This window comes from Tenrec ecaudatus, chromosome 12, assembly GCF_050624435.1.
Source record: "Tenrec ecaudatus isolate mTenEca1 chromosome 12, mTenEca1.hap1, whole genome shotgun sequence".
NCBI lineage: Eukaryota > Metazoa > Chordata > Mammalia > Afrosoricida > Tenrecidae > Tenrec > Tenrec ecaudatus.
In genome coordinates this window covers 35509055-35572707 of record NC_134541.1, presented here as the reverse complement: position 1 = coordinate 35572707, position 63653 = coordinate 35509055, and the positions used below count along the sequence as shown (strand labels likewise).

Sequence of the window (63653 nt, the reverse complement as noted above, 5' to 3'; positions counted from 1 at the left end):
GGGTTTCTGAGACTGTAAATCTTTACAGTGGACAGGGCCATTATTGATCTCACTTGGGACAGTTGTTTTCCTACAATTAATGCTCCACAATCACATGTCCACATCGCCACCATTCAATAAACCACAGCTACAAGGAGGTGGTTTCTGGCATGGCCAGGCAGGGAGTTGGCTTGTTGCCTTGGGATCATGATCTCTAGGGCATTGGTTTAAGATCTGCCCAACAAGATGATTCCATAGCCCACGCTTTGTCGAGGTAGAAAGGAGAACGGAGTGGGCAGGCTTTGCCTCTGACTAAACTATCAAAAGTTCACCAGAACCGCCCAGCGCAGGCCTGCCCAGGAACTACTGGCTGTAAGCTCAAAATACTCACTGCCAACGAGTCGATTCTGACTCACAGTGACCCTATAGGACATGGCAGATCTGCCCCGATGAGTTTCGGTGACTGTTAACTCTTTACAGAAGTAGAAAGCTCAGTCTCTCTCTCCCAGAGCACCTGGGGGTTTTGAACTGCCAGCCTTACAGTTAGCAACCCAAGACGTAACCACTATGCCACCAGGGGCTTCTGACTGGGCTCCAAAGGAGACTGAGAAAGTAGGCTGGTGTCAGTGCTTTGGAGCCCACCCACTGCCCAAGCCACCGCCACCGTCCAGTTAAATCCGACTCATCACCACCCTGTAGGCCAGCCGACAACTGCTCATAGGGTTTCCAAGACAGGAAGTCTTCACGGCAGCCGCCTCTTCCTCCCCAGGAGTTGCTGGTGGGCGTGAACCCCTGACCTTCCAGTTAGCAGAGTGAACTGCTTCACCATTGCCCCACCAAGGACCCCTCTATTTCTGTGTAATTAGGGAAAGATATTACAGGTGTTTTTATTTCTCTTTGGTGCACTGCTGTATCCCCCACGTACTGAACACATGAACTATCACCCAAAGCATTGTTTAGCGACCACCACCTGAGCACTTGTTGGCCTTGTCCATCATATTTGACGACACATAACAACTCTATGAAATGTACTATGCAATTGCGTCGATTTGGGCTCTTGGCCCTTCTGGGAGAAACTCTTCATTTAGAACAATGGAGGCCCATTGAGTGGGGCCCATGGTTCTTCTGAATCAAATGAGGAGCCAGCAGAAAGAAGCGGCCGGGAACTGATGGCAGGCAGGCCACTCTCAAGGTCTGTTACGAATGCTAGGCAACCCCTCTGAAGCCTGCATCACTTACCTCACTGCAAGCTGCACACACTGAGCGTTCCCTTCTAGTCAGTGATCTCACCCAGAAGTTATTCTGGAAGCCCCCTCCCTTTAGGGCAGTTTCCCAGGGTGACCAAGTGGGGTGCAGGGTTTTGAAAGAGACGTGAGGAAAGGAAAGGGAGACCCCAAGAAATATTTGATTGGCTGACTGTAACCCAAGAGGTTTCCAAACCCACCCATTGTCGCCAAGTCGAACTGCCCCAGAGGTGGGGCTCCCAGGTTGTAAACCTTTAAAGAAGGAGGTTGTCACCAGGGGGCCTCCAAGTGGCTTGGATGGTAGTCTGGTGGAAGAAGAGTGCCAAGCAGCTCTGAACAAAGCTCAGAAGGAAGCTCCCTCTCATTGACTGAGACCTGGGCAGCGGGGAGAAGAAGACCCTCCCTCCATTGAGCAGAACAGCAGGGAAAGCATGCCTGATGACCCTCCTCCGGCTCATTAGGCTTGGGTCAAGACATGAAATGCATCTCCGGGGACCCAAGCCCCTTGGCCCACTCCTACAAGGTCCTCTTGCTGGGACTGAGCCACCTTTGTGCCCTGGGTGACTGCCCCATCTCTAGACCCACTGCTCGCTCTGTCTTCAGTGTTAGAAACATCCAGGTGGCTCCTCTTGGATGGGGCAACTCCCCCAGAAAAAGGTATTCTGCCCGGCCTTGTCATGATAAAGCTCCCTAACAAATCCCCGCTAACTTCATGCAGTTCTTTCTCTTGTTTGTCTGTTTGTCTCAAGGAGTCCCAGGGACGTCGTGGTACATGTCAGACTGCTAACTGAAAGGTCAGCAGCCCGAAACCACCGGCAGCTCCTCGGGAGCAGGACAGGGCTCTCCACTCCTGGAAAGAGTTACCGTCTTGGGAACTCACAGGGGCAGTTCTACCCTGTCTTGTAGGGTCACCGTCTGTACTGGCATCGACTCGATGGCATTGAGTGTTTGTCTGGGCTCTGCTCTATTCTGCTCTCCTATACATGGTCCTGGAACTACCAGTTATCTGGGACATGTTCATCTCGTCGCTCATGGCAAGCACATCGAAGCCCAACCCCAATTCTGCCAGCATGTTTCAGCCCTCTGCTCACATCAGCCCATGTCTGTTCACATTCACAAACCAAAAGAAAGTCACCTAGTCAGCCCATTGTCCTAGTCGATTCCAGACCACAAGGCAGAACTGCCTCATGGGATTCCAAGGCTGGAATCTTTACGGAGACAGATTGCCTCATCTTTCTTCCCCAGAGAGGCCGCGGGTTGGAACCACCACCGTTTGGGTTGCCAAGCACTTACCCAAGATGCCACTGGGCCTCCTTTCCCTAAGCGTCAGTATAATCATCAGAGGAAGACTCATAGATATTAAAAAAGACTTAGGAGACATAGGCAGGGAGGCTATGGAAATCGTCCTTTGGTGATTCAGCACACAGCCCTCTGATGTGCAGGCGTTGCTAAGATAGTTCACTAAACTGTGGTCATGTGGAAATTTGATTGTACGGCATTTATTGCAATAAAACAATGGTCCAAGGGCGGAAGTTGACCTGAAAGGTTCCTCCTGGACGACAGCAGGACCTGTGGAATGCACTTATTTGAGGTGAGCTTGGTGCCCCAAAACTCCTGGAGGCTGAGCACACTTGAAAAAGGACCTTGACACCCTACCAGCACCCCTGGGTCAGTTGGACACGCTGCAGTGGCTGCCGTGTTGCTGCAGTGCTCAAGGCGATACCATCGGTATTTCACATATCAGCAGGGTCACCCATGGGAGGCACGGTGCATCAGAGCTTCTAGACTGGTGTGTTAGGCTGGGCTCTCTAGAGAATTCAAAGCCAGTGATGCGTGTCTGTGTTGTCTACAGAGATTTGTATCAAGAAATGGCCACCACGGTTGTAGAAATAGGTAATACACGTTCAAGTCAGGCTCTCCTGACTCATGGAAGCTGGTGAACAGGAAGCCGAATGACGAAGCAGAGATAACAGGGGCCACAGACTAGTGGCTGCAGAGATCTGAAGTTGGCTGAATGTATCCACCCTTGGTAGTCCGCTGACGGCTCCTGGGAGCTGAACCAAGATCCAGCTCTGGCAGAAGGAAAGGGTCAAAAAGGATTCGACTCTATGCCTGCCCAGTCCCGCTCTCTTCTACAGAAAGACTTAAGACACCAAGGAGGTATCATGGAGTGTTCCCTTCTAGTCAGTGATCTCACACAGAAGTTATTCTGGAAGACCCCTCCCTTTAGGACAGTTTCCCAGGGTGACCAAGCAGGTGTGCAGGGTTTCTTTTTTGTTTGTTTGTTTAATAAATCATTTTATTGGGGCTCATACAACTCTTATCACAATCCGTACATACATCAATTGAGTAAAGCACCCTTACACATTTGTTGCCCTCGTCATTCTCAAAATTCACCTTCCACTTGGGTTCCTGGAATCAACTCATTTTCCTTTTTCCTCTCCCCATCCCTCCCTGCTCCCCCTCCCTCACGAACCCTTAATAACTTATAAATTATTATCAAAATTCACCTTCCACTTGGGTTCCTGGAATCAACTCATTTTCCTTTTTCCTCTCCCCATCCCTCCCTGCTCCCCCTCCCTCACGAACCCTTAATAACTTATAAATTATTACTCTATCCTATCTTATACTGCCCAGCGTCTCCCCTCACCCACTTTCCTATTGCCCATCCCCCAGAGAGGAGGTTACATGTAGAGCCCTGGAATCTGTTCCCCCTTTCTACACCCCCTTCCCTCCCGGTGTCACCACTCTCACTGCTGGTCCTGAGGGGTTCATCTGTCCTAGATTCCCTGTGTTTCCAGATCCCATCTGTACCGCTGTGCATCCTCTGGTCTAACCAGGTCCGCAAGGTAGAATTGGGATCATGATAATTGGCGGGGAGGAAGCGTTCAAGAACTAGAGGAAGGTTTTGAGTTTCATTGTTGCTACACTGAACCCTGAGTGACTCATCTCCTCCTCACTACCCCTCCGCAAGGGATGTCCAGCTGTCCACAGATGGGCATTGGGCCCCCATCACACACTCCCCTCATTATGGTGATATGATTTTTTCCCCGCCTTTGTTGTTTGAGGCCTGGTCCCCTCAGCCCTTCATGATCACACATGTTGATGTGCTGCTTTCATGTGGGCTTTGTTGCTTCTGGGCTAGATGGCCGCTTGTTTACTTTCAAGCCTTTAAGTCCCCAGGCGCTATATCTCTCAATAGCCGGGCACCATCAGCCTTCTTCACCACACTTACTTATGCACACATTCGTCTTCCGTGTTTATGTGGGGAAGGTGATCACACAATGATGGCTTTTGTTCCTTGGTGTCTGCTACCTGGTCCCTTCAACACCTCATGCTCACTTAGGCTGTGTGCTTGTTCTCTGTGGGCTTTGTTGCTTCCGAGCTAGATGGCCGCTTGCTTGCCTTCAAGCCTTTAAGACCCCAGATGCTATATCTTTTTGATAGCCGGGCACCATCAGCTTTGGTGTGCAGGGTTTTGAAAGAGATGTGTGGAAAGGAAAGGGAGACCCCAGGAAATATCTGTTTGGCTGACTGTAACCCAAGAGGTTTCTAAAGGCACCTATTGTCACTGTGTTGAACCTGACTCAGCAATGTATAGGATCAAGTTGAACTGCCCCAGAGGTGGAGTTCCCAGGTTGTAAACCTTTAAAGAAGGAAGTGCCACACCACTTATAGGTGACCCCTCCTCTACCCTTACCCAGGAGTGTCTGGTTGACACAATCCCTAACCAGCACACCTGGGAAGGAAGATGACCCTGAAAATCGGACAATGAAAACCCGATGGACTACAGCATTGCCATCTGATTCTCAGATTCAAGAGCCCCCTGGCTTAGAAGACACTCAAAGCACACAGAGCCCACCACAAGGGACTGGAACATCCAAGGATCATTGCATTCTATTGGGTGGGAGACTGAGCTGAGCCTGAGCCACCTCTAGGACAACTAACAATAAGGCCACACACTTTGTTCTGTAAACATCCCCTGACAGGAGTACCTGGGGCGACTTACCTATGTGGTTGCTCACCGGAGAGAAAGAAAAAAAACAAAAACTACCCAGAGATGAATGCGTACTGGTCAAAGAGTGGGCTACACAGGTAGAACATGAATGGCACTGGATACAAGTCTGTCTGGTGGTAGCCCAACATAACTGGGCCCCACGAGGTAGCAGCAGAATCAGGTAACAGGCACCAGAAGACCCAAAACAAAACAAAAACATATTGTTGAGAACAAGGGGGGGTTGGAGTAGAGACCCAAAACCCATCTGTAGACAATAGAAGGGTCCCCTTCCAGAAAGGTCACAAGGAAGAGATGAGTCAACCAGGGTGCAGTATAGCACCGATGAAACACACACTCTTTCTCTGGTTTCTTGAAGCTTCCTCACCCCCCACTATCATGACCCCAGTCCTGCCTTTCAGTTCTGGTTAGACCAAAGCATGTACACTGGTACAGATAAGAGCTCACGACACATGGAATCCAGGTCAGGTAAACCCTCAAGAACAGACATGGGAGGAGTGACACGGGGTGGGGAGGGGCGGAGGGGGAGGTTAGGGGAGAAGGGGAGGAAGGGGGAACCAACTGCAATGATTAACACATAATCCCCCATCCCAGCGGGATGAACAACAGAAACATAGGTGAAGGGAGACAGCCGTCAGTGTAAGACATGAAAATAATAATAATTTATAATTTACCAAGGGGTCATAAGGGTGGGGATGGGTTGGAGGGGAAAAAAGAGGAGCTGATATTAAGGGCTTAAATAGAAAGTAGATGTTTAGAAAATGATGATGGCAACCTATGTACAAATATGCTTGATACAATTGATGCATGGGATGTTATAAGACCTGTAAGAGGCTCCAATAAAATGATTTTTTTAAAGATAACTGGACCCTTGTGGGCTGTTTTCCCAGGACCCCAGGGAAGAATCAGAGTAAGTGTCCTTGGAAATCCTCAAGTTTGCCCCCTGGCTCCTGGGCTCCTGGGGTGAGCGTCTTTATGGTAGGAGAAGCCAAGAGGGCGCTCCTGGCTGAAACTAGGAGCAAAATCTGCTGCCACCTTTGGGGAGCACCAGGAGGAGATCAATTAAGACAGAAACCCTGGGGGTGAGGCCCCCCTAGAGGGCTTGATTTCAACCCCATCCTTTCACTCCCTCACCTCTTTGACCAGCACCTTCCAAGGCTTGTAAAGTTCTCACAAGGAATCCCAATGTGTGGCCAGGGCTGAGAACCTTGGGGGTAGGAGAAAAGTCTGATCCTCTAGATCTCTTTTTTGTAATCATTTTATTAGGGGCTCCTGCAGCTCTGATCACAATCCATGCATCCATCCATTGTGTCGAGCACATTTGAACAAGTTTTGTCATCATCATTTTCAAAACATTTTCTTTCTATTTAAGCCCTTAGTATCAGCTCCTCGTTTTTCCCTCCCTCTTCCCCCCCTTCCCTCATGAAGCCTTGATAATTTATAAATTATTATTATTTTTCATGTCTTGCACTGACTGATGTCTCCCTTCACCCACTTTTCTGTTGTCCGTCCCCCTGGGAGGGGGTTACAGGTAGATCATTGTGATTTCTAATGAGTTCCTGGGAGAGACTGATGCTGTCAATCTGGGGACCATGCCTGGACTAATAAGGGTGGAGACCAAGCAAAGGCATTGCTCTGCGTGTGTCACAGGTGTGACACCAATGGATGAGAAGAGGCCAACAAGAAAGAGAGGCCTTGGCTTTGATCCCATCACTGAATCACATCACTTTGACTGAGAACGCATGGACTTGGGAAGTCAGCTTAACAGATGTGTTAGTCTGGGTTGACTAGAGAAACCAGTCCAGGACACTCATATATATGTAAGAGAGAGCTTTATATCAAAGAGTAATTGCATATTGAGAAAACATCCCAGCCCAGTTCAGATCAAGTCTATAAGTCCGATATTAGCCCTCCTGCCTGATACCAGTCTATATTCTTCAGACTGACACAGCCATGCAATAATGCCGAATGTGGGAAGATCACACGCCAGTGGGTGGAAAGGCTTATGGATCCAATGGTGGTAGAAGCATCTCAGGGCTGGTGTGGGTTTCCACATGGCTCCTCCAGCTCCAGAGCGCTGTCTCCATCAGCATAGCTCCATGTGTCTTGTCAGCAGTATGATGATGGACAGTGTGTGTGTGTGTGTGTGTGTGTGTGTCCCACCTCCAGGAAAGAAGACAGGGGTAGGCCTCATTGGCTACGACCTGATTGACAGGCTAGACTCCACCCCTTTGCAAGTCAACAGATTATGTAAGTGCCACCACAGGGTAAGGAATGGACAGGCCCTGGTGGCCAGCCTCAGATGCCCAGCAGTCTCTGCTCCTTGGGCCTTAGTTACAAGGAGCTAGTGCCTGGTATCCATGGGAGCCCCCAAGAATGCTTTCTTAAAAATAAGGGCCACGGTCTACAGCCAGGCCACCCTGAAAGTGATGGATCTTGTCTGATCTGGAAGTTGGGCCTGGGTAGGACAAGGAGGGTCACAGGGCCTCCCAGTCAACAGCCATGTGAGGTTAACTGGAACTGGGAATACAAGAGAAAAAGGAAGCTGGGTAATGACATTCCTAAAGGGGGAGAAATACTGCATTCTCCACTCTGTGGCGTGTGGGAACTGGGAGTCACTGTACCTGGAACTTTCAAAGAATGTAATAACAACACAGATGTGCACGTCTTCATCCTCAGAACCGACCGGTGAGTATGACGGCTTTTGTGGCAAGAGGAGTTTTACAAAAGTGTGCTACAGACCTTACACTGGTCAAGGTGAACCCCGTGTCATCACAAGGCTCCTTGTAAGGGAAAGAGAGGCAGAAAAGTCAGGGTCAGAGAGAGCCTGGAAGATGTCTGAAGACAGAGGAAGACAGAGGCAAGAGTCAGGAAACGCAGGCAGCTTCTAGGAGCTGGGAGAGGGCGTGGAAATATATTCCGTCCCAGAGCCTCCTCAAGATATGCAGCCTTGCCAACACCTTGATTTTATAAAGTCCAGTGAAAGCCATTAAAAACAAACCAAAAAAAAAACCTTTCCTGCCATCGAGTCGATTCCAACTCATAGTGCCCCTATAGGACAGAGTAGAACTCCTATGGGCTTCCAGGCGGTTAACTCTTTAGGGGAGTAGAAAGCCATGTCTCCCTCCTGCAGAGCAGCTGGTGCGCTCAAACTGTGGACCGTGAGTTTAGCAGCCCAACTCGTCACCGTTACACCGCCAGGGCTCCTCCCTGACCTCTATGCGTCTAGGATAATAAGTGTGTGTTGCCTTGAGCCACCACATTGTTGGTAAAAATTTTTTTTGAGCATCAAAAGAAGCTAATGACAAGCAGGATGGCTAAAATGAAAGGGAAAAGGATACTGACAATCCTAAGGGTTGACAAGACTGTGGAGCAACGGGAACTCATCAGCCTTGTAGATAAGCACGTGAAATGGCACAACCACGCTGGGGAACGACCAAAGCTAAAGCTACCCACACCCTGCTGGCGCGTGAGCTCCCTTATGTCTATCCGCAATTGGGACGCACAGCCACCGGAGGAGACGCACTGGGAGACTTACAGTAACACTGGCTTTAGTGGCCAAAGGTGGAAACAACTCCATCGTCTATCACAACGGGAACAGATATATAAGCCGTGACAGAGCATGCAATGGAATGTTATCCTACTATGAGAATGAACATACAAAGACATGCTTCACAAAGCAACATGTCTGAACCTAACAGACATAATTGTGCATTAAAGAAACCTAAGATAACATTGTATGCTTATGTGAAGGATGAGAATGGGCTCCAATTAATCCAAGACCTCAAAATCTTGGGGGTGGCGGGGAGTAGTAGAAGGGACAAGGGTCTGTTTCTGATCACGAGTGCCAGTTGTGTGCTGTTATGAATTGAATTGTGTCCCTAAAAGTGTGTGTTCAAATCCTAGCCCCTATGCGTGTGGGTGCAATCCCACTTGGGACGAGAGCTCTCTTTGTTCTGGACAGAAGGTCCTATCAGCGTAGGTTGTGTCTTTAACCTAATTGTGTGGAAGGCACATGGGAACAGACCAACAAAGCCACAGTCAAACCTACTGCCCTGAGTCGATTCGGGCTCACACCAACCCTACGGGACAGGGTGGAACTGCTCGTCCAGTGCCTGAGGCCGAACACCTTTACAGGAGCAAAGAGCCTCAGCTTTCTTCTGGAGAGCAACTGGTAGGTTTGAACTGACCACCTTGGGGGCAGCAGCATGCCGCTCAACCTTCAGCACCACATGGAGACCACCCAAGGAACCTAAGGATGCTAAAGCTGTTGAAGCTCAGAAAAGTGTGTGCCCTCAAAGCAGCCTTTCCCAGGAGCTAGGACCCTGAAATCAGATGTCTAGCCTCTGCAACTGTGGAAAAATAAATGTGTTCTTTGAAACCACACACTTGTGACACTTCAGGAGCCCTGGTGGTGAGGTGGGGCACTGCTTCCTTTTCTTAAAGAGTCAGTCTTAGAAACCCCCGGGTTTGTAGAGATCCACTCTGTCCTAAAGGGTCGCGATGAGTTGAAATCGACTCCATGGATTTGAGTTGTGTGAGATTTCCGTTAGAGCAACACTTAGAATTGCAGACACACGGATATGTTCAGAATGCATACAGCACTGCGCTCCAAATGTGTCTCCCTCTGTGTGGAGCTGCACTTCCAATCTGTCATAACAACCCTCCCCGACCCTGTCTACAGGACGGAGCAGAGGGGCTCCGCAAGGTGCATCTCTACAGAAGCAGGCTGCCGCGTCTTTCTCCCATGGGGCAGCTGGTGGGTTTGAGGGGCATCTCTACAGAAGCAGGCTGCCGCATCTTTCTCCCATGGGGCAGCTGGTGGGTTTGAATCACTGACTCTGCAGTTAGCAGCCCAACACTTCAGCCGTGGGGCCACCAAGGATGATATCCAATACATGTCTTAAAATTGAATAAGTGAATGTAGTACTTTTCCCCAGGACAAAGTCACATTGAGTAGGACATAGTAGAAACATTCGCACCTAAAACGGAGTTGCTCCCATCCACCTTTTCACAGCCCCCTGTATAAGCATTGTGTACGCAGCCCCCTGTATAAGCATTGTGTACGCTGCCCCCTGTATAAGCATTGTGTACGCAGCCCCCTGTATAAGCTCAGCTCCACTGGGAACCAGTGAGGTCACATTTTCTACCTTTAGCTATCTCCTTTCTTCACCTCCCATGTAAACTCATCTACTGAAGGGTAAGTAAACCTCCTCAGCAAACAGCTTGGCACACAAGAGGAAATCGATCAAAATCTAATGGATGAACAAAAGAATGAACGGATATTCAAAAACGTCTTTTATCAGCAGGGTTAAAAGACCTCTGTTGTGTTAGGAAGAAAAAACCCAATGGTGTTGTATAATTTTATTACATTGGTTTACTCATGTATTCAATATGAGTCACATACACACACACAAAACAACCATTTTCTTAGCATCTAGGGTCTTAAAGGCCTGTCTTAAAACACGCAGCTATCTAAGCGAGGTGTTGGCTAAACCCACACAGAAGGAGTACACCAACCCTTGTAACCCAAGGATTGTAAATAATAAAATCCAAGACCAAAGGAGGAAATTGTAGGAGAGTTGAAATTCTGAGCACCCGGTTTGCAGAAGGGCATGGATGGCAGGGAAAGGCAGACAGGTGGGTCGAGCCTCCATTGAACCCTGTGGGACCATGAACCAGGGAGATGAGTAGTCTTGCCTGGAAGCAGAGTGCGATGGAGAATGGATGACTGCAGAAGGTGGATTCGTTTAAAATTTAACCTTACCATTTGTTTTCCCTTTGGATCTATTTAATTTGAACTCGCTCTAGTTTTTATTGTTTTCTTTCTTTTGGATTGAGGTTTTTCTATGCTTTTATTTTGTTGGCAATGGTGGCTTTTGGAGTTTATATATGATTTTCTTTATACAAAACCCAGTAGAGGTAAATTCCTAGAGAGTAACAGTCTGAATAGCTCCTTGCTGTTATGACGGGGGCAACGGGGGCAAATGGGGCACTAATAATAATAGATATGAGAATGAATTGATTCTGGCAATGAATGCACATCTGTATTTAATTGTGTGGTACACGAATTATATGTCACTAAAATGGTTACATTTATTTCTAAGAAAAGCGTTTCTTGCGATTTCAAAAACTCAGAATCCAAGAGTTATTCGGCGGAGCAAAGGTGCTGTGGTCCCACATAGCCAGCAGGTGGCAACAGAGGATGTGGCGCCACATCCATGATGTTGCTCCTGTTTCCAGAGCAGTGCTTCCTAAAGTGGCCTAAAACTGTACCGCCTTCTGGGATGACTCTGAAGAGGCCCTGATGGTGACACGTTGGACTGTGATCTCAACATCAACAGTTCGAAACCACCAGCCAGGGCTTTCTGCTCCCATGAACAGTTTCAGTTTCTGAAACTCACAAGGGCAGTAGTTCTAGCCTGTCCTATATAGACCCTGACATATATGTCACATACGTCACTGTAAGTCGGCATCAATCACCCTCCGCGTTTGACTGTGGAGCTGGAATGCTCAGTAGAGACGGGAAAGCTGCTACCTATATTTGACCCGGATTATGGGCTTGAGTGCAGATTATCTGAATTATCAAGGGAGCATTGAGTAATCCCCACCCCATCCCCCTGAAATGGGGGTGATCAGCCAAATAAGTATGGGAACCTATGTTCTAGGGAGACGGGTCATTGTGGGCTGTAGCTCACCTTTTCCAGCTTCCCTAAAAGGAAAGCCAGACAGGCCTTTCAGTGTCTGCTCTACAGCCTGAGACTCACGACGACTGTCAGGATGGGGATGCCCCAGATGTAGAAAGCCCTGTGACGTTCGTTGGTGATGAGGAGGCAAGGGTTCAGGGAGGGTGATAACAGGAGGAGGGCGGAATCATGGAAAGACAGTAAAGATTCAAGATGGATGGGTTAGGTGGAATGAGTAAGACCAAGTCCCTGAATTTGGGCATGGGTCAGTGTGGGAGAGGCAGGGGCCTCTGAACCCCAAAACGTACTGCCCTGAGTATATTCCTACTCATAGCTATCTGTGTTAGTCTGGGTAGACTAGAGAAACAAATCCACAGAAATATATGTGTGTGTTTTATATAAAGGGTACATTAAGAAAGCATCCCAACCCAGTGCTGTCCAAGCCCATAAATCCAATGTTAGCCCATATGTCTGACACCAATCTACAAAGTCCTCCTCAGTCTCACAAAGCACACGCAATGACGCCAACTGCAGGAGGAAAGCCAAGTCAGTGAAGGCGTAAGCATCTCAGCGCTGGCAGGGGTCTCCACAAGGCTGCTCCAGCACCCAGGGCTGCATCAGGGTAGGTCCATGTGGCTTCTCCTCAGGGATGTCTTGCAGGAAGTGAACCTTGTCAGCTGAAGCAGGGAACTGGCTAAAGCAGCTGCACCCTGGTCTGACCATCAGAAAGCAAGAGACCTGAGAACTAGAAAGGCGAGGCTCTCTGAGCCATTTATCCCTCCACCCTTCAATTAATCCCACATGTGCTTATCGGCCAGGTTGGCACAATAAACCTTAACTATCTCACTATCCTACATAGCATTTCCAAGACTGTAAATCTTTAAGGGAGCAGACAGCCTCATCATGCTCCCCAGGAGAGGCTGGTAGGTTGGAACCACCCACCTTGCAGTTAGCTGCCCCACACCTAGCCCACAATGCACTGGGGGCCCAAAGAGGAGAGGTGTTGTGCCCTGCTGTTGTGCCAGCCCTGTCTGGGCACTGGACATACAGTGGGAGCCCAGAACTTATACTCTTGGGAGGGGAAGGGGTTGTGGAGTGGGGACGGTAAACAAACAAATAAGCAAAATAACACCCAGTACATTTAGGGTTCTAGATAGCAAGGAATGCTAATGTGTGCTCTAGGAACTAGTGTGGTGAATGTGCACATGGATGCATTTTCTGAGTACTAGCCGTATCCAGTGGGCTACATGTTGGACTGCCAACAGCAAGGTTGGTGGTTCAAACCCATCAGCTACTTCCGTGGGAGAAAGATGAGACTGTCCATTCCGGCAAAGATCTACAGCCTCGGTAACTCTAGGGAGCAGTTCTACTCTGTCCTGTGGGGTCACTATGAGTGGAAATCAACTTGATCTCCCAAGAATATGGAGGTGTCTGTCCTCAAGGACATGGGAGTGAGAACTGAGTGCTCCCCCTGGGCCTGGGTTTTTTGTAAGAACTTCATCAAAGATCATTTCATTTTGTTTTCAGTCCTCGTGTTTTCATATAGATGGATGAGCTGATTTCAGCTGCTTTGGGGGAGGCGGGATGTCATCCGGGAGAGAAAGGGCAAGAGAAGAGGGAGTGTCGTGGACAGTAGTGCTCAGGGCTGTCTTCCAGAGCAGCGACATTTGAGCAGAGATCTAAGGGCAGAGGGAAAGAGAGTTGTAAATGTGGAGGACAAAAGGGACAGCCCAGGTTAGAGAAAGAAAGGGTGGCAGATGGTGGCAGCCCAGGACCCGATCCTGTAGGACTCTGGGAACCACCTTTCACCCCTAATCGGATTGGGCCCTTGGAGTCAGGGGAGGAGCATAGCGAGCATGGAACCTTGGTGACAAGACCCCGCGTCCTGCTGGTTGGTTGGACATACAGATTTGAAATGTGCTCGATAATCGACTGCATGGCAGTGAGTTTGGGGGTGGGTTTTGTAGGTTAAAACCCGTCTGTTGGCGGTGGCTGGCGCTCTGTCCTTTGCTACCTGCAGTTCAAATAACACCAGGAAGGCCCGTGCTGGACAGCTTCCAGCGGAGCCTCCAGGCGGAGACAGGCTGGGAAGAGCGAGCTTCCTCTTCTGAAAATCAGCCAGGGGGTTTCAACCCCTTTGGGCACATGTGATCAGAAGGGAGCATTGGGAGCCTTCGTGTTTGATACAATAGAGGCTCGGTGACACTGAGGGACCCTCCCTGAAATGGACTGACATGGCTTCCACAATGAGCTTAAAGCAGGACGCGAATAATGAAGATGCCCCTGACCAGGCGGCGACGTTGTTCAGTTTCACACGGGGTCACCATGACTTGGAGCCAACTGAACAGCCACCAAGACAACATGGGTTGATGACATCGGGAGGGGTCAGGTCAAGAGTTCTGCCTGGAAGTGTTCGGTCCATGGGCGGACCCCGGAAGACATTTGCTCTGCCTTGTTAGGGACAGCAGGCCGCTGCTCCGTGTTGTCTCCAGCAGGGTTGTTGATGACCTCGCTATAGGGGAGGAGACATGAAACAACTGGATGGAGATCACGACTCAGTTCAACAGAGCAAGAAACAAGAGAGTTGAAAGTGTTGGCAAGAGACTGAATAAACGGGCTGATGGCACCACCCCTCTCCTGGTACTGATTTGAGTGAATCAGGATGGATCACAAAGAACAGAAATCCCAACCCATTTTAGTATAAGGAGAACCACTGTCTCAGGTGCTGGAAAGGGGACTGAAGTGGCTTGCACCTGAGGAAGAAGAGCTCTGAGGCGTCAGGTGGCGCCGTGGCCTTGAACAGTGGCTGTGTGATGCCACGGGTCCCCCGTGCTGGATGAGAGAAGGTGGCAAACCAGGGATGGTGACATCCCACAGGCCCAAACCTTGCAAACACTGGTGACACGCTGCTCATCTTAAGCCCTCTTTGTGAACTCCATGGGAAACCAGCACGGCCAGACTCTCCAGAAGTGAGAATAGCTTTGTAGCCATCCATTTCCAGTTCACTAGGATGGAACAGGACTGTGGCCAGCGCCTCCCTTTGGTACTGACAGCCCGAGACTCCGTGTGCCAGTGGCTGCTGAGTCGGAGGACAACTCTTGCCGCTTGATTGCCCTACACCAATGAGGAGCGGTCTTGAAAGCCAGCCCAGCCCTCGTATAACCCTAGCACTGTGTGCTGCCAACTATCAGTGAGACAGGAAGTTCTAAAGCACTGAACCAGTGGCCCACTTCTGCCCCTTGGGGTTTCCGTGAGCAACTCCCAGCAGACCAGGATGACTCAGACTAGAGTTGCCTCACCCGTGCATTGGTTGTTGAGAGATACAGGTTCTCTGGGCAGCTTCCACGAAGCGGGAGATAGTGCCCAGTTCCCCTGTCACATGGTGGCGAGGGATTCTGCCAGCTGTCCCTGCCTCTTGGGGAATCGTGCCTGCGGTTGCCACAAAGCCACAACAGAACCCCGTGACCACGGGGACCCTGGTGCTTGGGTGGCCCATTCTACAGAGAAGCAACTTCCCCTACAGACGCTGGCATGAGTATTAGCCCAAGCAGGCCACATCGCCCGCCCTAAGTGGAGTCTTTTGGATTTTGATTGACACCACGGCTGCTTCCCAAACAGTCTCAGCCAGGCGACCACCTTGTATTCCTGCCCTTGTCTCTCACTCCATGCTCTGCCGCAAGTCCACTCTCAAAGCTGACCGTCACAAAAGCTACCCTTACTGCCCCACCGATGCTTGTGGAGGCCGCAGACTCAAGGGTTGACCACCTGGGCAAACCCTCCGGGGCCACTCCTCCCACACCTTTCCTGGAATGTGAGTGTGCCCCCTGTGAATCCCCTTGCCACCGGCCCCCACAAGATCAGGTTCTCTCCAAGCTGGGTGGCATCGTGCATCTGAACAGAAGCCCATCTGGGAACCTTAGGCTGCAGACCATCCCTAACTCCCTCTCGCAGCTGCAGATGCCAAGGGGGCGAAGGGACGCAGCCAGTGGGCCTGGCAAATGGTGACGTCCTTGTGTAATGAAGTGATGTTCCTTAGGGTGGGTCTTCTATCCTTCATCTTTGTAGTTCCCCACCACACAACTGGGTGGGAGCATTGACTAACATGTCAGGGGAGTGGTGAGTTGTGCTATTTCACTGAGGAGAGGGGGAGCCATTGCAGAAAGAGGAACAGAGAATCTCGCGACCACCCAGACATCAAGCCGGAATGGGAGCTCGGGCGATGGGATCTCTCCAGGCAGAAGTGGTGGCGGTGGCAGCAGAGGCCAAGCAGCAGAGCCCAGCAAACAGAGCAGCAGGCTTCCCCACCCATGCGAGGAGTAAAACTGAGGGCCTTTGGGCAGGAGGCCGGTTTACAGAGTAACTTGCCCTTTGGGTGTTCATCCACACTAAAGGAGCTTTGTAACACTGGCCTAAGCAGGGAAGAAGCCAAGGGGCCACATGGGTGGGTGGCCAAGGACCAGAGAGAGAGATGTGTGTGAGGGAATGAGTAAGAGGAGGCCCTTCAGACAAAAGAACTGTATCCTTAACATGTTGCATCCTGATTTATAATCTGATTAGCTTCCCTAACATATTCCCCATAATCATGAGTATTGTCTGTGAGTTCTGTAAGGCTTTGGCAACAGAGGATCTAAGCCCGCAGAGAAGTAGAGTATCATGGGAAGGGATGGTTGGTGTCTGTTAAAGAAGGATGAAGGAGGGAGGTGTGACTGATCTCTGCCTCACATACAACTTTCCTCTAGTTCCTAAATGCCCCCCCACCCACCCACTATCATGATCCAATTCTCCCTTACAAATCTGGCTAGACCAGAGGATGTGCACTGGTACAGATAGCAACTGGAAACACAGGGAATCCCGGGCGGATGATTCCTTCAGGACCAGTGGTGAGAGTGGCGATACCAGGAGGGTGGGGTGGAAAAGGGAAACCAATTACAAGAAGCTACATATAACCTCCCTGGGGGACAGACAACAGAAAAGTGGGTGAAGGGAGGTGTCGGACAGTGTAAGATATGACAAAATAATAATTAGTAAATTATCAAGGGTTCATGAGGAAGGGAAGGAAGGGGTAAAATGAGGAGCTGATGCCAGGGGTTTAAGGGGAAAGCAAATGTTTGGAGAATGATGAGGGCAATGAATGTACGAATGTGCTTTACACAATTGATGTATTATGGATTGTGATAACAGTTCTTTGAGGCGCTAATAAAATGATTTTTAAAAGAGAATGGCCCTTGGGCAGATGTGGAGCCAGATTCTCCTTCCCCTTGCAGAGCCAGAGGAAGGCAGTCATGGCTGGCATGCCATTACTGAACCATGTCAGCAGGAGGCCAACCCTTATCACCAGGCAGCTAGAGCACTGGCAGAACCTTGCTCCGCTCTCTGCTCATGGGACGGTGGCGGTGTCTCCGCTGCCGGGAGGAAATCAGCTGCACAAACACAGCCAGAGGAGGCCCTGGGTGGTGTCAACAGCTGCTCGGCTGACAACTGACTGCGTGGGGGTTTGAGTCCACCCTGCAGAGCCTCAGAAGAAAAGTGTGGAGATCTATTTTCAAGAAGTCAGCTGATGAAGCCCTTCAGGGGCAGTTATACTCTGAGATGTATGGGGCTCAACTCAACTGCGACTGGTTTGGTTTGGTTTCTCGTTTGCACACAAGATCTACTGCCTGTTTGGGGTTGGAGGGAAGAGGACGAGAACTTCACACTCCTTGAAACTTTTTTTAAATTGGATTACAGCCTTACAGACAGGAACACACTCACGTTTTCCATGGATGCCTTTTTTTATCAACGTACACACCCACTCAAACACCACCCAGACCAAGATCTGGGTCACTTCTGTGACCTCATGCCCCCTCCCAGGCCTTGCTCGCCTCCCTTCATTTCTAAGGCCACACACAACATTAACTTTGTGGGTTCCTGAACCGTGTACAAAGAGTGTGAGGAAGCGGGCGCTCAGGCCTGCCTTCTTTCCCTGTCCACAAGGTGGCTGAGATTCACGCGCCGTGTTCAAGCACAGTTCACTTCCTCTCACCGCTACGCAGGACAGCAGGGCAGAGAACCTCTTCTACCAAGGTCCATGGGGGTGTTCATTCCATCATTCATGGGCTGTACTAGCTAAACATTCAGTCACCTCACCCCGAAAGCGAAGGCTAGACCTGCTTCGCTTGGGGGAGGCGTGTGATGTTAGTAGGGATTGATGCTTTCCTGGGACCTCTATGGCCCACAGGCTGGAAGCTCCCCACCCAGGTCACAGAGGCCATCCCCAGGGTTGTTACCCAGCATCCACTTTCATAATAATAGCCCACTTTAATATGTGGGTTAACCAGGAAGGTCATATTATTGAACCCCACTAAAGAAAGGAGCCCTGGTGATACACACACACACACACACACACACACACAGAGTCTCAGTGTCAGGTTTCCCTTCCCAGGGACACACTCCACCCAGCATCAGCCTGTGTGGACATGCAAGTCAAACTGTGAGTATCTAGGACCAATGACCAGCAGGCTGCCCAAGGGTCATGGGCACTTAGCGACCAGTCTCTGCTTCCTCCCTTACCTAACTAAAGCCAGGTCCCAACTTCTGTATCCTTGTCAATGTTGCTAGGTGGAGATCTCTAAGGACAAAGGAAATTTCAGAAAGCGGGTGGAAATTTTCCATTACTTTTTCACTACGTGTTTCCACGAACTTTCTGAAGGCCTCTCCTGCTATTACCTGACGCACACACACGAAAGCAGGGAAGGGTGCCTACTTTGTCCCCTTTTGCATAGAGAAGTGATGGGGCATCTGTTTATACTGGCTGGGTGTTCAGAGGTGGGGGGAGTGGCTACTAAGGGTGGGGTGGGAACATGTGTCACAGTGTGCCCTTTTGTAGCTTTAGGGCTTGGACCATGGAGACAGATCCTGGCTTCAAACTTTCCTTCTATGTTTACACTGATCATTTTTATCCTTTATTGAGAATTTTGTAATTCAGAATCCTTCCAACAGATGGGCACCAGCAAGTGGATCTGAGTCAGGGTAACCATGGAGACTTCTGCTCTCTCCCCACCCCCACCTCCTGCTTTACGCCACCCCCCCCCCCTGGCAAGGCACGCCGGTCAGGAGTGTGTACAGAGCGGGGAGGGGGCGTGTGTGGATGCATGTGGGTGGTGAGCGCGCTCCATAAGCATCGGGGGTGGGGTGGCATTGGGTCACACCAAAGGCAGTGCCCCAAATGTTTGGGAAGGCCTAGACCAGGGGCCTTCCCCACCTCTCCACGCCCCACCCCCAGCCGTCCTGTCTACCACCAGGAAGCTACAGTGAGGAATAGGCGGCCTGTGCTTTGAGTCTCTCTGTGCATGTGTACAGGTGTGCCTTCGCATCCACACATGTACGTCTGCCCGGGAGGGAGTGCAGGTGGGTGCGAGGACGTGTGTGTAGAGACAGGGGTGTGGATATAGGTCTGAGTGTGTCTATCTGTGGGGGAGGGTGTCCAGGTAGGGGTGTGTATATGTGTACAAAGGTGCCTATGCAAATATGTGGCTTTACTCAGCATGAATGAGAACAGATTTCCCCTTCAAGGAAGGCAGGCCCATGGGATTCGGCAAGTGGGTGCCATTCAGATCTATCTCTCTGCCCAAAAGAGCAGCCAGGTTTCCCCACCTTCCCAAAGGACAGTAGCACGGGCCAGACCCAGTGCCCCACGACCAGGGCACATGGGTGATGAATGAACACACTGAACGTGGCAGGGTGCCCCCTCCCCTGGCACTCACTGCCCTCTGCATGGCCTCACTCTCTAGTCAGGCTTGGAGAAGCCAAGGAAAGGCTGGTGGGTAGACCAGGACGACGGGAAAGAGCTGGGGTCTGTCAGAGAAGGTCCCTTATCCCCGAAGAACTCTCAGCAGGGAGTCAAGCAGCTCCAACTGCCCTGGGGTTTGGAGACGCCCCTTGTAAGAACTGAAGGCACCATCCCTCAGGGAGCCAGCCCAGTCAGAGTTCCCCCTGCTGCCCCCTCACTCAAAGCGGGGTCTCTGGTTCTAAAAAAGAAAACACAGGAGCAGAGGACACCTGAATGGAGCAGCTGTGGAGCACGGGGAAGGCAAGCCTCCTTTTATTATCTTAAAATGCAAATTATTGAAGGCACTTACAATAACGAGGCAGGAGGGGTAGGGTTATGGGAGGGTGTGGGTCAGAGGAAGAGGTAAGTCAACGGGCCCTAGCCTTGCCAGGCCCAGAAGGAAAAGCTACAGGCCAGGTCTGAAGCTAGTCAGGACATCTAGCTCTACAGAAGAGAAAACTCCATCCTACCAAGGGTTAGGAGATCAGGCGCACATGGCAGCAAAGGGCACGGGCTAGCGGTCACGAGTTAGTGGTTCTTGAAGGAACACGCTTGGCAGTGAGGAAGGCCCTCAGTTCCCCTGCTGGAAGAGGTCTCGGTACATCTCGATGAGGCGGGCGGCCTCCCGCTGGCCAGAGAGTAGAGCACCATGGGTAGTGGAGTAGTACTTGCGGTGGGTGGCCTCCCCCGAGAACAGCACCTGCATGGGCTAGTGGCAGAAGGGCGAGTAAGGGCGGAGGAGCAGCAGCTGCCATCTGCCCAGAGCCCCATTCCATACTATAAGTCAGAGAGGAGAGAGCAGGTACCTGAGATGCAGGTACTGCTGCTTCCAGAGGATGAGGCGCTGCCCATGCCACCTTCCCCTGCTTCTTTCCCAAACATCCAGGCCTCTGAGCATTCTGCCCTGAGGCTGTTTAGAGTGATGCTTCTGCACTCTCAAGGGCACATTGTGCCTCTTACATAAGAACTCGGACAAGTGCTTTCACCTCCCTGGGCCTGGATTTTTCTCAACCACAAGTGGGTTTATATCACCTATTTCTGCAGGCGGCTGTAAGGGTTAAGTGACATCATGTGTCTAAAGCACTTAGAGACTGGAAGAACAAAAGCACTCAATAAAGTGAGGTGGGAATTTAACAAACCTTTGTGGAGCCCCTATTATGGTCCTGGGACTGTTCTGGACACTTGGAAGAGAAAAGGTGACCGGGCTGCTGCTTTGAGGAGCTTCCACGCTGTATGCAGACAGGAAACCCAATTACTACACAGCATCATGTGTGCTGGCATGGGTGTTAGGGTGAGGTGTGGAGGCCAGAAAAGAGGCCAACTGAGAGACAGGTTGTATAAAGTTTCCCAGAGGCCACAGTGTTCAGACTGCTTCTGGGAGGGTACTGGATGACTAGGCAGGCAGAGAGCATGAGGAAAAAGTCGGGGTCACGATTCACTGGAGCAGGCCTACTCTGGGAGATGGAAAGCATTTTGGTACGGACAAAGCTCAGCCTGGAGGAAGCAGGTGTCTCTGCAGGGTCAGGATGAAGTACAAGTTCTTGCATTCCAGCCTGAACTTTATCCCAGAGCATGTCAACATGGCTGGATATCACTGGGGGGAGCCTGACACAAGGCCATGTTGAATTCAGCAGGTCTGGGTTGGGGCCTGAGCTCCTCTATTTCTAACAAGCTTCCCAGAGATGCTGCTGCTGCGGGCCCACTTTGGGTAATGAGGCTTCACCCCCTGAGCCAGGAGCTCACCACAGCTGTACTGATTCTGCCCTCTGCCCATGCTCCTCCTCCTCCTAAAAACACCTGGACCCAGGAGAAACAGCCCGTCCCAGATTCTCTAGCAAGTAGGTATAGTCAGATGACTGAGCTCTGGCCAATGAGGTGTAGGGGCACCTGTGGCTAAGAACACCTGGCTGGGCTCCAAGGACTCCCTTCTTTTGCTTGCCGGCCTTTCCTCCTTCTCCCAGCCTAGGATGCAGGCGCAATGGCTACAGTCTCAACAGCCATGCTAGGCTGCAAGGTGACCTGGAAGATGGTAGAGCCATGTGCTAATAACCCAGGCTCCTGACCCCTGTCCCCAGATTTCCTCGGCCTGAGAAAAGTAACTCTCCATCTTGTCTTGTCTAAGCCATTGTTCCTCTCAAGTGGTGGCTGTTATATGCACTGCTCCTACCCAGTACAGGTGACAAGGTAAGCTTTGCTCTTTGGGGAGGATGGTTACGGCAGTGGGGAAGAGCCTTTCTGGGGGCCTCTTTTTAAGCATTGTCCCTTTCCTCCCCTGTCCCCCACCCATTCCACCCATCACACAGCTGGGCTGGCATGAATCCTGGTGGTTGACGGAAATCTTCTTCACTGATTAAACCAAAGAACTGTGTTAAACACCATTCTCCCTATGATTTGAATATTGATTATCTGTTGGAACCCCAGGGGGGTGGCTAAAGTGCTCAGCTGCTAAGGGTTGAGTCCATCCAGAGGAGACCTGTGGCACAGACCTGGCGATGGGACTGCAAAACTGCAGCATCCTCTGGGGCACGGTTCCACCATGTCTGGGGTCACTGGGAGGCATTATCTAATATTGCACGCTTGATGGGGAAACGCCTCTTAGGAGGGGAAAAATCCATGTAACGACTTCTCTGCGATTGACTGCTATTTCTCTGTGTCTCAAACTCAAACTCACTCCCATCAAGTGGACTCCAACTGATGGCCACCCTGTGGGACAAAGTGAATCTGCCCTGGAAGTTTTCTGAGACTGTGAATCTTTACAGACAGCCTCCTCTTCCTCCTAGGGAGCAACTGGTGGGCTTGAACCACTGATCTTGCAGCTTGCAGCTCAGTGCATCTAGTTGTTATTAATCTGAGGGAGGGCCATTCCCAGAAAATGACACTGGGAAACTTCCTTGCACAGCATCGGTACGCCGACAGTACTTTCCACAACAACGGGCAGGATCTACAGCTCTCGCCCGGCGGCCACCAGCAGCACATGGCTCCTGCAACCGAGGGCCTATGATCCAATGGAGTTATGCTCCAGACGAACTGGGAAAGTGAAGTTGACAGCTCCGTGGCTAATGACTGCCAAGTTAGCCCGGCATTGGCTGGGTCCACTTTGGTAACCTCCAGAGGCAGAGGTCTCAGTGTGAGCCCATCTTTGCTTCCAGATGCTGAGTGCACAGCTGCTTCTTGGTTTCTCTTTCAGTAGAGAAGCTGTCCTCCCCCACTCACCCCTAGGTGAACACAACCCCACCCCTCACCCTGGACCAAGTGCCCCTAAGAAGTACCCACGCCACGCCCTCAAGCCGCCCGGCACCCCCACACTCACCGCGGCCTTGGAGCTCTCTGTGTACGGCAGGGGCTTGGCCAGCTTCTCCACGTCGGCCCCGCTTGAGCCCACCTGTGTGTATGAATAGGAGCCTCGGAAGTGGGGGTTGCTCCCCCAGGCCGAGCGCAGGATTCGTCGAGGTTTAGGAATATTGGGGTTCCCTGTTGGGGAGGCAGAAGAACCAAGGGAGGGGGAATAAGCAAGAGTGCATATCCATGACATCACGAAGCGGGCAGCCCAGCCCAGCCCCAGGGCACCCGGAGAGCCAGGCTGCTATGGGGCAGGACTGGGGGCACAGAGGGTGGGAGAGAGTACATAGGGAGGACAGCGTTCTAGCTGAGCACCCATTGCCCGCCTCCCTGAGCTCTCCAGAGAACTCCCCATCTGTCTGGAGCTTCCTTTTCTCCAGTTTTAAAAATCATCACAGATAATAATGTTTCCCTTTCTAACTTCAGGGCTTCTTGTGAGGTCTTTAAGGAATACCCAAACCAACCTAACCCCTTGCCTTGCAAGTCAATTCTGCCTCACAGTGATCCTATAAGGAGAGCATAGAACCGCTCCATAGGATTCCCGAAGTGCTTACATCTTGACAGAGGCCGACAGCCTCATCTTTCTCCCTTGGAGTAGCAAGTGGATTTGAACCAACTTTGCAATTAGCAGCGCAATCCTTAACCCACTACACTACCCGAGTTCCTCTATTCATGAACGTATGGATGGAACATGCTCACCTTAAATCAGGTGAACATTAAAAAACAAGCCCACCCCTTAGCAAGACGTTGACGTCTGAGCTTTGACCCCCCCAGGCTCTGGAATAAACACGGCGCCTAGCTCTTTGAAAGCTTCATGCTCCAATGGGAGCTCTGAGCTTAGCTGAATGGATGCCAGGTGGGGGCACTTCTGTGCAGACAGCCTGGAGTGAGTGAGGAGAGCTAAGAGGAACTCCAGAGTTCCTAGAGAGCCCTGTTCAAGTAGTGGGTCACACACTGGGCTGCTAACTGCTCCCTGGGAGAAAGAAGCGGCCGCCTGCACCTGTAAAACTTTCCAGTCTTGGGAACACTAGCAGGGTCGCTGTGAGTGGGAATCAACTTGATGGCAGTGGTCTGGGTGTTTGCTTAGGTCAGTGTTGCCCACAGCAGCCAATACCGGATGAGAAGGACAAGCAGACATCTAACACATTCCCCCTGATGACAGGCGACAGGACAAGAAAACTTGATAGGGGCGGGGACTGAGTCAATTCTTTTTCCCCCCTGAAAAAGGAGTGGTGGGCCAAATAAGTTTGGGAGCCTAGGGCTTAGGTAGTGCAAAGAGTTAGTTACTAGCCCTCAGCTCCTAACAGAGAGATTGGTGGTTCGATCCATTCATAGGTACCTTGGAAGAAAGTCCTGGAGAGCCGTTAAACCCCTCTGGAGCACTGCTCTGTTCTGACAGGCAGGAGACTGCAACAGCTACTGGTTTTTACCAGAGGGTGGGAGTCCCTGGCTGGAGCAAATGGTGACCCCACTCCACAACTAAGCACAAGGTGGGAAGTCTCAGTCGGCCCTGGGGGAGCTTGGAAGGAAGGGGTGCTGATGGTCTTCCAGAAAGATTAGTCACTGAGACCCCACTGCACACAGCTGGACACACATGGGTGGGGTGGCCATGGTTGGAACCGACACTAGACGTCAGCTGGTTTTCCTGGGCCGCGGAGGAGGTCCGCGGAGGAGGCAGCGGGTGCGGAAGGCGAGGGTGGTAGGGCACCCACCTGTGAACTGACGCAGCATCTCCGTGCAGATCTCGGCCACGGCCTCATCGCCACACTTCTCCATGACGAGGGCCTCCTCCCCGCAGATCCAGCCGCTCAGCACGTGGCCGTAGCGCTCGGGCGGGTAGAGGACGTCGAAGCCGCAGATCTTGCGGTACCAGAGCTCGGGCGGGTAGGTCAGGGGGCGGCTCTCTGCCTCATCCTCCCACACGAACTGTAGGCTGTTACACTCGGGGCCCCAGAAGGGTTCCTCGAATTCCAGAAAGATCTTGTCGGTGGTGCCGATGCCCAGGCGGTGGATGGCAGCCACTTTCTCGGCGGGCAGGCCTGGCCGGAAGAAGCTCGAGTACTGCCTCTTGAGCACGCCCAGTGACGTGGTGACGATCACGTGGTCCGCCGGGACCACCTCGCAGTCTTCGCACTCCACCAGCACGGGCCACTGCTCGTCCTCACCCCGCCCGTCCTCCCGGGGCTCCTCTCCTCGCTGCTGGCCCTCCCCGGGGTCATGATTGTGGTCTCCCTCCCTCCGGGGCTCGATCTCGGGGCCGCGGGGGCGGGCTGAAGCCTGGTCCCAGTGAACGCAGCGGACCGGCTTGCCCAGCTGGATGACGTGGGCGGGGATGCCCCGGGTCAGCAGCTCCACCACCCGCATGAAGCCCGAGGGGATGATGTGGTGTGCGCCTGGAATCTCGGTCCACTCTCCGAAGGCGCTCAGGGACACTTCGTCCATGCTGTGCGAACTGCTCTCACAGCTCTCCACCTGTGGGCAGAGCCAGAGGGGGCTGTGGTAAACCCCGGGGCAGGGGGCTGGGTTGGGGGAGGCAGCATGGAGCAACAAAAAGCCCCTACCCACCACCCACCCCGGACCCAGATTCCTAGGGCGCCAGTTTTCCTCCTCCTGACTCCCACCCCGCCCCTCGATAACAAGATCTACCTTCAGGTACTGCTGGATCATGGCGAGCTTCAGGCGCTTGGTGGCCTCCGGGTCGTCAGGGTCATCCCTGATGCGGTTGCGCACCTCCTCCCGGGTGAACACCCCCACGCTGTTCTGACTCTCAGCATTGACTGGTTTACCTCGCTGGAAGAACTCCTGGGTCAGGTTATAGACCTGCCAGAGAGACCCAGGGCACTGAAAACCCATGACCTCCCTCCCCCAGTCACCACTCAACTGAACAGCATCATCAACCATAGTGGGGTCACCGCACTGTCCACAGGAGGACGACTGGAATGTCCAAAGTTTGGTTGTGTGCAAATTTACCACAGTGGGGGGAGGGGGTTGCTGTCTCTCAGTTGTGTTGTGCCCCCGCTGTACTGAGGGGCATTGACAAGGTCACGTTCCCAGGGGGCTTCCAGGAAGGCCAGCTGGGCCTGTGAGGGAGGAGAGTTGGGCCCTGTGGCTCAGACCAGGGTGCAATGCTGGGTGCCCATCCAGTGTCTGCCTCCTGCCCCAGGGTGGCCCCCAGGGCCCTGTGGGAGCCTGGGTGTGCACACACTCCCCTTGCCCAAGACTCCACAGTGCGCATGCTTCCCCTGCCACTCCTGCCAGCATGTCTGCTTGACTCCTTCCCTGCAAGGACTGTCGGGAGCTGTGATCAGGCCACTGCTATTCCTTCTGAGGGACTAGTAGTATTGCTCTTTGGCCCAACATCTATGGCTGTGACTGAATCCTGGTGTGGGTCCCTTTCCAGAGCAAGCGTGGATTCCATAAGCACACATCCAGGAAACAATGTCTGTTCTGTACCCCAGCCCTGCCACCGACTGGGGGCCACCGAGTGAAAGAGGCCCAAACTACTGAGTTCCATATCCACCCCCACTCCATGCCATTCCACTCAAGGGAAAGGCCTCCACATGAGCTACAAACATGAATTAAACATGTCTCTGAAGGAGAAAAATGAGTCAAATTGTTCGTTTCCCCTCCCTCATAGTCACAAAATGTTAGGCATTTGGCCTTAACTGGAGTTCCCATCAAATTCCTCAACCAGAACCACCGCCAAAGAACTGGGCCTTCAAGTTGCTTCCTCTGCCCCCTAGCCCTCTCCCCAGGTGTTGTTTTCTACCTGTCCTCCCCCTTCCCCCCACCCCGGGGGTGATAAGTAACATGGTAGCCAGTCCTTGGCTTGCGTTGACTGAAGGCCAAAATGCCCCGCTGAAGAGTAATAAATTTCTTCCCGCAGCATGATTCAATTTGGGGGCCAACCACTAGTAAGCTTTAACTGAACATGGGTTTGTCATAAACACATAGTCCTTCGGTCCGGTGTTAACTGACACCTTCACAAGGTGGTCCAAGGGACACAGGACAGCTCTGTTAAACGGCTCATTGTAATGACGCCAATTCGCATCAAGAACTTTTAATTGAGATTTCACCTAATCCCCGCACCCCTGTGTACTAAGGATAACTACATCGGCTTTACAGGTAAGAAAGGGGAAGCTGAAGGAAGCTCAATAAGTAGCTCACTTACACTGCCGATGAATGGCAGAACTGGGATGTGACTCAAGGCAGCCTTAGAAAATGTACAGCCAGAATACTCCTTCCTTAAGAGAGGGGGTTGGGAGACTTTGGCTTGCTTTCTTTGGACATCAGGAAGGACCAATCCCAGACAAGGACATTGCGTGTGGTAAAGCATAGGGTCAGCATAAGTGAGGGAAACCCTCAGTGCAATGGCTTGATACAACCGCCCCAACAATGGGCTCCAACACACCAGTGGGCATTCCTATGGGGCGAGCAGGACCAAGCACCATGCTATTCTTTCTACAAAATGTCTCCCTAAGTTGGAGCCAGTTCAGTGGCAACTAGACAGTCTTGCACTGGAGACCCAGCTGTGTGGGACACTACTGAACAAACACATTTATTTATTAACAAATAGAATACATTCAGAAGCCATCCGCTCATTATAAAGCCACTCTCAGGGAGGGCTTCTGTGTTTTGAATCCATCCCTTTGGTATTGGCCTCTTGCACCGGTTAAGAGTCAAACAAGAAAATCTGTGTCTTCACATCATGGATCGTTATTATTGTTATTGACATGGAGATAGTTCAGCCTCCTCCTCCTCGTGATCTGAAGCTTCACCATCCAGTCTGATGATCAGTGTAATATACCTCCCCTGACCCTGGCTCACACTCTTGGCTTTCATAAACCAAAGCCGCCAACGGAAGTTGATGTATTTTTTAAGATAATCTACTTCTAAAGACATCTACGAAAATAAATCAGGGACTCTGACAGTCTTTCGCAAGAGCCAGCCATGCCTGAACTAACCTGAGAATCAGAATGTGACATCCCACAAAAGGCCAACTTGGAGAAATGGCAGTTCATGTCTGTACACGAATAATTTAGTCTCTTTGCCTCTGAGCGGCCCTGGGTCAGCACAGAACACCAGTGGATTGTGAACACAATATACCTTGTGGTCATATACACATAAGACACCAGGAATGTGTAGGTACATGTGATAGATCTCAAGTTCAGTGCTATACTCTGTTGTGCATGGGATACATCAAAGCAAATGTTCTTTCTCCTTTTCCATGGACAATACATGAAGAAACTTCATAATACAAGGGGTACACCCCCCAAAACAGAATTTTTTTCTCTTCTCCCCCCACCCCCGAAAGCTATGTAAAAATTTTTTACAAAACAACAACCTAATCACCTTCAAAGTACTCTCCATTACACTTAATGGATATGTCAAATCTGCCAATTCCTTTCTTGGAAACATTTGTCAAACTCGTCTGTGTGGATGGCTGACAGCACTTCCCTTGTTTTTTTCTTCCGCTCTTCTACATCATCAAATCACTGTCCTTTCATCTCCCTCTTCATTCATGGAAACAAAAGGAAGTCAAATGGAGCAAGGTCAGGTGAGTAAGGTGCATGGGACCAGAGAGGCATGCTGTTTTTTGCCAAAAAACTGGCACACTGAGATGGCTGTGTGAGCAGGTGCATTATCGTGGTGGCAAAACCAGTCCCCTGTCTGCCACAAATCAGGGTTGTTTTTTTTTTCTCACGCCATTATGCAATCTTTTCAGAACCTCTAAATAGAAAGCTTGATTAACAGTCTGACCTGGTGGAACAAACTCCTGCACTGTCCCTGTCACCTCAAAAAACCAACTGAGCATCGGTTGTGGTGCTTGTTGACCAGTTTACTGACCTAGCATGAAGAATCATTATATTAAAAATAACAAGCTATCAGAAGGTAGAGCCTACACATGTTACCTTGCTTGTTCAGTGAAGTTCACAGTTCACACTGAAAGATATTAAAATATTTTAAGAATTTTTAAAAAGCTGAGTGAGACAAAGATGTGTGCCATTACCAGATCTATCCAACACTGTACTGTAGATAATAGCCAAAGCAATAAGGCAAGAAAAATAGTCTAAACCTGTGCTAACACAGTATGCACTGGACACCTGTAGCAATTTAAATTTAAATTAATTAAAATTAAATATCTGGTGCCTCAGTCTCACTAGTTACATTTCAAGTGTTTAATAGACACTCATGGCTAAAAACTATTATATTGGATAGTACAGGTCTAGAACATCTCCATCATTGTAGAAAATCCTATTGGACAATGCTGGTCTGAGAATCAAAAAGGTAAAAGATAAAACTCATTTTTTGTATGGGACTATATAGACAAACTTCTAAAACATTATTAGAACATAAATTTTCTAAACGATTTACTATTAATCATGTATTATTAAAATTAAAATAGTTCAGCTAGGTAGCTAAAGTCAATATGTAAATGCCAATTATATTCTAAATATCAGAAAATAATGTTTCATTTGCAAGAATATTGAAATACACACATACCACTACTGTCCCTACTCAAGTACCTAGTGATATATTAAAAAAAGATGTTTAAGGCCTTTCCAGAGAAATATTGAATCGTGTATATCAGTAATCTCTTGCCTAGTACTTCTCTATTCATCATCTTCAGTTTATCCCCAAATTGACCTGCACCATCTTCATTTTATCCTCAAAGGTCCCAGAAATCAAGATATCGCCAGGATCACAGAAGACTAGGATCACCTGACTCCCCCAACACTGCCAGGATACTTCCAGTTCCCAACACCCTCGTGCCCAGGTGCCCAGCTCACACCTTACCTCGTTGTATAAATCGCTGAATTCCTCAACCACGTCCTTGGGGATCCTGCGGCCGTGGTTGGTAAGGTAACAGGCCACCCCATTCTTGGAGTAGAGGCTGATGCGGCCCACACTGCGCTCCCCATCAGTTGACTCTTCCAGGAGCCCATTGGCTTCTGCTAGATGATAGATGGGATTCCCATGGGAGCCATGGATCCAGGTGGCTCCCAGCTCAAAAGTGGCGTGTCCTGATGGTGACAACAACAGGCCCTTGGAGTGGCAAGAACTTCAGAGAGGGCCAGAACAATGCCTCACCTTCCTTTTCCCAGAAAGATCCTTCCACCCTCCACAGCAGCGCAGAAAAAAGACTACGTATGGTTTTTGACAGGCAACCAGGAGTTTTCCATTAAAAGCTCCCAGGGGAAGCCATATGTGGTACAAGGCACTCACTTTACACCTTAGGCCGCTGGAGAGACATGCCCAGCCAACAGCCAAGGAGAAGAGCCCTGGTTACCTGTTGGGCTGGATCCACATGGGCAGCGAGGGGAAACCAGCAGCTCCGAGAAACAAAGATGAGTATTTCTACTCCCATAAACAGTTACAGTCTTGGAAACCACCAGAGGGTCACTGTGCACAGCATCAACTCAATGGCAGTGAGTTTGGGGTTTTTTGAGACCCAAAGGTAGGACCATCCTAGACAAAGCAGTCCCAGACTAGTCGCCAAATGAAAGCAGCTGTATAGGTGAGCACAGGTGAGACTAGCAAAAGGCCTAACTAAGCCCTGCCCTAGTTGCTGACACAGAATTACAAGCAAATAAACCATAGTGTTGCAATCCACTATGTGTTGGGGATGGTCGGTTAAGTCGTAATTACTATCTGATATACAATACAGACAGCCGTACGACCTCCCCCAGAAACTAGGCATTCCTCGTTTTGTGCTTTTCCATCTGATGTCAGGCCCTAATTGTCTCATCATGATCACACATGAAGCCCCCTTCCATGAAGCTCCCGACCAGCTCTTATAGGGTCTTGCAGGTACCTGGGGCATTCCCCTCCTTGACTCCACTGGCTACCAAGTTCCAGACACACACCTGTCTGTGCTGGGAGAAAATGAATGCAACATCACGTACCCCTTCCAGGAAATGCACTCACTAGAGGAAGACATCGAATGTGATGGGAGTTCCTACAAGAGCAGGTCCCCCTGTATCTGAAAGCTCTGCTTGTCCTAAGCCTGACCATCTCCCTGACCAGATTCCTCATCCCTCCAGTGGGCATTGCAGCTGGCTGGCCCCACTGCCGGGTGTGGGAACAGACCCAGTGGCACTGTGTCATCTCACATGCCCCTTCCCACTCAGCCTCTCAGTGGCCAGATGCCCCCTGGCTGAGAAGTCTTGACCTCCTACAGTATTTCAGGTAACTTCCCCACCCTGCCCACTTTCGTCCCTATCTGATGCTTTCTGTGCAGCCTCTGCCCCGATATTCCCCAGACCTGCACAGCACATACAAGGAGGCCCCAAGCCCCACCACCTCCACTGAGCTCAGCTCCTACCACCAAGAGCTAGCACTCAGTCTTGATATTCTAATTCTCACTCAGAGCTTAATGACTGATAAAAATTTGCAGATTTCCCCTTCTGGTGAAACAGAAACAGACACACCTGGTACCAAGAGGGAAGGGCTAAAAGAATGGGACTTCGGGCTCCCCAGGGGCCAGTTGCTGAGAGTCAGGCATGATGGCTGACTGCCTGAGAGAAGACTAGGGCTGGGCCAGGTGGGGAGGGGGCGGCGCTCACCAAGTTTCACGCTCTGCACACGACCTCCGATGCGGCTGGAAGCCTCGAGCACAGTGACATCCGTGAAGCCCTGCTCCAGAAGCGCTTTGGTCGCTGCCAGGCCAGCCAAGCCAGCACCGATCACCACCACACGAGGCTGTCCCCTTCTCCGCAGGCCACGACTGAGAGGGTCATTCGCACTGTCGCCACTGGATTCACAACTTTGCATACCGTCCGCACTCGCCCTCTAGGAACCTGTGGGCAGCAGGGGAGGGGCACTGAATGCTGAGGGGGTGCCCAGCTCACTGGCCCCGCTGAAGAGATGTTCAGGACTCCCATCACAAGGCGGGGCCTGGATCCTACCTCCCAAAGTCCTGGACAAGAGCCATCTGTGAAGAGAGTGGGAAGGTTAGAGGGATGGGGGAAATGGGGGGGAGGAGACAAAAGGTAGGAAGAACACATTTGGGTACCCACCAGCAGGCAGGGCAGCTGGGAACTCCCCTTGTGCCCCTGAAACCTATCAATCCCACCCCAAACCTGCTAGACACCACCTCAGTGTTGGCTGTAGATCCCAAGACTAAGAAATGAGCAGGTCAGAGAGGGGGTGATGACCAAAGTCCAGAGGTTATAGTCCTGGTGCTGCTCACCCTCGATCCACTCAGCCTGGTGCAGCAAGCCAGCTTACACCCAACCCAGATGCTCACAAGCAGCCCCAGGCCAGCCCACAGGTGATCACACAGGTCCCAGAATGCTCACACACGGCACTGCATGCTCCGCTACTCGCTCCCTGCCGGACTCTTCCCTGGCACTCTCACTTCCTGCCACTTCTCCTCCTCTGGCTTTCTGTTGGACGCTGCAGCACTTTGGTGGGCAGGACATGTTCCATCCTCCTCCCAGAAAGTGCCACGAGGCTGGTGCCAGATGAGCCTCTGCTATTCCGGGTAGGTCTCTGGATGCTTTCTCTGACCACCCAGCCCCTCCGTCACCACAAAGTAGCAAGGAGCCAAGGACACAGTCGACGGTGAGAACCCATGGTACCAGAGACCAGACATCAAATTGACAGTTACATTAAGCCAGCTTGCTCAGAGACGCCAGGCTAGAGGAGCTGGCCAGGGAGTCAGAACCTACTCTTTTCTCCTCAGAGTGGCCAGGAGGGCTTGAGGTGTCTGGGGATCTTCCTGGGGGTTTTGGGGGGGGGAGCAGTTCACTCAGCCCTGAGCTTGTCCCTGCTCCTTCCTGGACAAGTAGTTTAGATCCTGGAGGCCTTTGCTGAAGTTTCAATGGCATGGCAAAAGCTGCAGTCTCTTCCCAGCCAGTATCTAAAAGTAGGGGAGCCGCTTTGGGTGGAAGGTGGCTGCTCAGCAGTGGTCAGGGGTGTATACAAAGCTGTCACCCACATCTAATTAAAGCTGAACATAACCTTGCCTGGACAGAACGATCCCATTTCTATGAACTCAAGAGAATTAGGACATAGCCCACCAAGTAGACATGTTAGAGAATGTTCACAGTCATATCCAGTTTGCAGAGGCTATGGACAACTGGAAGATCCAGACCCATTGGCAGGGTCCCCACATGGAGTAAGCCTCTGGTGACGCCCCTCTGCCACAGCCGAGGGCTGTGAATAGCCTTGTTATCAGACAGGCAGCACTGTGACGTCAATTACAGCAGACACAGTTATTAAAACCAATGCCTTATCGTTTGATCTCCCTCTTGACCCATTTTAAAGTTGTTTCAGGTTTTAATATTTCCTGCTTTCTCTTCGCATGAGGTTTTTCTATGTTTTGTCTTGTTGTTGTTATTGGGTTGTTGTTTGTTTACTGTGTGTGGTTTTGCATGATTTGTGTTTTATTTTGTGTGGGGCGTTTTTGTCTATGAAAACCAGGATAGTACACTGGTGCAGATAGGAGCTGGAGGCACAGAGAATCCAGAGCGGATGATCTCTTCAGGACCAGGGGTGCGATAATGGAAGGGTAGAGGGTGAGTGGGTTGGAAAGAGGGAACCAATTACAAGGATCTACATGTGACCTCCTCCCTGGGGGACAGACAACAGAAAAGGAGGTGAAGGGAGACTTCGGACAGGGCAAGATATGACAAAATAATAATTTATAAATTATCAAGGGCTCATGAGGAGGGGGGAACAGGGAAGGAGGGGGGGGAAGAGGACCTGATGCCAAGGGCTTAAGTGGAGAGCAAATGCTTTGAAAATGATGAGGGCAATGAATGTACAGATGTGCTTTACATAATTGATGTATGTATAGATTGTGATGAGTTGTATGAGCCCCTAATAAAATATTTTTTAAAAAAAAGAAATCGAGGATAGGTAGATCTATAGAGACCATAATTGGACGGGGGCACGGTAAAGGAGGATGAGGAGCTAACAGCAATGAGTATTAGACAAAAATGTTCTGGAACTGACTGTGGTGATGACTGCACAAATCTTCTTAATATGATTGAATGATTATATGATATGTGAAGTATATGTCAATAAAACTATATAAAAAGAATGTTCACAACAGTTTTATTCAATGATAGCCCAAACTGGAAACAACCAAAATGCCCATCAACATGAAGATCAATAAATAGGGTATGCTATTGATAGTATATACGTATGTAATGTATGTGTGTGTGTACACAGTGGATTTAAATATATACATATATACATTTAACTCCACTGCCACTGAGTCAATTCCAACTCATAGTGACCCTATGTAGGATTCCAAAACTGTAAATATTTAGTGAATCAGACAGTCTCAACTTGCTCCCAGAGTATGGACTGGTGGGTTCAAACCACCAGCCTTGAAGCTAGCAGCCAGGTGCTATCAGGGCTCCTTATTTACATAAGGCTCTTCCACAACAACAAGGACTGATGTACTCTGAGGTGTTATATTGAGCAAAAGAAACCCGGTGTATGGCTCCATTTACATGACGTTCTTAAGAGGCCACAAGACAAGTCCTTGATGATAGAAGCCAAAAGAGAAGTTAAACTCTGAAGAGTCAGGAGGGAAAGTTCGAGGGTGTGGAGAATGCTCCCTATCTTGATCTGAGGGGTGGTTACCCAGCTGCGGAGAGATGAAGATTTGCTGAGCTGTACAGTTAAGATCTGTGCGATTTACGGGATTCTACGTAAGTTACACTTCTGTAAAAACGATGTCATCAGTCTTGCCTGCTTCTCTCGGGCGTGGGGGGAAGGAAAGGCAGTGTGAGAACCGCCAACGTTCAACTTCCTTGCCACAAATCCAAGTCTGACCCCGGAGCCTGGATCTGCGCCCTCTGTCACCGTCTTCTTTTCAAAAGTCGCTCGGGCTGACACACCTCCCACCTGCAACCCCTGGGCTAGCTTCTGGCGCTGCCACGGGCAAGAATAACGGCCCTGGGGTCCCACCACCTCAAAACCAGGCAAACAAGCCAAACTCTCACAGCCCTGGAGTCCAGTTGGACCCACCGTGACCAGACCCGACAGCAGGGCAGGGTAACGGGCTCCATGGCGTCTCAGAAGCAGTTAACACCCCAAAACTCGGGGTCTGGGGGGTGAGAATCGCTAGCAGCCCAGTGTTTAACCCGCTGGGCCACCGGGGCTCCTCCAGGGCTGCTGACACCCCCACCGCTGGGGCCCAGGGCGCAGGGCGGCGGCAGAAGCTCCGCGGTCTGGGTTCAGGGGCAGTGGCTCCCCGCGGAGGTTGGGCGTGGCCTCGGCTCTCCCACGGGGCGCTCTGCACCCTGCGGGGGCCTCCCTTCCAAAGGCCTGGTGTCAAGCCCTCTTCTCCCGGCTCCTCGTCCACCACCCCCCCCCCCCCCCGGCCCGTTCTCCCTCCGGTGGATTAAATGTAGAGGTGAGGATCCACCCCCTGCCTCCCCCCTTCTCCCTCCGGTGGACTAAATGTAGAGGTGAGGATGTGGCGCCTACACAGGTGGCTGGAGAAGGGAGCAGAGGGCAGGGACACGGCCCCTTGCAGCCGCCAGGGCCCCCGCCCCCGATGCACACGGCGGGTGCTGAGTCAGGTTTGTAAACACTGGCGGGCGTGCTTGGGAGGGCCCTGTGCCAACTGCACTGACGCCACCACTGCCGGGCACCCTGGGACCGACAGACAGACTGCAGACAGACAGACAGCGACGTGGCGACTCCTGTCCCGCCCCCAAGTCCCTGGCTGCAGGGGGGGTGGCTGCTCTGTCAACAGGCTGATGTCCTGGCTTCAACCCCACCCCAGAGCCCTGCCCTAAAACGACCTCTTCTATACACTGCGGTTATAGACACTCCCAAACTTCACTGGGAGAACGCCCTCTCTAAAAGCTCCCTAGGGCACAGGGTGCCACTGGATGACACAGCCCAGCTGCTCCCCCAGAATCCCCATCGCAGAACTCCCCGGGCCCTACCTCTGAAAACCCAGGCAGGGGCTGCCTGGGAAGCTGGTGCAGGGACAAGAATGCTGGCATGCCAGCCCAGTAGGAGGGTCCCCTGAACTTCCTGGCTGCCTGGAGTCCCAGTATTCTGCCAGCTGGTCCTCACTACAGGACAGCAACAGTTAAACAGGGCCCTCTGTGGATGTCACAAGACTCGTGTTTTCCAAAACCTCGGGAGTGATGATAAATGGTAAAGCTAACTTTGCAACAGAAAAGTGGGTGAAGGAAGACAGAGGTAGGTGTAAGACATGGGGGGGGGGGGAATTACAAATCATCAAGGGTTCATAAAGAAGGGAGAGTGGAGAAGGGGGGAATATGAGGAGCTGATATCAAGGGCTCAAGTAGAAAATGGTTTGAACATGATGATGGTAACATAGATACAAATGTGCTTGACAGAATGGATGGATGTATGGATTGTGATAAGATCTGTAAGAGCCCCCAATAAAATGATTCATAAAAAATATATATAAAGCTAAATTTGGTAACAGAGTTCAGGAGTGGCTTGTGGCAAACACAGACAGGTGAGGTGGCTTGTCTCTAGGACAAACACAGGGAGGACCCCCAACTTCTAGTGTAATGTCTCAAAGACCCAGGGCACACGCAGCCATGGACACACGGAGGTGCAGCAGATAAGCAAGGGTAGCATCAGGCACCTGTACCCCATATCCTCAGAGGAGCTACAGCTAGTCGCAGTGTGTCCCTGCACTGGCTTTGTCCAGATGGGCCCTGTCAATCCCTGGTATCCCCAAGAAGCTAGAGAAGTCCCCATGGCCCACCAAGAACAGAGAGAAGAGGCATCTGCCCCCAGCCCCCATCTCAGCCCAGGAAGCCAGCACAAGGTGGGGGGTGGGGTTGAGAGAACCACCTCCAGAACCTAGCTACTGTGGGCTAGGGGCCAGCTACCTGCTGACGTGGATTGGTTGACACTGCTATCTCCAGGTGCATCTCTGGTGGTAGAATGGTTACCTGTTGGGCTGCGATCCACATGGTCGACAGTTCAAAACCACCTTCAGCTCTGTTAAAGAGAGACTGGGCTTTCTACTCCCGTAAACAGTAACAGTCTCAGAAACCCACAAGGGGTCACTATGAGTCAGTATTGATCAATGGCAGTGAGTGAAGAATCTGGAGGTGGAAGGAGGGAGTGGATGAAGAGAGGGGCGGTCAAGGTGGCAGCAACTTGGTTTCTGTTGGTTTGTGGCATCTTTTACTTTCCCTTTAGGATTATTTGATTTTTTTTTTTAATGAGAAAACACTGATAGCGGAAGAAGAAATACTTGGCTCTCCTCAGGGCCCTGCCTGTCCTTCTCTTGCCTTCGAAAAGAAAGAAATAACATCCGCTCCTTGATCTGTATGCACAGGAAAAACAGAACACCCTGTACTCTTTGAGCAGATAAAGGAAAAAAGAAAATGCTGGCTCAGCCAGGCAGGGGCGGGCGCTGAGGGCAGCAGACACTAGCCTTCTTGGCAAAATGGGAGGGGGGTTCTGGGGCTCCCTGCCCAGTGCCTGTGCCAGGGCCCACTTGCTCCTGCCTCCCATGTCCCCTAGCAGGTCATGCCTGGTAGCGTCAGGAAATCAGGCCAGCAGCATGAGTGCCCCCCACACCCAGATTCAAAATGCCCCCCACACCACTGCTCCCCACTTCCCTGGCCTGCAGACCACTATCTCCCCCTGCTGCCCAGAGCCAGCACTGCCCTGACAGAGCCTGCCAAGAAGTCAAAACAGAAGGAGGAACTCAGCAGGGGAAGGAAAGAGGCCAGGGAGGGAAGATGGGGCCCTGTCCCACGCGGCAGGGCGGCTGCCAAGGATGGATGGCTGAGGGCTGCAGAGGGCACGAACAGGCAAGCTTTGTGTTGGCTGCCATCTCGGCACTCTGCCCGCCACCACCAATTTCATTTCATCACCTGCAGAGATTTACGCCAAGCCCAACAAGTATCCTCTTAATTACCAAATTCTGGCAACACGATCTATTTCTGGTGTTCCAAGATCTGACTCTGCTGACCTCCTGGAAATGCCAGAACAGAACCAGAAACACCACAAACCTTCTGTGCTTTCCGCTGCTGGAGCACTAAGCACTCCCGCAGCTCCAAGGCATTCTCAATGGAAGAGCATGCCAACCCCACAGCCCGAAGCACTGCCACCCCTCCCCTTAGCTTCTCCACCGGGTCGACAGAGAGTGCTGCTCAGCTTGCCCCAGTCTCAACCTGCCCTCTCAAAGACAAGCATGACCTGGTCTCTCATGGGCCAGGGAAGGAAACCCAACAATTCATTGAGCGTCTGTGTGGAACACAGGAGAGAGTTCCCAGTTTATCAACCCTCAGGACCCCGCTGACCCCTCTGGCTTCAATTTTCACAACTGCTCTCGTCCCCAAGCACATGCAGACTCCAATTCCACCCAACTGTGGGGTCTGCAGGCCTCGGGGCACTGTTCCTCCTCACATCAGGGTCCCGGGCTCTCTGAGCACAGCACAGACTACTCCTTCATTGTGCGACATTGTGTAGCTCGAGCCACCAGCAAGGCCTGCTCCCGTGGGTCCTGAGCAACAAACACCTTGGAATGGGAGTTCCTTGCACTGGTTTTTTTCTTCAAAATGTAGGCATCTCCCACAGAAAATCCCCTTCTCTACTGCCCCGGGCTGCAGCCCCACAATCGCTGAGGAGGACCAACGTTCCAGGCTAGCCTGGTGATAGGCTGGTGCTCCTCACAGAGTGGACCCTCAAAGCCAGTGAGAGAACCACAAGGAGGGTCAACGGCCCATCGCGGTTGGGGTGCCCTTCCTCCAGAGCCCTGTGGTCCTCACCCAGAAATCTGTGGGGCTTTCCCCTCCCCAACAATGGCTCCACTTCCGCACTCCAGGCAATGCATGTGGATCATAACAGAGCTCGACTCCATGGGGTTTCAATGGTGTGTCTTCAGAATTACATCACCAAGCTTGTCTTCCAAGATGCCTCTGTGTGGATTGAACCTCCAACCTTCTGGTAAGCCACCAAATATATAAACACTTCCACAGCATCCAAGCTCCACAGAACCCCATACCCTTCCCGGCCAAAGCCTTCCTTCCCAAGTGACAAAACCCCCCTCAACTCGGGTTCCTCTTTGAATACAACAAGCTAATCCCGTTTTTGTTTTTCTGTTTTTCCTTAATGTCAACCCTGAATATATGAGCTCATTTCCCAGAGGGGAAGAAGAAGACCCTAATTAGGGCTTTGAACCAACCTGGCTCACCTCACCTCATCCACCCCTTGGGTTCAGGGGCTCTATGAGCTGATGCACTCCAGAGAGGCCCAATCCTGCCAACCAGCCAGGCTGCCCCGCTCCTGCTCCCGGAACAGAAGGAAGGAGTGCTGGCCTGGGCTCTGGGTGCCCTTAGCTAGCAAGTGAAAGTACAGCCCTTACCCACTCAACCAGCCTCGGGATCTGCACACCTCTCCTCCCAATGCCGAGGCCTAATACCTATGAAGGGCTGCCCCACCACCTCTGGGCGCTTGGAGGGGCCCCTCTCTGCCTCAGGCTTCCATCATGGAATAGGGATGGGGGTGGGCAACGGAGGCTGGGGCTGGTCCAGGGAACCTCTCTGGACAGCCTGGCAGGTCTGGCGAGGGATTTGGATTCCCGCAGCCCCCCAGACAATGCAATTATTCTTCAAATGTGAAAACCACCAAGACATCCCAGACCAGCTGCTTCACACAGCCGCCCAGACAAAGGGGCTCTGTGTCTGTGGGTGAGGCTCCTCCCACCCCTCAACCCTAGGGAAGGGCTGGGCTCAAACCCCTCCCCACCTAGCCCTGCTCACCCAGACCAACCAGGAAGTGAGAAGCAGGACTGCTGAGCTAGCCACAATCCGGGTCCAAGGGGGTATAAGCATGGGGGGGTGGGAGTGAACAGGAAGCCCCCAGAGACAGGAGGGGAGGGGACACGGGCCCAGGCGCCCAGCTGCAGATTCAGAATCCAGCTCTGTCGCTCCTTTGCCATGTGACCCTAGACTAGTAGTGCTTTCTCTTCTCTGGCCTCACTGGGCCCACCTCTGACCTCTTACCCCAAAGGCCCACCCAGCATCTGTACCCACTGCCTGGGTGCACCCGTCTAAACCCCAACCCATGCTTAGCTGACCTCTTTAGTCTTCAAAGTTTCCCACCGGCCTGGTGGAGACGGGTAGGATTCGATCAGACAGTCCAGGGAAAGGTCTGCCCCAGCGAGGGCCCCGTGGAGGGGAAGGAGGCCGGAAGGTACTCACAGAGAGCAACTGGAGAGGGCAGGGCCACTTCTCCGTGGGCTCAGCACTAAGTTTCTCTAAGAGATGGGCTCAGGCTTGAGTTGTGTTCAGAATCCAGTTCAGCTTTGACCCCAATACTCACATCAGACTGGGCCTTACCCTGGGCATTGGACTGCCCACAGGTGTGCATGCCTGATCTTCAAAATTCTGGGAAACCCCCCCCTGCCCGCCCGCCACACACACACACACACACACACACACACACACTTTGACTTGGCTCTCTACCCACCAAGGGACAGAGATGGTAGCCTCATTCACTAAACCCTGTTCTAGAACACTCTACTTTGCCACACACACACACACAGAGGCAGATGTGAGAAAGAGGCTCGAACTTCCTTGACGCACGAAAAGGCGATTTCAACAATGCCTTTGCTTTCTGCCCCATCTCTTCCACACAACCAGACATAGCAGGTCCTGAGAGCACATTTTTAAAGGACTTTGTAAACCGATGTCAGAAAGAACGGGTACAGGGGGGTCTTGGGGGCCAGTGCTACATGGAAGAAAGCAGCCCTTGGCCAACAGATGGGAGCCAGGGGTGCAGAGAGCACAGCTCCTGCACATACCAGTGGGCAGGATATCGAGAGGTGAGCAATCTGGCCCCTCCTTTACTCTAAGGGGAGCGCTGCGGGATATGAGCACCGCCTCCCCTCACCCCTCCCAGGCCAGTGGCTGGTCTGTTGTCACAAGGAGACAGGCACACAGATCACCAGATTGGTTGCTCGGCACTCTGGCCCTTAAAGAAGCAAAAGGCCGTTTCAGCAGTGACAGGCCCAGGGACCGACCACATGCCCCAGGCCTCAGGCTAGACATGGAGCTTGGGTGAAGAAGAGGGGGGAAAGCATGAAAGGAAGGCAGAGGAAGAGTAGGGTCTTTCTTTCTTTGTTGTTGTTTTGCTTTGTTTTAAAACAGTTTCATTGGCCCATAATCCACACATTCAATAGTTCAATCATATCCAGAAGTTATGCAGTCATTATCACAATCAATTTTAGAACATTTCTCCTTTACGGTTACTCATTATTAGCGTCTCATTTTACCCCAGTCTCCTCTGCCACATCTCCAAGAAACCATTCCTCGACTTACTGTCTATAGATTCACCCATCCTGGGTTTCATACACGTAGAGTCTTTCTGATGGGTATAATGCTTTGTTAGGGGCCTAGATGGCTGTGCCCCCAAGTGTCACCTCCCCAAAGCCTCCTTCACTATAGTGGAGCAGGAGGGGCTGAGATGGGGAGAAGGAAGAAGAAAGAAACTCCCCTGTTCTGAGGTGCCCAAGTCACCAGAGCCCTCGGAGAGCCCCAGAGAGATGCCTGTCTCTCTTTTACACACATGCCCAATCACAAAAGTACACTTCCTGGTCACCCAGCTTAATAAATAGCTTTCTCTTTGGGAGGACACCATATACCACACGGGACCTGGGGTCAAAGCACCTGCTTTTGAGTACCTGTGGGAATAATTGCCATCACTTATGATCTGAATGGCCTTATCGGTGAAGTGGGGGAAAAAGAGTACTGTCCCACAGGGCTGGGTGTGGTGGTGTATTTATGCAGAAAGCTTAGCCCAGAGCCAGAAGGAAGCAGGAATGGTGGTTCTATTTTCCTACCGGCCCAAGTGTGAACACAAGTTGAGGCCACCACAAGGAGGTCAGGAGACCAGATAGGAATGAGGATGGGAAAAGTCCAGCCAGTAGGAAGGTCACGGATCCTCTGCCTGACAACCTCTAGCTCAGAGAAAGGCATCCCATCCTGCTATGGTGACACTGCTAAGATCTGATGACAAGGAGAGAACGGGATTCAAGCGATGGCCTACCCCATTTTCCAGTAGTCCTAAAACCTAAGGACAAGGAGTTTGAGGTTAGCAGTCCAGCAAGTAGACAATCTGTGTGATTACCAGCCTCTAAGATGGCTTTCAATGGTCCTTACCTCCAGGTGTTCACCTACATCCTAGCATTGTCCTCCCCCCAGGCTGGCCCAGATAACCAACAGAGGATTACAGTAACCATAGAATGTGGTGAGTCCTGGGGATGGAGTGGTTACACGTCTGGCTGCTCACTGCAAGGTCAGCAGTTCAAAACCACCAGCCACTCCTCAGGAGAAAGACAGAGCTCCATCTTTCTACTCCTTTAAGGGGCTCCAGTCTTGGAAACTCACAGGGGCAGTTCTCCGCTGTTCTATCACTATGAGTCAGGTTTCACTATCGGATGGCAGTGAACTTGGTTCAGTGGCTTCCAAGTCTGTCATAAAAGGCACTGTTGCTCCCTTCTTGCTCTCCTGGACGGCTTCCTCTGGGAAAGCCAGTCACCATGTCACGGGGCCACTCAAATACTTCAATGGAGAGGCCCACGTGGCAAACAACTGAGGCATCTGGTAAAGGCCAAACCATCTTTGCCAGCAAGCATATGTAGAAACCACCCTGGAAGTGGATCCATCAGCCCCAACCAAGCCTTCAGATGGCTGCAGCCCCGCCAACATCTGACTACACCACCCTGAGAGCCCCCAAACTGGACCAATCTAAACTGCTTCCACATTCCTGATCCATTGAAGCCATGAGGATAATGGGGGTGGGGTGGCAAAAAGTTCCTGGAAGAATGAAAACATCGTGGAATCTTCGTAGCACTCTTTGGAGGCCCCGCAAACGTGCATTGTTATTTCAGAGGCCCAGGTGTGTGCAAGCGGTTGACACGCTTGGCAGTTAACCCAAAGGTTGGTGACTCAAGTTCAGTCACTGGTTCCTGAGAAGAAAGACCTGGCACTCTACTTTAGCAGGATCAGCCCTTTCCTTGGGAGTCAGTCAGACAGGGGAGGTTGGGGGCGGGGGGAATGGGGAGCTAAGGAGGATGGTGACAAAAATGAAGACAATGTGCAAAACTGATTGCGGTGACGACTGTACAACTCTCCATGATGGGATTGAACTACTGGATTGTATGGTATGTAAATCATATGCCAATAAAACTGTTAGGGAAAAATCATAACAACAACAAAAAGATATAGTCCAGGAAAAAAAGAAAGAAGCATGAAAAACAAAGAAAGAAATCCCGGCCATTGAGAACAGCATGGCGCATGTACAGGCTGAAACACCTGGGCGCATGACACAACCAACTCATATATTAACACACAGCCACGGCTGACAACCACAGCTGACAACCACAGCTCCAAACAAGGGGTTCTTCTTTCTCATGGTTTTAACTAACTGAATTTGGAGGTCATTTATTACATAGCAATAGATCAGTAATCCAATCAGTAATTCTCTCCTGCTGAGGAAATTCCCTAGGCATACCCCACATCCTCTCCCCAGCCTCATCTTCCTCATCCCGAAAATGCAGAGGAAGGAAGGAGGGGGCAATCCAGCCAGTGCCTCCCTCTTACACAGCCCAGGAGCCCATCCAATACACTCACCTGGTGATTTTTAGGAAATATCAATACCCAAGTCACACCCAGATTTCTTAGAATAAAATAACTCTGGGGTTTTTATAATATACCGAGACTTGACCCTGGATTGTTTAAGCCAGAGTCTTCAGGGTTGGGGCTGAGCATGGATATTTTTCAAAAGGGCCGTTCAGAGGATGATTTCTCCCCTCCTTGTGGGAGAGCTGGGCTCCATTTCCAGCCTGCCCCTCCTGCACAGCTTCTCCCTGTTGGTCAGAGGGCAGTGGCAAGCTGCTGGGATGCTGAATAGGTTTCAGTGGACCTTCCAGACTAAAATGGCCTCAGAATGAAGGCCTGGCAATCCACTTCAGAAAATCAGCCAATGAGAACCTTAGGGATCAGAATGATTGGAGCGCAGCTGCTGGCTGTGGCAGCATCTCAGCCCACTGTGAGTCGCCAGACCCATCAGCAGCTAGCACCACCACCAACCACCACACAGTGCCACCCCCAGCCAGCCAGCTCCTGACCAGCCCAGACCTGTCGGGGTCAGTTTGGGGGAGGAGGGGGCAGAGAGCACTGCCCATCACCATTCCTATACTGGCCAGCCTTCATGTGAGCATCTCAGCTCGGCATCCCTTTCTCCCTGTATCTCCAAGGTCTGCTCAGCCTCACTCCTGCCGGGACTGAGTCTGTCGAGGAGAGGGCTGGGGGCTTGGGAGAGGTCTTGTGTAATACAGGCGGCCTGTGTTTGTCTGCCCTAAGACGCAGGCCTACTGCTGCAGGAGACCCCGACCCCCACTAGGCACAGCCAGGGATAAGGGTTGTGATGACACAGGGCGAGGGGAGGGCCACCTAATGGGGGTGGAGAGAAGAGTTGGAGAAGACTTCCACAGATGTGCAAAGGCTCCTCTTACAAGGTCAATGCTCTAAATTCGTGAAAACCAAAGCTACCGCTTTTCTGTCCCTTTCAGAAGCCCATAGGCCTCGCTGCCACCACCACGGAGGGTACATACTCACATACACACACACACACACACACACACACGACCCTGTGTGGCCTACCCCAGCCCTACCGAAGTGCTCCTAGTAGCCTGAGGACTACCCCAGCCCCTCCTGAGCTGACAAGGCCCAGGCAAAGGCCTGCCTGCATGGCCCAGCTCTCTGTGAGGCATAGACCTGGCAGGCACCACCTCAACCCTCCAGAGAAGGGCAGCGGGGCAGCAGGATGGCCACACAGCAGACTGCAAACAGTGCGAGCAGTGTGGAGGCCAGCGTTGGGGGAGGAGGCATCCCGAGACACGGTTGAAGGCTGAGAAGCTGGGGTGGGGCCCAGGGCAGCCGCAGGGGCAGCAGGTGGGAAGCAAAAATACAGACAGGTATGAGACAGAAAAATGAGGCCTACGTGATGTGAGGCAAGGAGGAAGCACCAGCAGGTGTGTCATTCTTTCATTCAAAAATGTTTACTGCCTCTGCCCCTCCCTCCTGCCCTCAGGGATAGAACCCCCCCCCCCCACCCCTGGGGAAAGTGACACACACACAAAGCAAAGCCCTGTGGGCAAAGAGGAGGTCCGGAGGGACTCTCTGGGAGCCAGGCCAAGCGAGGAGCCAGAGGGGAACCAAACCAGGCTGGCTGGCAAATCACTCCCCCCTGAAGCTGGAGCAGGGGCCGTGCCAATGGAGAGACTGCTCCTGGGTGGGATGATATGCCACTGCTAGGGAGGTGGCATTGAGCAGAGGAAGTGACCGCGGCAGGAGGGATCAGAGAAATGGCAGGATGTGGGAGTGAAGGGTAGGGCGGGGTCAGGATGACTTGGGTGACCAGTCATGACACGCTGGGACAAACCCTGACAAATTCCAACTGTGTCAACTGGCTGCCCTTTGCCCTTCATGGCAAGCCTGTGAGGCAGGAAAGAGGAGCTATGGACGCCTAATAGTTTGGCCTAGGACCTGCGATAGGAGCTGGATCCCCACACTGATTCTAGAGCCCAGTCCTTTCCTAGAGCCCAGGAAACACACACACACACACACACACACACACACACACACACTCAGCCTTCACTTCATTAGGCACCATCTGATGGCATGGCCCTGCCCAGCCCCTGACCCCAAAGACCCACCCATTCTGCAGAGATGAAAGCCAGCAGATAAAGAGGTCCCCCCCACATCCAACCACGAGGCTTCTCCCCTCTCCCTTGAGGTGAAGGAAAAGAGCCCAGTCAGCACTTCCCACGGACTCTTTCAAACCCACTTTCAAAACAGGCTCCTGAAAAGCTCAGCCAGGCACAGTTCCCCCTTGGTGGCCCTCGTGACTCCCCACAGAGCCTGTTGATGCTTCCAGTCCTGCGAGGAAGGGGGTCTCCCATGAGCCCTCTCCTGATTCTCTCCCGAGTCTCTGGACCCATTTGTCCTGGCATGGGACCTGCATCCCAAAAGAGACATTTCAACCTCCATGGAAATCTCTAGAGCTGTCCCAAACTTCCAGAGTCTGGGCTGTTAGCATTCTGGGGGATGGAAGCAGAGTCTCCTCCAGCTTAAACTATTTGCCTGCAAAAATGTCTCTCCTATAGCTTCACACGGGGTTATAACCAAGGCAGGTGGCATGCCTGATCACACAATGACCCCCCCCCAAAAAAAAATCCCAGGCACAGGATAAAGTCCATTGTTTGGAAGTCGATTCTGATTCATGGAGACCCTGTATGAGAGGGCACAGAACTTTCTTTAGTGACACCATTGTAAGGGTCTGAACCACCTACCTTTACGTTGGTGTTGAGCGCAAACCATTTCCACCACAGCCAGCTCCTTAACCAACCTGTGAGCCCTTCCTGTGCCAGGCCTCACACCAGGTACTTTGAATTCGTTACATGACTGAATAGTCACAATCCCCCTGGCACCCATTATAGGTTCATGGGCCTGTGGAGGCCACTCAGATAGAAGGAGGGGCTGAGCTGGGACCAAGCAACCCCCACCTCATCTCTTTAGTCTTACCTGCTGCCCTGTTCTCAGGCCCCATCCAGCCTCCCCGGTCACCCGGCGTAGAGACTGCCCTTGCTTGGCACTGCTCCTGCCTTACCCCGCCGCACGCCCCCTCCCTCACACGCACTAACTGGCACTGCACACATTGTGCCAGGCACTTGGCGTTGCCAGGAGCTGTCCCAAAGCCTGGCAGCTCAGGCCAGCTGCATGGCCAAAACCTAGGACTGCCACCCATCAGGAGGCCACCTCCCTTGTAGCCAGGTGCTTGGGTTGGGGGTGTTGGGGAGGGAGCAGGTGTAGGCCACCCTAGTATCCCTGCCCTGAGGAGACTGGCTCAAAGCTTGCTAGGACTAAGGTGTGGTAGGCCACAGCCTCGCACCATCATGGTGCCCCCCCTCCATTAGTGGGGATAGGGACAGTGGTCTAATTGCTTCTGCCAATGTAAAAGGGAATTCATTCTAAGAGCAGGGCTCCCTCCAGTCACCCCCTCTCTCACTGGCAGGGTTTTTCCCTCCTGGAACCATGAGGGAGGGAGAGGGACAGGGGGAGGGGAGGAGGAGGAGGTAAGGATAACTACTCCTCTAGCAAGTAGCAGGGGCCCTTAACCAAGGGTTCCCCATTAAGCTCAGCCCTGAGGCAGGCCTGCCTGCTTCCCAGGCACTTGGGCTGAAAAGCCAGCTTTGTTCATTTCAAAACATGCACGTGGGCCCTGAGCTCAAAGCCTGGGACTTAATCCATGAAAACACCTACGGAGTTAAGGCACCCAGTGTGGACAATAAACATATTCTCCAAGCCCCTTTGTTGAGTTCAAAAAGAGACTTACTAACTCACTAGCTTTTGAAATCGAGAAAGGTTCCTTCTTGTAATTCTATCATTCTTGCAGTCCCGACATTTTTTTTCTTTTTGATGAGCTTTTTGTTTTGTTTTTGAAGTGCAGAGCTAAGCAGTCTGTGCAGAGTAGTTTGCCTCACCCCAAAAGCCCCATCATTCAATGAAAAGGGGGTGCAGAGAGAGTCCACAGCCTGCCCCTGACACAGCGGGATCTCCAGATTCACTTAGTAAGATGCGAAGACTGAAGAAGGCTTATCGTTCCTCACATCCCACAAAAGGGACCCAGTGCACTCCAAGCCTTCTCCAGACTAACTTAAAGCTTTTGTAAGTGACTTTAAAAATTCATATTGCAAAATAAAACTGACTAGGAAGCATGTGTGTGCTTAACCTTTCAAGGCCTGGCTTTAAACTTGCTGAGACCGTTTGCCCAATTTGAGGTGCTGGGTGACTTCTGCTTGCATGGCACCCTAACGTCTAGCCGACTAGGGTCTACTTCTTACCAGCTCTCCTGGGAGCAGGAGAAGTGGGTTGCTGAGCTAAGCTGGTTTGGGGAGGTTTGGTTGTAGGTGGGAGATGCACGCCACTGCAGGTTTGGGGACAGGCTCTGGGAAGAATGTGGGGAAAGGAAGGACATCAGACCTGGTGGCCCTGGCTCGAGAGCTAGCCATGCCATTTGCTGGCTCTGCCACTGTCTCCATCTGTGAAATGGGGTCACAGCGCAGGCTCCATGGGATAGTGAGGGGAGGGTAGGAACTATGTGTCCGCTGGAACCTGGCACAAAGTTGGCAAGGGGCAGTGTGGCTCTCTATTCTGCTTTGTATCTCATTTTCAAGTGCTCTTTCCTCCTGGGTCTTCAATTACGCCTTCCTTAACACACTCCCTGCAAGAACTGGTTGGAGGATACAGGGATCTGAACTGGGGGGGGGGGGTGCTGGGAAGCTGCACCCTCCAGCCAGGCCACCGTGCTCAGGCAGAGCCAAAGGCAATGCTTTTCTTTATCCTCACCCTCCGGGCCCTGGCATAGAGTGCAAGAAGAACCTTGGGTTCTTCCTGTTTGAGGAAGAAAGGGGCACCGCTTGGCTGGGGACAAAACACACTTGGCTTCACCACCCAGGCCTCTCAGTCGCATCTCCTGCATGACTGTTTGAAATGTCAATCCTCTTGCCCCCCCCCACCCCCCGCCAAGGGCCCAAACACAGAGTCCTCACACTTCGGAGGAAATGAGGTGTGGCGTGGGACACGCAGGGCAGCCTCAGTGGCCCGAGGTCCCTGCCAACCACAGGAAGGGAAGGAAAAGGAAGCAGGGGCCGGGCCCTTTGAGCCCTCCACCACCACCTCCTGCCCTTGCGACACCCAGTGCTTCCAGGAAGGTGACATGGATGAGATTCTTAGTGCTTGGGGAAAATGACTCAGTTCCTCGGATAAGGGTCATATAAGCAACCTGACCTCTCCCCAGACCTTTAGCTATGAAAGAGACCACTGTTGCAGTGAGGGTGTGCCATGGACAGGGTAGGGAGGTTTCATGAGCCTTTGAACCTGCTCTTGCTACACACCAGGCCCGTGGTCTAATTAGACCACGGCTCTGCTCCATCGCTGCCTTACTCAAAGACCTTCTATATCTCCCCCTGCCTGGCCTAACGAATCAAAGCAGGTGCCTGCCACCTCCTCCCTGACCTCAGGCTACCTGTCCCCTTCTCACCACCTGTGCCCAGCAACCAGATTCTCCAGCTCCCACACCCAGGCTAGGTCTACAAGGCTCCTCTACTGCTCCAGCTCTCTCGGGAAGCCAGCTGGCCAGCCTGGCCCTTACCTCACTCCGCCCCTGTGTATGTGCACCTCTGATCTAATCAGGACCCCAGCCCAAGCTGCACACTGCTCTCAGCTGCCTTCTGTGTCTCCCCTCCACCTCCTACTACATCAGCACACAAGTGAGGGTGGCCACAGGTACTCCAAGGTCATGCCCACCTTCAGAAAGAGGTCATTCCATCCCATTGAATAGGGAAAATTTAGATACTTGTGCAGAAATTACAACCCTGCTCTGCTAACCTTGTCGATTCAGAGCTGTGTGAGAACTTTCAGAACATGTTGATGACAGGGAGGTATAGGACGATAGGCCCAGGGACAGCAAATATTAGATCCCTAAGATCCTACAGGCCCTTCCATGTCCCTTATTCACTCACCCAGAGTCCCACTGCTGGGAAGCCGATTCCAACTCACAGGGACCCTGTAGGACAGAGTGGAACTACTCCCTGTGGTCTCTGAGGCTATAAATCTTTACAGGAGAAGAGAGCCTCATCTTCCCCCCCACAAAGTACCTGGTGGGTTTGATCCACTAATCTTGCAGTTGGCAGTACAATGCTTAACCCATGGTATCACCAGTGTTCCTCATCCATCCAGTAGATCTGAAAGCTCAGGGCTGGCTCTAATCCAAGTCCCTGCCAGGTCACCTGTTCCTCCCTCTACAGTGCTCTTTTCTTTCACTGGCGGTCCCCATTGGGCTACAAGGTCAACAGTTTGAAACCACCAGCCACTCCAAGAGAGAAAGATGAGGCTTCCTTCTCCCTTAAAGAAGTACAGTCTCAGAAACCCACGAGGATCATTCTATAGGGTTGCTATGAGCCAGACTCAACCCTATGGCAGTGAATTTGGTCTTTGGGGGACAGTCAAAATGCTTCCCATCCCACCAAGTCCATGTCCCCTAGAAAGCCATTCACCTGTCCATCCTGCCTCCCCTCCCTGGCTCTGCTGACCCCATGCAGCCCACTGAGCCCACATTTACACGCTCGTGGTGAGCAACATCCTTCTGCATCAGGTGTGCATTTTCCTGGCCGGGGGAATATTATTAGGAAGTCGTAATTTTGTTTTTAAGATTTCCATGGTCAGATCCATTTGGGACACATGAAATAGTTCCTTTTCTATGTATCTTGTCAGAGCCCTTTTAATTCCCTTAAATGCATTTGGGATCTCCAAAGGGGAGGTGGGGGTGAATTTACAGACTCTTCCCTGTTCAGTGCACAATACATTTTAGCTACTCACAGGTGCTGGTAGCCTTGAGGTTTCACAAACAGATTCGTCTGTCAGAAAAGCACCCCTCCCGCTTTCCTCAGTACAGCCTGGCCCAGTAGGCATGGGGCTTGCCCAGCCCAGTCCTGCCATTTAGGGGATCTGTGGAGCATCTTGGAGCCCCAGAGAGTGCTGGGCTGTTAAGTTAAAGGCCGGCAGTTTGGACCCACTAGATGTTCTAAAGTAGAAAGTTGAAGCCATCTGCCTCCATAAAGGTTACAGCCTTGAAAACCCTGTGAGGCAGTTCTACTATGTCTGCCCTTTAGGATCACTATGAGTTGGAACAGAGTCGATGGCAATGAGGCAGGGTTTGGGGAGCTTGGTCTGACAGCACTTCAAGTCCTTCCCCTGAAAGTCCTTCTTGGCACTACCCAGAGGCAGTGGTTGTCCTTGCCACCCTCCTTTGGATGAGCTGAGGAGCCCTGGCAGGTGCTTTAGGCTGCTAACTACAGAGTCAGCAGTTCAAAGCCACCAGCCGCTCCTCAGGAAAAAGACAAGGCTTTCTACTCCCATAAACTAAAAATGTACAGGCATGGAAATTCAAAGAATAGTTTTATACAGTCCTTACAGGGTCGCTATGAGTCAGAATCAATTTCACGCTCAGGAGTTTTGAGTGAGTGGGTGCTACCCTCTTTGCCTGACCAGCGCCCTCAGGGACAGCCACTGCCCCAGGACCAGCGCCCTCAGGGACAGCCACAGCCCCAGGACCAGCGCCCCCAGGGACAGCCACTGCCCCAGGACCAGCGCCCCCAGGGACAGCCACTGCCCCAGGACCAGCGCCCCCAGGGACAGCCACTGTCCGAGAAAAGCAACCAGTGATCTCAAGGCTTTGCACCAGGAGTCTTGGGAGACACCACCCTCACATTCTACCCCTCAAAAAAAGGCAAGCTGGGCAGTCCTTCCATGCAGACTCTGCCCTCTCTCTACTCCGTCACGAGCATGCAAGGGTTAATATCACACCAAAGTAAAATGTGCTTGTTGCCACTCAGGAAGCTACAGCGACACCCCGCACCCCACCCCACCCCTTACCCCCCACCATCCCATCATTCCAGCAAACTCTGTGATCGGGACCCAGCCCCTCAGAAAGGAAACTGGCCTCTCATTTTACAGAGGCGAGCACTGGGTCCTCAGAGGGGAGCAGACCTTTGCCTGTAGAAGCCCACCTGGGGTAGAGTCGAGACCCATTCAGGATGCCCCATTCCCAGTGCCGGGGAAGGTGGCATTGGGGTGGAGGATGAGCCCTTACCACAGTAAAAGAACCCGTCTATTGCGAGTGCTCACGCAGATGATGGCTCTGCAGCTCCAGGGACCTTGAGGGCATTTAAAAGAAGACGCCATGGCTGAGGGTGATTCTCCCCAGCAGGGCCCCATCCTGGCTGCAGGAAGGGTGTGGACCCCAGATTGGCTCCCCACAGTGTCTGGCTCAGCTGTGGGCAGAGATAAGCTCCCCTGTGTGCTGCCTGCTTGTCAACTCGCCCTGGGGCACGGTCACCCAAGACAACTCCCATGCTTTGGGGAGAGCCTGATACTCACTGCCTCCTTCCCAGCCTGAGCCCTGACACCCAGATGTCTTTCAGGCAGCAGCATCTCCTAGCTAAGTACCTCCTGCAACCCCTCACCCTCTCCAACACATCTCCCTGCCCTGCACAACCCCCACCACCACCAAAACGAGGTCCACAGGAGCTGAGATCATCCCCCTTCATGTGTTCAGGTCCCACCTGAACTCCCCCTGCTCCTGTCCCTACAAACCCAGATCAAAGTCCTCCCTCCAGGTAGCATGGTCCCCCCTGAACCAGCGCATCGTATACCCCAGAGCTTACTTGGCTGGATCAGAACCTGTGCAAGCTGCGAGCCAGTTCTCTGAGTGGTGAGCTCTACCCAAGCAACTGCACCCTCTATAACAACTGCCGATGTCCCTCCGGGGCCTTGGGAAGTCCTTATATCATGACATCCAGACTCAGCAGCTGGGTAGCCGTGACCCTGTGCTCAACCTGGCTTCTCCCCAGGCTGAGTTAGGTAGAGGGAGTGTCCCGGTGAGAAATGTTATCCTCGCCTCTGGCAGGACTTCAGGACCCTCTGCCTCCAGGACACCAGGCTAAATTGCACACTGGTGTGACTCGCTCAGGTTTCCTGAAGAAGATGGTAGTGCCCTGTGTTCCCAGTGGCGCGGCAGACCAAGTGCCAACTATAGTTACCTGTGCCAAGCGACCTCTCATCAGGAAGGAAATCTATGCTGATCCCTAACCTGCCTACCTCCTGCTATGCCACGGCCTTCCACTGCAGGTCACAGACCCCCAGGGAAGTCTGGTTTCCCAAGGCCATGCTTGAAGCACCTCACAACAGTCTAGATGGAATCCTAGACCCAGGCCCCTGTCACATCCATCTCTCCTCTTCTGGGGCAGTTAGGGCCTTAAGAAGCCGGGGAAATAGATACCGCTGACCCCACCGGGGTGGGACACCTCTAATGGGGGTACCTCTAACTGGCAGAAACAAGAGACCACTCAACCTGTGCCAGATGCCCCGTTACTCAGCCCAGGCCTGGAGTCCTTCCTGCAGGGACACCTCCTCTCTCACTCCAAGCAGGGGGTTCCTCCACTACAGCCGAGGTGGTTCCCAACCCTGAACCGGACATCTTGCCAGGTGGCAAGAAAACCCACCTGTTGGTTAAGAAGCCCACAGCCGGGCAGGATGTATATGAGTGAAACGCAGAAGGCAGTGGGTTAGAATCCACATTCTGGAGCCAGGCTGCCTGGGCCACCAATCTTGGCTTTGTCCCTACTTAGCTGTGTGACACTGAGCAATATCGTACAAAGGTGTCTCAGTCTTTCCATCTGCAAAATGGGAGTAAGACCTACTTTATTGAGTGGTTTAAGAGCATTAATGTTTGCTGCATCCTTAGAACACTCGGTGTATTGTGAGGATGCTATGCCACAGCCCTGGTCTGTCTCTTGCCCTCTGCCTACTCTCCCTCCACCTCCCCCATGAGCTGGCCCCCTGGTTCGCACCCCCAGGCATGCCAGTCCCACCCCACAGCTAGGCATTCAGCCCGTTCTCCCACTACTCATCTCAGAGGGCCACTCTGTCCAGGGTCAAGCTCCCTTCCCACCTTGGTGGCCTCCTCTGTGGAAGTAAGGAATGCTGTAGGGGCATGGAGGAGCCCTGGTTGTGGTGTGGTTATGCATTGGTCTGCTAACCACAAGGTCAGCAGTTCGGAACCACTTGCCACTCCTCTGGAGAAAGATGAGGCTTTCTGCTTCCATAGAGGGCTTTATAGTTCTACCCTGTCCTCTCGGGTGGCTATGAATTGGAATCGACTCAGTGGCAGTGAGTTTGGTTGGTGGGGGAAAGGGCACGATCTACGTGAGACCGCTCAGCTCCAGTTTCCTCCCCTCCTCAATGCCCTGAGCCCCAGGGCTGGGCTCCTGGCAGTCATCTAAGGGAGTGTGCTAAACTAAATCTCACCGGCTGGCTGCCCAGGCCACACCATCTCCCAAGTTAGGGGGTTCTCCACCATGTACTCGCCCACCCTTCCACTGAAGGGGCCTCGGTTCGTTTCCTCCACAGTGAACAAAGGGAACCATTCTTCTTCAACCCCACCGTGACCCGCAGTAACTCCACATGTCCCACGCTTCCCCTGTCCTCAAGCCACCCAGACCTTCCCCGCTTCCCTTTTTCAGAGCCCAATAGCCACCTCAGATTCTTGCAACTGTTTTTGTAGAACTAAAATCTTCAGGGGTCACTTAGCGCCACTTTAGGGCTCCCATGCTGTCTGCAGTACCCACCTCTTTCAGCCTAGCCAGATCCCAACCTTCCCACCTGGCTCAAGATTTCCTGAGCATCAATAACGTGCCAGGTAGTGTGTGAGTTGCTCCACAGACAGCAGTGGGCTCTCCGGGAAATTTTTCAACCCTTGAAAAGCTGACAAAGTCAAATAAACATACAACTGAAACAAGCAGTTATGGGCTGGCATGAACATAGAGAAGAGAGCAAACCAGGTACTTTGACAAAATATCAAAGGGTGGAAACCTCTACCCAGACTGGGTATTTAGGGAAGGCATATGAGCAAGGAACATTTAAGCTGAGAACTAAAAGGTAAGATACTGAACCAGCCCAGTTACAGTATTCTGGCCAGAGGGATCAGCATGAGCAAAAGCCCTGGGGCAGGTAGAGGCTTAGGGTATTAAAGAGGCACAAGTGATTTGGCGTGGTTGTCAGGGCAGGCACAAAGGGGACAGTGGTCAGGGTGAGGCTGGAGGGGTGGGGGGGTCTGTCATGGAGGGTCCAGTGGGTCAGGGGAGAGCTTTGAGGTTTCACTCCCAAGTTCGTTTTCTTCTAAACCATCAGGTTGCGGAGGAGTGGGGTGACCTCATGTATTTCTTTCTAAATCATTCTTGCTGCTCTATTAAAATGGATCAGTGGAGGGCAAGTGCAGACATGGGAAGAAGAGTTAGCAGCAACCGCAGCAGTGCAGACAAAACAGAATGGCAGCTTAGCCTGGGGCGATGGCCCTGAAGTCAGAGGCAGTAAGAGAACAAACTTTGCAGGGGGACAAAATTCAAAGGATTTTCTGTTGAACGGGTGTGAGGAGAGTGGGAAAGGAGAGAATTGATGCCACCGGATGTCTATCTTTATAGAAATGGCCAGGCCTGGGATGGATCCTGTTTGGGGAGGTGCCACCAAAGGTCCTATGTTACCCAGGTTAGGTTTATTCATATCTGTGAGATATTGAGGCACCAATCATCCTATGGTGACTAGCTAGAAAGGCTGGGTCCAGACAAGATTTGCTCTTTAAAACCATGAGGATGAAAATCATATACATGTGAAATCTAAGTGTTTAGGAAATAATACTTGATTTGGAAGACCACACACACAAGGAAGGAGCTGGGTAGGGAGTATGTATGTAGAAGGGAAGGGGGAAAGGGATTGCGGGGGGCTGGGGGGTGAGCCCTCCAGTATTTAGTTCCATGAAGCCCTTGTTGGCAAACAAGACTAAGAAAGGGCCGCCAGGGAGAGAGGGGAAGGAAACCAGAAAAAAAAAGAATGAAGATATTGGACCAAGGAGTGGAAGAAGGCCTGATTTCGGGGGAATGTGGGACCAAAGTCAAGTCAAGTGGGCTGAAGAGTCCAGGCAACGGGGTCAGGCCAGCTATAAGGGACTCTGGAGACATGGGGTCACAGCTGGAGGGGCCTGAATGGTCAAAAAGTCAGAGGTAAAATGGGAGGTGAGGCAGCCGAAGCTGTTCTTACACTAAAGAAGTCACTGATTTAAAAAAAAAAAATGGTGAGGTGGACGGTAGTAAATCCTACCACGTGGCAGGAATTGTGGGTTCAACAGCATCGGTGGCTATAAGGCAAGGTCAGAGGTTCACATCCACTGAGGGAGTAAGCTGAAGCTGTCCCCTCTCATAAAGATGCATCGTTTCCGACACCCTATGAGCAGTTCTACTCGGTCCTATAGGGTCACCATGAGTTCGGGTCGAAGCCAAGGCAGTGGATTTGGTCTTAATTTGGTTTTCCTTCGCTAACAAGAAGGAGGAGGATAGAGGTGGACGAAGCAAGGGCCTTCACAGAACATCTTTCCGATGCCCTCCCTATCCGTGCCCACTCCAAGTGACCGGAGGTACCTGCTGCCCCAAGTTACCCCACACAGACTGTCATGGGATGTAACACCAGTTGGCACTTTCTGCAAACAGCCAGGGGCCCCATCTCACCATACCTGCCTGACACCTAGCTCATCCCATCATCAGGCCTATGTTCCCTCCTGCGGCCAACACCAAGGAGGTTTGCTGGAAGGGCCCTCCACCTGCTCTGAGCAAGACCCAGGCCCAACCCCAGGCCAGGGAACACTCAAGCCCACCCTACCATTTTTCCAAGCCTGACCCCCACCCAGACCCTCTAGTGGGCCCTCCCAAGATCGCTGCTCTTCGTGCTTCCAAAGCGCGCCTCCAGGCCTCCAAAGCACAGAGCACCGAAGGAGAGGGACGCAGCCTCTCCCTGGATTCCAGCTGTCTCTTCGTAGCCACCCTCCGGGCCGCCCGGGTCGTCGCTGGGCGCCCGCACCCGGCTTTGTCTGCGCCCACGGAGGGCACCCGCTGGGCACCCTGGGTGCTCTTTCCCGCAGGCACACAGCTCTCGGGGACCCGGCTGTCTTCTACCCGGGCCGCCCGGGGCTGGACCTCCGCTTCGCTGCAGAGCAGCGAGGGGGGCGCGGCGCCCCCGTTCTCGACGAGCCCCCCGCAACGCCGCACACCCCAACCTCCCGTCCGGGCGCCGCGCTGGCGGCCGGAGCCCGGGGCCGGCCGAGCCCTCGGGACCCACGGGGGCCGCTCCCGGCCCCTCACCACTCCCGCGGGCGGCCGCAGCCCCTGCCAGCGCCGGGGCGAGCGCCCGTGGGCCGCGAACCGGAGAGGGGCGCGCGGTACCTTTCCCTGCTGAGCCGGGGAAGTCAGTCTGCGGCGAGTGGCGCTCCAGCCTCGGCCTCCTCCGCCTTCCCTCCTCCTCCAGCCGCCTGGCTTCCTCCTCCAGCCGCCGCCGGGACCTTAGGGGCAGGAGCCAGCCGCCGCGGCCTGTGTGGGGCCCCGCTCCGCCTCGCGTCCCCTTCCCACCCCGCCCGGTCCTCTCGACCCCGCCCCGCCCCGCCTCTGGGCGGGGCCTCGCTGAGCTCCTCCCCCGGCCGGGCCGCCGGGAGCCTGGCAGCTGGAGACCGTGGAAGCTCGCTGGGGACTGCGCTGTCTCACCTGAGCCCTTCCCTGTCCGCTCATGGTTGGTCCCCTCACTAGGCGCCAAATGTCCGCCCTACTCCCCAGAAGAAAAGCAGTCAGCCTCCTGAGCGCCCTGTGCTGGGTGAAACGAAAATCCGAGGCTGCCTACAAGGCGACGGTCAGAACCAGGACCTGGACCTCAGTTTACCCAAAAGTCTCCGAGGCTTCCTTTCCGATGGGAAGAGGCCACTCCCTCTATCCTACCGGGCCATCTTCGCTTCCTCACGCCCTGGATATCTTAGTTCGGGCAGGGGCCTCGTCCCCAGGGGTCTCCAAACTCATTTTCTCCCTACACCCCTCCAGCACCTTGCCCGGCTGTCTCTGTCCCCACTACCCCTCCCCCCCAAACCTGGGAAATATCCGCTTATCAACCTGGGCCCCAAGGGACAGCCAACCTATCTCTCCCCACCTTCCTAGACCACTTCTGGGGATCCTAGATGCACCTCCAATAAATGTCACGTACTGATACCCAGGGCCAGATGCTCAGTTTAATGAAACTCAAAGTAACTGCACGTGCAGGTGTTACTTAAGAAAACACGCACACACAATTCCTGGGGAACTATTTGTTTTGGTGAGGGGTGGGGTTGTTTATTTGTTGGGGTGGGTTTGGGCGTTTGTTTATTTGTATTGTTATCTTATACCGCTGATGAAAAATGGTTGGGCCTGGGATGGATCCTGTTTGGGGAGGTGCCACCATATTCACTGGTTTTCGTTCAAGAGGGGAGGGGTACTGAAGGCAGCCCTTGTCTCTGATGGCTTTGTTCTCTAGAACCCTGTGAGCATCTCCCTGGTCTCCTGTGGGTGATAAGGATCTGGGTGAGGAGTGCAGGTCTCAGGCAGGCCCCACCCTGACTTCTCAGGCTGGAGAAGACCCCACAGGGACTATGGTGGCACAGACCCTCAGCCCAGACCCTAAGACCACGAGGGTTCAGAGGCCAGAGAACAGCAGTGTCCCTGCAGAAATGGCGTCAGATGCTCCCTTGCAGGAGGGAAGGAGCGGGGTGGGGGCTCCAGAGTAGGACCACTGGGAATTTCAGGTGAGATTTCTGTCATTGCCCAGGCAGGCTCTTCTCTCCTGGAAACCTCCTTTCTTGCCTTAGGCAGATGCCCTCTTGGGCTTAAGTATCACACTCTCCTCTGTGAATCCCTCCTTGCTACCAAGGAGACTGGAAGACAGTTTATCAGTAATCCCTCGGGAGCAGATGTCTTGGGTTAGAATTCGGTCTCCATGTGGCCTTGGGGAAGTGATTTAATTTCTCACTTTCCTCATGTGTAAAATGGACTGAATACATTCTCCAGAGAGGCCCTGTAGGTACTAAAGCAAAAACCAGACTCACTGCCATCGAGTCGATACTAACTCAGAGCAATCCTATAGGACAGGGTAGAACTGCCCGTGGGTTTCTGAGACAGACACTTTCTGGGAGTAGAAAGTCCTGTCTTTCTCCTTTGGAGAAGCTGGTGGTTTCAAACAGCTGACCTTGAAGCTAACAACCCAACATGTAACCACTACATTACTGTAGCTCCTCCTGTGGGTATTAGACAAGAACACTAATAAGGGCCTGATGCATTACAAGTGATGGGGAACTCTGCTTAAAGTGGCTTGGTGTAAACAGAAAATGCATATGCTGACGTAACAAAAAAACTCCAGTGGAATTCAAGAAACTCAAAAAGCGGTCATAATGGCTGTCTATTCCTCTCCCCAACTCTGTTCCTTGTGGTAGCAAAATAGCTACCAGCAGCTCTGAGTTCTGTCCTTACAGCCCAAGTCGCCATTTTTTTCCAGCTCTACAGCAAAAAGTCAAGGTTACTCCTGGTTGACTCTGACTGGGTCACATCTCATCCCCAAACCATGCACTGAATGTATAATGTTCTGAATGGCTGGCCCAAATCACAATCACCTGCCTCCCCTAAATTCAATCCCACCCAAACCATGTGAATGGAGAGTGAAAAAGGGGATTGATTTCCAGAAGGGAATGAAGATGTTGTTTTCCATTAGAAGATGAATAGGTCCAAAGTTAGGTGCCAGGAACACAAGTCCCCACAAAAGCACTGGCCATTGTTGCGGACCTCCGTCCTGGTTCCAAAATGCCTAGTACCTTTCACACATCCTTCTGTTTGGGGAGTCCTGCAGCCGCTGCCACCACCCACCCTACCCCAAAGCCAGAAATACTCCTTCACATCCTCCTGGGCAGTTGAGATGATGGCAGCTGCCATCACCCAGGTCCACCAAGCCAATGAACCAATGAAGATTTATATGGAGAAGAGAGCAACTGGAGGAAGCAAGGAACCCAAAAAATCCATGGGGAGAGAGGGAGGGGGGTGGCAAGGATAGCGCTGGAAGCGCCTGGCTCGAGGGGCAACAGTAGTAGAAGTGCTGGAGGGCTTGTCAAAAATTAAAATGAAGTTGTCTATTGCTACCTAACAAACCACTCCCAAAAGGTAGTGGCTTAAAACAGCAAGGCTTTCTTAGTGCGCACAATGCTTTCAGTTGGCTGAACTCAGGTGGTGGTTCTGCTGGATGTGATGAGGTTGACTACTGATATCAGCTGGAAGCTTGGCTGAAGCTACAACGTCCCAAGTGGCTTCTTCCTGTGACCTCTCCAACAGGACTGTCTCAACTTCCCTACACCATAACAGCTTGACTTTCCAGAGGGAGGGAATGGATGCCTCCCGGCATCCTAAATCCTAAACCAGAACTGTCAATTCATTCCTTCTGCCACAGTCATGCTACATCCTCTTGGCTAAAGCAAGCCACAAGGTCAGTCCAGATTCATGAGCTGGGTCAGTTGACGCCACCTCTTGATAGAAGGTGTGGCAGGAGCATACGGAGATGGAAAGAGGCATTGGCAACCATCTTGGCAAATATCTCCCCCAAAGCAGCAGCCCCCAGGATTGCTACTCTCTGGTCTTCAAGAACAGACTCCTAGGGCAGGCAGTTTCTTTCTAGAATGTTTCCTACAAGTCACCCTGCCAATACCTCAGCAGCCTGTGTAAAACCTATCCCACCAGGGGGGCTTTGGACCCTGGTTGGTCCAAAGTCAACAAAAGCTAAGAAGGTTCCAGAATAATAAACTCACCTCTGACAACCAGCAATATAACTTAAACCAAACTTAGGCGTATCTTAGAAATGCAACAAGCGTTTCTTCCTTGATATTTTTTATTATTACTTGGCATATAGACAATCTTCACACAATATTTATCTTCTCATGTGTGTGTGTGTGTAATCTGTTATTTGTATAATGCTTAAGCGATCTGTAATCTACCTTACATGGGTACTGTCTAATTAACATAACCAAGAAACCCAAGCAGGATTACATCCAGAAACGCCAGGACCAAGAATTAAATACATATTTTAGGGGGGCATAATTCAATTTCTAACAAAGGGATTCCATTTTCCAAGAATGAAATGGGGGCAATGAAGGAAAGAAACCCTGTCTGTCAGGGTTATGATGAGCACTTAAAGGAATAAAGGCAACAAAAAGGAATGTCTAAAAGCCATGAGGTTCCCTCCAAATGTCAGTTATTATTAGCATCAGTCCCTACCACATCAATGCAGCTGACGTAGACTCCCTTTTGTGCTGAAACATTAGTAAAGCATTGGTCACAGGCAGAATTCACATCTGTGAGGCACTTCACAGTTTACAAGCCACTTCCACGCCCCTGTTCTGGGGAGTCATTCTATGAGGGCAGAGTACCGACGGTGAGTTTGTAAAGATGTGTATTAGATACAGAGTGTTCGTGGCTGTAAAAAGGGAGGCTGAGAAAGGAATGGTTCAACTGTAACAGAAAATTCTATCTCATCCACACAGTAAAGGGGTGATCCCATTTCGTGGCTAGTTTTCCTTCGGTGACTCAGGGATCTGGGCACATGCCATCTTGTACCTTCAACAATCCTTGGAGTCATGTACTCACACACACAAAGCCACTAGCTGAAGAAAGCCGTCGGCTGAGAGATTACATTTACTGCTTCTACTCACATAACATTAGACAAGTGTATTCCCAACTAACTGCAAGGAATGTCAGAAAATGTGTTCTATGTGAGTCCAGCAGAAGATGGGAAAATGATATTTGGTGATCAGCCAGAAGTCTCTGTTATGAGTCAGTTTAGAATGTTCTAGAAGGGGCGAGTCATATGTCATCCCTGGGAGGAGGATGCTGTGGATTGACTTACTGCAGTCTCCTATACAACATTTTGCACCTACATTTTTGCCAAGCGCTCCGAGAGAGATGGAATGTGTTTTCCTATCTACTAATATTGAGCTTGACCCTGTGACTTCCTCAATCAATGGAAGTGGCATTCTGCCCGTTTGGAGCATCAGCTTTAGGAGATGTTACTTTTTTCCACTTCCTTCTCGAGCCTTCCCCATGCCCACTAAAAGACTTTCCTGGCTAGCGACTGCCCCTCAACTTGAGTACAGATTGAATACAGACCAGAGCTCCACCCACAACCCAGACAAGTACCTGGAAGCAAAACCACATTCTTACTTGATCCACGTCTGCATCACCAAACACTCAGCCAATCTCCAGGGCATGGATCAGCAGAAACATCCCAGCCAATGTACGCACGCAAGAGCACAAGCAAGAACTGTTGTGTGTCGCTGAGGAGTTACACATTGCTGTGACAATAGCTGACACAGGTTATTGTTAGTGACCCGGCATAACACAGAACAAAACAGTACCCAGGCCTGTACCATCCACACAAGTGTTGCTAGGTTTGAGTTCATTGTTGCGGCCACCATGTCAATCCACGTCGATGAGGGTAAAGACCATCGTCTTTACCAAGAATTAATGTCTTTTTCCAGAGACTAGTCCCTTCTGATAGCATGTGCACAATATGCGAGACGGCGTCTCATCATCCTGGATTCTAAGGAGCATTCAAGCAAATAGATTTATTTGTTCTTCTAACAGCCCGTGGTCCTTTAAGTATATTCTCTGGCAACACCATAATTCAAATGTATTCACGTTCACTCTTCCTCAACCACTATCCAGTTCCATGTGCATGTGAGGCTTTTGAAATTACTCTCGCCGAGTTCCACATACCTTAGTCCTCACGTGGCATCTTTGCACTTTAGCGCTTCAAACGAAGCCTCTGGCAGCAAATTTGGCCAATGTTATTACGCCATTTGATTTGATTGTGCATCCATGTAGAATAAAGCCCATGACAGCTTTGCTCTGATTTTTTTCTCCACTTATTATGATGTTAGCTATTAGTGCAAATGTTTCCTTTTGTTTTCTGTTTTCTTTACTTTGAGCTACAATCCATACTGAAGCCTTTGACTTTCATCAGAAGCGCTTCGAGTCACTCTCACTGTGAGAGGAGTCGTTAGTGAGCCTTCCTCCAATCCTGGCGTCCATTCCTCTTCATATAGGTCCACTTCCTCTGATTATTTGCTCAGCATCTCACTGCCACCGAGTCTATTGGCACTCAGAGTGCCCTGTAGAACTGCCCTGTGAGTTTCCGAGACTGTAACTCTTTACTGTTCTTAGGCGTCATCTAGTCAGTGCTGATTCATAGCAACCTTGTGTGCAACAGAAAGAAACACCACCACCAACACACACACACACACACACACACACACACACACACACCCCAGTCCTAAACCATGACACTAAAGAATCCAAGTCTACTTCAGTTTTACTTTATCACTTTTTATAGGCACTCAAACCAGTATTTATATCCAAGGGATACGAAATCTGGAGGGGTTTTTTTTAAGGCTGTGAGCTAGCTCGCTCTCTCTCTCTCTCTCTCTCTCTCTCTCTCTCTCTCTCTCTCTCTCTCTCTCTCTCTCTCTCTCTCAAGAAAAACATATTCTGTAAATAAACATATTCTGTAAAACCGCCCATTTCACCAAGTCAAATCAATAATAGCAACCCATTAAACACCCCATAAATGTTTTCCCCGCCTCCTGCCCTCCATAAGTTCCTGTCCCCACTCCCCTTTTCCCTGCCCTGCCCCTTATCCCTGGTCTCTTTGCAGTCTTCAAAGTCTTGTCTTTCATGTAAAAAACCACTTTTCTTTTTCTTTATTTTTCCTTATAATAATAGTGTCATTAAATGTTTGTCTTTATAAGATTGACTAACTATACTAAGCATAAAGTTCTTTAGTGTTGTACATGTCTTGGAGTGTTTAAGAGCGTTGTCTTCAGTATAAGATATGAAATAATGATGATATATAATGGATCAAAGATTCATGAGGGTGAGAGGGTCGGGGAGGAATGGGAAAAAAAGAGGAACTTATATGAAGAACTGAAGTAGAAAATGTTTGGAAAATGATGATAGCAACATACCATGTATAAATATGTTTGATACAATTGATGCATGTAATGTTATAAGAGCTGTGAGAGCCCCCAATAAAAAAGATTTTTTAAAAGAGCAA

At 51.6% G+C, this 63653-nt stretch overlaps 1 protein-coding gene across 3 annotated transcripts; it reads right to left on the bottom strand.

The window, feature by feature from the left end:
* Nucleotides 1-10621: 10621 nt before the first annotated feature.
* SMOX (spermine oxidase) lies at nucleotides 10622-57089 on the bottom strand. Of its 3 annotated transcripts, XM_075563958.1 has the most exons (8): nucleotides 56939-57089; nucleotides 31638-31871; nucleotides 29869-30095; nucleotides 25717-25890; nucleotides 24783-25542; nucleotides 23042-23202; nucleotides 20871-20960; nucleotides 19977-20440 (listed from the first exon to the last, which is right to left on the bottom strand). In XM_075563958.1, exons 2-8 carry the CDS (start codon nucleotides 31843-31845, stop codon nucleotides 20303-20305), a joined length of 1758 nt encoding a protein of 585 aa, XP_075420073.1. In that variant the 5' UTR covers nucleotides 31846-31871; nucleotides 56939-57089; the 3' UTR covers nucleotides 19977-20302. The 3 variants fall into 3 exon arrangements, with proteins under 3 accessions (XP_075420075.1, XP_075420073.1, XP_075420074.1); XM_075563960.1 differs by lacking the exons at nucleotides 19977-20440; nucleotides 20871-20960 and adding an exon at nucleotides 10622-12639; XM_075563959.1 differs by lacking the exon at nucleotides 20871-20960.
* Nucleotides 57090-63653: the final 6564 nt, after the last annotated feature.

What these genes read in the sequence shown, in the direction of transcription:
- SMOX (XM_075563958.1), bottom strand. Translation starts at nt 31,845, where the DNA reads ATGCAAAGTTGTGAATCCAGTGGCGACAGTGCGAATGACCCTCTCAGT. An exon ending in TCAGCGATTTATACAACGAG is followed by an intron (nt 25,891 to 29,868) that starts GTAAGGTGTGAG and finishes TCTCTCTGGCAG; the next exon opens with GTCTATAACCTGACCCAGGA. An exon ending in CAGAGAGCTCCAAGGCCGCG is followed by an intron (nt 20,961 to 23,041) that starts GTGAGTGTGGGG and finishes GTCTGCATACAG; the next exon opens with CGTGGAAGCTCCTCAAAGCA.